Here is a 72089-nt window from a genome sequence, read left to right on the forward strand (position 1 = left end):
CCCCCCTTTTTTATTTTTTGCAATTGGTTATTAAGAGATCCATGTGCTTGTTTTATAATATCTGGCCCTGGAAATTACATGGAATGCCCGTTTTTTGACTTATATTAATGGAAGGTATACCAATTGCAGCAAGACACTTTAAGCAATGACTTATAAAATGTTTGGTGACTTTCCCTGTTAAGGGAGTTGCCATGATAAATCTTGAAAAACTGTCAATTGTTACATGAACATATTTTAGTTTCCCAAATTCTGGGACATGAGTTACATCCATTTGCCACAAATGATTGGGAGTCAAACCTCTAGGGTTGACACCATAATGAGTTACATTAAAATGTTCAGGGCAAGAGGAACATGATCTTACAATTTGTCTAGCAGCTTTTCTGGTAATATTAAATTGTTTTCTTAAGCTCTTGCTATTTTGATGATGTAATGCATGAGAATTTTGAGCCAATTCTTGTTGAGTTAATCCAACCAAATGTGTGGCTAGATCTGCTAAATCATTTTCTAAAGTTAAAGGTCCAGGAAGCCCTGAATGAGCTCGAATATGCCCTATGTAACAAGGCTGCACATGGCTCCAAATACTTTGTTGAATCTCTCTAAATAGATCTTGTATTGGCTATCAGTATACAAGTTGAAAGAGGTAGAAGCCAAATTTTTAAAGACTGCAGCAACAGCTCGTAATTCTACAACTTGAGCTGAGGCTGGCAATGTTTGCAAAAGAAAAGTTTGTCCCTCTAGTACATAAATAGCTTTTTTATTTGAAGATGCATCAGTGAATACTGTTGGAACTGAAGGTAATAGCTTTTGTTTAATTATTTTAAGAAATCCAAAACCATGCTCATTGGCAAATTGAAGTAATTTATGTTTTGGATAATGATTATCAATACGTCCTAAATAATGAGCAAAAGCTATCGCCCAACAATCTGCATTTTGAAATAACCAATCTACTTGCTGTTTGGTAAAAGGGACTCCAATTAAGTAGGGTCTCTATCAAAATATTTACGAGATTCTGTGCGAGCCATTTGAACTAAACTAGCCACTCATTTATAATATGGTGTCAGAACTCAAACAGGAGACACAGGCAGGTGTAACCATAATAATGGTCCTTCTTGCCACAATACAGCAGTTGGAGTATGAGCAGTAGCCAAAATATATGCGCCCCATTCTTTTGAAGAATCAATATATTGAACATGCTGCTTTTCAATAGCTAATTCTATCTTTTGCAAAGCATCACGAGTTTCTTTGGTAAGTTTCCTTTTTGACAAAGGATTAACCTCTCTTTTTAAAATGTCAAAAAATGGTTTTAGTTCTCCTGTTGTTAATTTTAAATGGGGTCTTAGCCAATTTACGCCGTAACAAACAAAGCCCAGTTGATTATTTTAGTTGAAGTTTCAATAAATTGGCGGACCCTTACCAGAAAGAGCTGACAAATACCTTGCAGCCAGAGAGCTTTGAATTTTAGCTGTTATTAACCTAATTATTTGGATGAGTCCTATTGTCTGTTACTTAGTACCCCAATCCTTGGCCTTTTGTCTCAAGGCTACTTGGCAAGCACTGTTAGCATTCTCATAAGCCAATTGTTTTACTAATAACAATCCAGACTTTTCATCACTTATAAGTCTGTTTGCTGCTTGCATTAATCTTGCCACAAAATCTTGAAATAACTCATCAGGTCCCTGACAGATTTTAGACAAATCCTCCACCTGTCTACCTGCTTGTAGAAGCTTATTCCAGGCCCTCCGGGCAGAAGTATTGACCCGAGCATAAACGGTCACATCAAAATCCAATTGTCCTATTTCCCTGTAGATTCCTTCTCCAGCAAGCATGTCATAAGTTATAGGAATTTGCTGAGCTCGATTAACTTCAGCTGTAGCTTGACAATGCTCTGCAAATTCTGACTTCCATAATAAATTATCTCCTCCTGATAAGCATGTTCTTGCTAACTGTTTCCAGTCCCCTGGGCAGAGAGCCTCAGTAGACATGGATTCCAGCAGAGCCAGGGTGAAAGGCGCTGTAGGACCGTATTGGGAGCATGCAGATTTTAATTCTCTTATCTGTTTAAAAGGTATAGGAGCATGGACTCTCACCATATTACCTTGTCCATCGGGTTGCTCTAGAACTGGAAAACTATAAAACTCAGGTATGTCTTCTCCATTCTGTCTGGCTTCTTGTAAAGCAGATACAGATGTTGGTACAGTGGACAAAGGGAAAGGTCCCATTGAAACTGTAGGATTCCCAGGAGGAGGGCCTAAGCCTTCCACCAAAGATGGAGTTGGAGTACGAGATTGAGCCTCATTTTCCCTAGCAGTTAATGCTCCAATTTTTCTGTTTATTTCCTCCAAGCCCCACTCCAGTCTTTTAATTTCTTTTTGCCAAGGCTTACGCTTTTTAACATGCATAGCCTGAATTGGAGGGTATCTCTCAGAATAGTGCTGATCTGGTTCTTCCTCCAGCTCTGCAACCTCATTAGGTTGCAAGTTTTCCTCAAAGTCTCCTTCTGGCGAGAAATTATTGTCATCAGAAGGACAATACAACTCCTCTGGAGGAGCTGATGGTATAATAACATTTTCTTTTGAAGTCTGCCATCTTTCTAACCTCGTTTTCTCTGAGCCTGAAAGTTTAGCTTTCTCAGTTTCCTGTTGCTTATACAGACTACCTTTAACTAAATTCCATAAAGAAAACACTAGGCTAATGCCTTGTCCCATTTTTATTCTGGGATTTACTCACCGCAACCTTTCTATTTAATGCGAGCTCGCCAGCCAAACAGCGGTGTCCTTCACGGGTTCCCTTTATCTCAAGCCACATATTCGGTCGCCAATATGACGGAGCCAGCCAGGCAGAGTCGAACGGTTCTTGAGTTGGGAGTGAGGATTAAAATTAATAAAATAAACACATAGCACACAGGAAACTTTTTAAAGGTCCAGACTCGACAGCTTTTGCAAAATGCAGACTGCTGCAGCAAGCAGTGCCAGTAGCAAGTCTCAAGTGCTGCCTCATCCTCTGCCTCCAGCATTCTGACCACTTTATTTTTTGAGGAGTTACTTTGGGCCAGTAAAACATCTCAGAACAATAGGTTAATTTGCACAAGGAGCCTGAGGAAGAGGTGTAACCCTCACAAGCTATCCCACCTGTTGTCACAAACAAAAGGAGATGGACTTGTAAGTTCTCCTCTGCCATTAGTAAAAGGCCTCCAAAAAGCCATCTCTCCACTGAGATTTAAATATCAAAGCAGGCCGCTGAGTCACAGCTCTTCACACACACACACACACACACACACACACACACACACACACACACACTTGTATGTCCTGCTACTTTGTGGAGCTTTGTGTCACCAAAAAGGTCCTTTAGGGTCTTATGGACATTGAGGATCATGTTAGCTGCAAATAGCTTGACTTCCCCATTTGTATTTCCGTTATCTCATTGTTATGTCTTAGGCCTATAGCAGAGACTTGAAAAAATTGTATTAGGTAAGAGTGGAGAAAGTGGCACCCTTTTCTCGCTCTTGATTTTTAGTGGAAATGCTTGAGTTTCCCCAATTTGAGATAACATTGATTATAAAGTTGTCAAATACAGATATTATTAGATGGAAGTATGCTCATCTTTCTCTGTCTCCAACAAAAAGTTGTTAGATTTTCACCAAGGTCTTTTCTGCACCTATTGACATGATCCCATGGCTTCTCTTTTTGAGATCTCTTTCTTTTGGGGGCTTCTATCTCTGTCCATTAACTAAAATGTCCTGGAAAGTAGGTCTCAGACATTGTCATCTCATAGAAACTAGGATATATCCACTAGTCCAGGGCGCTTGTTAATCGCCAGAGTTCCAGAGTAAGTCAGGATGGATGTTAAGCCTCGAACTGATCCCCACTGATGGAACTGAGAAGATTGCTGGCCTCACAGAGCCTTTGTTACTGGTTTGTCAAACTGGGAGGGAAGTGCTTACTTCTCAGGGTGTTGGGGAATTGAGCAAGTAGTAGACAGTAGGTGTTTAATACTTCCTAAGTGCTTCCTAAGAAATCCAGAGTAGACTTCTTGTATTCTCACCAGAGGACAGCCTGCAGGAAAGCTCTTTTGCCTGGCCCATGGTGGACACCTCAGACAGACGTTTGTCAGTGAGTGTGGATGTTGTCACCGTAGACTAAGATGGAAGGAGCCAACCCCAGCTGTTCCTGCTCTCTGCTTTTGACTCAGGATAAAACTTACATGTTCCATCATTCTCTACAAGAAAAAGATAGCTCTTGTCCTTGAGAGCTCTGTGGAAGCCAACATTTGGTTTATACAACTCCCCTTGCCCTTCTCTTGCAGAGCTGAATCAAGTAAGATTTTGAAATGGGGACAGGATTCTGGCCCATGGTGACCTGGTGAGTACCATAGGAGACCACACTGCCCAACTGAGTGATTATTCCTCCAGGACCAAGAAAATCTCTCAGTTTTAGTTCCTCCCCCAACCTTCTCCCAGACCCCAACTAAAGATCACCAGGATTTGACTTTCTTCACTCCCCTCTTTTCTTGTTTTTTTGTGCTTAGGCTGTGGAAAAGAATCTAAACCCAGAAGACCAGCTACTTGTTTCACTAATTCCTTCCTTAGAGTTCGAAGCCTTGTTTGATAGAGGCACCACAGACTGCTGAGCCCTCTTCTGAGCCCAGTCTAGGTTCTGGCCTCCTCAGAAGGCTCATCGGCAGAAAATCTGTTCCACAGTTATCAGTGTTGAAGTTCAAGATCCCTGGACATCCCTGCCTCTCCTGTGCTTTGTCTCTAGATCCACAAATGCTGTTCAAAATGACAATAGTAAGAGAAGGAACAAGACAGAGCTTGGCATTGTTGACACAGCCTAGGAGCCCTGAATTTGTCACGGTGCAGAAATCAGCATTTGAATTACACAATGAACTTATACATACAGGACTTCAGTCCAGAAAACCAGGGCAGGAATCTTGAGGCAAGGACTGAAGCATAGGCTATAAAAGAACACTATCTGCTCACTGCCCTTGCTCCTGCTTGCTTGCTCTCCATATCACCTGCCCAAGGATGACACCATCCACACTAAGTGGAACCTATAACATCAATCATGAATTAAGAAAATATCCTGCAGATTTGCCCACAAGACAGTCTTAGGGAGGATGGAGGAGGTTCTTTCTTCCCAGATAACCCTAGCTTATGTCACCTTGATAAAAATTCAGTAGCAGAACAGTGCAGCCCACTTCCATATACTATGTGAGAGGACCTTGCAGCATGCTTTGAAGGGACCAAAGAAAATCTCCTAGTTAGCTTCAGTAGTCAACTTGATAGAGTGACCTGAGGGATTCTAAATAAGAGAAGTTGTTGTTTTAAAAACAAAACAAAATCCCGATTGTTTGAGTTTGCCAATAAAGACTCAGGAGCCAGATGCTAGGGTGAAAACCTGCTAGCTCAGAGAAGCAGCTCACCTTACTTCAACAATGTCCCAGAAGGATAAAGCCCTTTGTTCTCAGTTCACATTCCAGAGGAAAAAGCTCTTCCTTTTCAGCCTATGTCCTAGATGGAAAAAGCCCTTCTTCCTCAAATCATGTCCTAAAAGGAAAAACATCCTCCTTCTCCATATTGTCTTAAATACCTTCCTTCTCAATGTCCCTCCTATCAGTTTAATCCCTGTCAGCTGGTTGCTAACTTTGCTACTTGACTTAGGGTTAACTTGATTTAATCCTGTTTACAGAAAGCTCTTGGATTAAAGCTGTGTTGTAGTGTTGAGCCACACCACAAGAACTTGTTTATAATACACGGAAAGCTCTAGGATCAAAGACTGAGCCACACCACAATTAGAAACAGGTAATTACAGTTCACAGCCTCAGGACTCACAATGGAATAAAATACCCTCCAACAAAAGATAGCTAAGAATGCCAGGGGTAGAAAGCTGGTAGGCAGCCTTCCTCTGTGGATTCTGCTTCAGTTCCTGCTTGAGCTCCTGCCCTGGCTTCCCTCACTAATGGCCTATAGCTTGTAAATTGAAGCAAACACTTATCTCTCCAAGTTGGTTTTGCTCACAGTATTTCATCACAACAGAAAAGCAAACCAGTACATGGAGCAACTTGAATGATGATGGTGGGTTTAGTTTGCTCTCCACAGGCAATAATGCAGTCAGAAAAGACGTTTGAAACATTAAAGAAGTATTTCCATAAAAAATCCTTTGTAGTAAAAAACACTGTAAATATAAAAGTGCAGCTCCTTTCAGTGCACAGTGTGAATACTGAAAGCCAGGTGGAACTCTGCATGTGGTCTTGGGAGAACATCATTGTTTAGTTTAGCTCCCTTTTCTCGGGGTCCAGTGTTAGGATATTGTGGAGCGAGGGTCTCACAGTGGTTTTCCTAGGGCTTCCCTGAACTTCATGATTTTATTTGAATGACTTCCCACAGAGAATAGTAGAGAAGACATCAAGAATTTATTAAAGAATAACATGAGGCATTCTCAGTGGCAAAACTGAGCAATGGCTGTAGTCCACCATGGAGGAAATCACTGTCCAGGGATGAGCACCAAAGATCCCATTGTTTGCTTGCATATGTGGAGGTAGGCTTCATACTTTCCTAAAGCCCCTGGAACAGAAGGCTCCTTTTGGTTCATGGTGCTGACATGCCCATCTACATTTATCCTTAAGAAAGTGGATCATAGTATGTCCCCGTGGATAACTCCCTTCTAGGTACTTAATAATCTATTGAGATGACAGGTTACTAGCAGTTCAGAAATGCAAGTCCCTTCATAGAGTCAGATGCACCTCTCATCTCCCACTATTGTGACTCAAACTCATGTCATTGAGCAACTTTAGCAGAATCACAGAAAGAAAACAATAATACACATGTAAAAAGAGACATCTTTTTATCAATAAGGACATTTGCTCAACCATGTTTGTAGCAGCCTTATTTGTAATAGCCAAAAGCTGGAAACAGCCCAGATACCCCTCAGTGGAGGAATGGATGCACAAATTCTAGTACATCTACACAATGGAATATTACCCAGGAACAAAAATCAAGGAAATCATGAAATTTGCAAATAAAATGGTGGGATCTGGAAAAGAACATCCTGAGTGAGCTCTCCCAGAAGCAGAAAGATACACATGGTATATACTTACTCATATAGGCATATAATAGTAGATAAACCTAGTAAAAGTAGACATCTTTAGCACCTCGAAATACACCCCCTTTATTGAGCCTGAAACCCTGCTACCACGGTTGTCCTCCATATTGTCTAGTCTGCATTTATCTTTTCAAGAGGTTCTTTTGTATTCTATGGAGAAGGAGTTGTGGTACTTATGCTCCCCATCCTTAGAGTCGGTGTGCTAACAAGGACACATGATGGGAGATTCAAAGCTGATTTTGAAGGAAAGGATGAGAACAGGCATGATGGCATATGCTGAAATAGTCTGTCTATTACTCCATAAACCTGCTGAAACCTTCTCCTTAGGGAAAGTTTTTTGAGACAGACATTCTTTATCCTGTTTCCCAAAGCTTGGGCATGAACTAAACTCTTCCTGCTATGGTCTCTGTCTCCTGGTTGGGGATTGGGGGTAGAAATTACATGGGTTGGTAACTTAGCATCAGGTTCAGTTCTGGATTTTACAAACAGTTGTTTAGGTTGGGGGCCCCACCCTTACTGACCTTTGGACCTGTGATCTCTGACTACTGCTTATTAGATGGAGCCTTCACATTTCTAACCTGCCAGAGAGTGACCAGATTCTTCCTTCATTCCTGTCCTTGCTTTCATCCCTCAACTTGCTGGTATATGCATTAATGTTGTCATGTAGTGAAGCCTCATCTGATAATGTTGAGCCTTGTCTTCAGCCACATCCTTGCACAGCTTGGTTCCCAGCAGACTAAGGATGGTGAGGAAATGAAGGACAGGCATATACACACACACACATACAAGCTTGGATTGGTTGGCTTGTGATCTCTGTGCTGTGGATACAGCACCCCAGAAGCTCAGTGTGTATATGGTATTCACTTGTAATGGGAAGTGGTCTGCAATAGCAAACAGATACACAGGCTATTGCAGAAGTTGGGAAATAAGGCAGGTTTAGTTAATCTCAGGCAGATTGCCTCTGTAGGGAAGCAGTCTTCAGGTTGTAATCTTCAGGGAAGGGGGAAACTGTGGTGGATATTTTCTACACACACTGAGAACATTCCTGTTTGGACAAGAGGAAGGCTTTGCCATCTTACTGAGCGTCCTCCAGGGAAGGTTTTGCCCTTGACATTGGGTTTGAGCCATTGGTCATTGACACAGCCAGGCCAGTGTCAAATAACACACATTCATTCAGGACTTCACTGGCTTCCTACGAAACCATTCATTAGGCAGGTCTTTCTTGACCTCTTGGAAATGTTCCAGTTCATTTGGCTAAAGGTACCATTGTGGTGGGAAAACATGGCAGCAAGCAGCAGGCATGGCAGCTGGAATAAGGCACAGAGTTCACATCGTAAAACCAAACATATATCAGAGAGTGGAAGTGAAGAAATAGTAGGATTTTAGGTTAAATCCACCCTCGGCCACTTTCATCTGCCTGTGGCTGCCTCACAAAAGGCCAAGCTGTGTGTCTCTACCTCGACATTTCCATATTATTTCTCTTTACATTTGTTTGTAAATGCCAGACAGTTCAAATCCTGAAGCTAAGCATCTGAAAATTGAGGCACACAAAACCAGTATTACAGGGAAACCATATACTCTGTGTGAGTACTGACCCAGGGAAAGGCTGCCTGTTAACACTTTAGGGAGAACCTCAGAGCCATGGAAAGTCATGGGAGGGCCAGCAGTTTCTCACCTCAGAGCAGACACAGTGAAAGTTATGAAATGGTTTGGGACTGATTACATCAGAGGTTCAAAGGGAGCAAAGCTAGAATTGCCTGTTTGGTGCAAACTTTTTGATCCCTCCCGCAGGTGTTGCAAGATAACTCAGATAAAGTCCATGCTCAGCCCTCCCCAGATGGCTGTTATCAGGACACAGGGAGTAAGATCAACAGGCAGACAGGACACCCCACTGGGACGCCAGTTCTTCATGCTCCCCAGCAGGAAATTGTCACCTTGTACAGACACAGAAATAACAAACTTCTGACAGGCATTAAAACCTCTTTGCTTCTGCTGTGCCGGATCTGCTCAGGCACAGAGTCCTCCTCTGCCACATCCATCTTGGTAAGTGCTCTGCACCCAAGTACTGAATCAAAAGGTGGTCTGTTTCCAGGCAGACTGTGGGAGGAGGAGCCCTGGGCTACAGGAGGTTTTCAGCATCTGCAGAGAAGATGCTGAACTCTGACAGCCTCACTGCACAGGCAACTTTGTTCTGCACTAGTAACCAGCATGGTTTTTCCTTAGGATATTAATTTTCTGTAATTCCTAAAATTCATTAGTTTTTCATGCTTCCAGAATACCAATACACTTTTGGTTTGCACCCATGTTGTTCTAAAGACTTTCTGTGTTAGCACTTCAGTCACACAATCTATTTCCTGATTTATTCTTTCCTTCAGCTCTCCTCATGTCATCCAGGAAAGCTTAAACCCACAGCTTAATGTAATGTCCTCAACACTGTATCTGACTTCTGTGGTCTGAATAATTAAGAGGTTTGAATCTTTACAAGGAAATGAAGGTGTAGGTTCAAAGCCCCACAGAGGACAGCCCCATACTGTGCTGTGGTTCACTCCCAGTTCATTTATAGATCCTAGAACTCAGAGGCTGCCTTTAGCCTGAGTTCTGCCCACTGGGATGTCTCAGGTAAAGGACAAGGTTGCCAGGTATCAGTGGCAAGATGTCAAGTGTATGTTAATCCTGGTAGTGGTTTCTTATTTCTGGGAAATAAGGACAGGAATTTATGGCTCTAGAGCCTGGGAGAGACAATTGCAAAGTACTCAGATAATGGAAACATCTAGCTTTTGTTTCTCTCTCAAGGCCTTGTCTCTGTTCTTAGCTCTCACAGTTTCACAAACTGTGTGTTTACATGGGGTTAGGAACAGATGAACAGAAGCCTATCTCCTTTTCTGTTTCAAAGAGAGCATCAAAGCTGCTGGGCAAGAAGGTAGTTATCCCTTGCTCCCTCACAGAGTCCATCAGATCACAGGTTCTGTCAGGAAAAGTTTCTCCTGTAGGACAATTGGCTCCATGTAGTAAGAGCAGGCATCTGTGAGAAAACTGTCAGGTCAGTGCAGAGGCTTCTCTGGGACCTCATTACTTCATTTTGCTGTACTACAACAGTCTAGCTGCAAGGGTGAGCTCTGAGGACAATAAAAAGGGTTTCAGCCATTCCTTAGCCCAGGTGTTTTTCTTGGTTTTCCCTATCACATCCCCACAGCTCCTTTATTTCATGGCCTCTCTGGACACAGCTCTGATACCTTCTAGTGACAGTTTTCCTTTTCTGGGTCCCTGTTGGCTTCTTCCCCACTGTTTTATGAGCTTTCCAAGTAGAATTTTTAGAGAATACTGCCCAGTGTAACTCCTTTCTAAACACAGCCCGCATTGATGAAACAGAGCTAGTCCCAACTTCCAAACCCCTCTGTGCACTGCATGAGGAGGCTGAGAATGGGAGGAGAGTGATGTGACACTGTACAGGTGAGCTCTGTGACGGTGACAAACACGAACACACAGCTTCAAAAGCATGAGGGTGGACAGGTTCTGCTCAGCCCAGACATAAACATGCTCTTTACACAGCCTCTCAGCTTCCAGGAATGGGCAGGCTGTATCCAAGATGTAGAGGAGGACACAGACATCACTTCTTGCCTTTCTCCTCCCCAGCTACAGTGCACCCACAGGGCCACAAGCACCCAGCATGCAGTGGTTTCTGCAGAGGGGGTTCCTTTCCCCTTTCCACTCTCTATTTCCCTCCAGGTCACAATCTCAGGCCACTGCTGTTCTAAAAACTGGTCACTTGTTTGAGGCCCGTTTGATGATGTTATGGATCTCAAGCTGTCCATGATTCGGGTAACTGAGGGATGACACAGTGTCTACAGTCCTGGTCTCCTGACTCCATGCAGAGCAGGGGGCTCTAACCTTGTTGGTATGAGCAGCTGAAGCCTTCATAGTTGCTTTAACAGGTAATGTTCAAGATTCTTATGGATGTCTTTGCTTCAGATATATTTTGTTCTCCCGTTCTACCCTCTAAGCCTTTCCGTCCTCATCCCCAAGGTTCACAGGGAACCTATATCACAAATACAGGTCCATTCTCTGAGTGCAGAACCCCTATTACCTCTGCAGGAAAGCTGATAGACAATGCTAAAAAAGGTAATTTTAGGGCACAGCACAATTGTATCTCAAGGACACAGGCGGCTGTTGAAGGCTGAACTGTTGAGCAAAAGGCTTTCTCTTATCTAATGTTTCTGATGGCAGGAAGTGGCTATCATGTTCTCTGATCTCCTGTGCTGGCCTAGTAGGCATTCATGTGAGGACTACCATCTAGGAAGACAGCAGTTTTTCTATGAAGGGTTTTTAGTCACTGTAATGTTTTGTATACAAATGATGCATTAGCCCAGAATTTTCTACAAACCTTCACATAGGCACAGTTGAGGGGGCTACAAAGCCTGGAGCTGGCAGGTGGCTCAAGGCTGTTGTCTCACTCCACACAAGCTGGTGTTCACAGTGACACATGACATTGTGTCACTCTCCTCAGCTTTTTCTGCAGAGAGGAAGCAACTGTGAACTTTCTCCTCCACACTAACAAGGTTTTGCAGTGATTTCAAAACAATGATCTCCTGAAGCCATAATGCCATGAATATGGCTAAAGATTCCTGGCTCCTGAGAAGGCCTGGCTTCCCTAAGTGATTTACGTTTTGCAGGGCTGTAGTTAATGAAGTCAACCTAAAAATAGCACAGCCTGCACCCAACTCTACAGAGGTTGACAACCCTCTCCCTGGTTTGACAATGTGATATCTTTATATGAATCAATTCCTCCCCCTCTCCTTCTCCCTCTCCTTTTCCCTCCTCTTTCTCTTCTCCCCTCTCTCTCATGTTTGTGTGTGTATGTATTTATGTGTTCCTTTGTATTCATGTGAACATAGAAGACTTGCATTTCATGAAAATGGTGGTTATAAACATAGATTGGGATTATATTGTTGGTAGCTGCTAGTGAATGCATACATTTCAGATTTTTTAACTTTTAAAACTTTACAAATGTCTACTTTATCCTCTATGAAATGTGTCTATCAAACCCATGGCTACCATTATGGGTGCACACAGGTCAAAAGCTGATGTTCAGGTTGAGCGACTGTGAGCACCACAGCTCTTTGTCCTAAAGGCTTTATTACTGTTTATTTTTCTGGGGTCATCATGGCACAGACTCAACCATATTGGCTGTGTACCATAAACTCTTAGTCTATGTCACCTGTTGATGAAACTGAATTTCCTCTGCTCTTCTTCCTTCTCGTTCCTGGTTCTTCCTTCTCCACTGACTGCTCTTCATTGAGACTGTCTTCGGGAAGGAGCAAGGGCATTATGAGGAACTCCATAGGTTCACAGGAAGAAAAGTCTGAAGAGCTCTATCATGACTCTCTGGGCCTTGTGGCCACTAATCTTTTGAAGAACTAGCTTTTTGTGTCGCTATTATAGAATTTTTATGTGAGGAAACTCAAATTATTAATTGTTTTTATCAAGTATTTATTTTCAGCTCTGAATTATTCATTCTTATCAAGTATTTATGAATTTTAACATTTTCCCTCTTCCCTCATTTTATAAATACTTCTTTGAATTTTTAAGCTTATAATATAATGATGTAATATGTCCTTTCCCATTCCTCCCTCAAAACCCATCCAAATATCCTTCCCATGCTGTCCCTCATCCTCATGGCCTCTTTTTCTTTAATTGTTATTATATACATATATAGTCTCAGAGGCATCACTGCAACCTGCTCAGTCTGTATAATGTGACTTGTTTGCTTGTTTTCAGGGCTGATAATTTGGTTTTGGACTACCAGTTTGTGTGCTCTTCCCTGGAGAGGACTGTTGCTCCGGCTCTTGGCATTCCATAGTCTCCTGTAGTTCTTTGAGAAGGGCTGAGCAGTGGTTTTCCTGTACCTTGGCATGTCTAAGTGTTGTTGTCCTTGTTTAGCTCAGGTTTAAGCAGTCATGTGCATAAGGTTATTGCTGTAGCTCCTTAACACTACTGGGAGACACAATCTCACAGTGAATTCCCTAATCCCCTGCTTTCAATCTCTCCATGCCATCTTCAGAAGCAATGTTCTCTGAGCCTTGCTTGCAGTTCTTTGGTAGATGGGTCCACCGAGACTGGGATCCACAACTCTACATCTTGATCAGTTGTGGTTTTCTGTACTGATCTCATTCTGCTCAAAGAGAAGTTTTCATGTTGAGAGGTGAGGGTTACACTCATCTGTGGATATAAGAATAAATACTTAGAACATTTAAAACATTTTTGCTTCCTGTCAGTATACTGTATTACAGTGCAATATGGTGAGAAAAATTATGAAGTTATTTCATCTCACACCCTTGATTTTCAGTTGATAATTCTTTACTGTGTATCTGGGAAACTTTTTACAACATTATATACTTCATGTGTATTCAAAATTCATTAGAGGAAATGATGATCTCTATATAAAACACACACTGAATTTCCTACATTCCTGAAGTCTGGAGAAGTCCCCTACACCTTGAAGGTAAGGAATCTTAAGACTCCTGTGGAGTCCATCCCTCAAGACTGGGTGGACACTTTCATTTAATTATGAACTTAGAATGAGATGGCCCTGAGCTTATTATAATTGTAGTTTTGTTTAGCACCCTAATTTTACTTGTCAAAAGAGGGAAAAATAAGAAGTATGCTCACCCTGAACTTATCCCGATATTGGATGCTCAGGCTCTCTTCACAGAGGCATCATGGCTGGAGATTAACATCTAGGTTGGAGGCAGAGTCACTTAAGAGAGTTCAGAGAAAAACCAGGATTTCTCTAGAAACAGAACTTGTCTCCATCATTCTATCCTTTCGGTCATTTTTTTCTTTTCTGCTTCATGCAGGGAAGGAGCTGATCTGTCATTCACAGAGCTGCATTCTGTCTCCCAGGACACTGCATGAGAAAACCAGCAGCTGACATGTACAGAGATCACTTTGTGCCTGAAACAGTTCCATGCTTGGTGTGTAGGTAGAATCCTCACACCTAGGGGCTTCTTGACTGTGCATATGTTCCAGAGTTGCTGACTGGAGCTCATCTTCTGAGTGCTTATGGTCACACTCTAAAGAAATGGCAGATAGTCGGCAGGATTTGATTCAGAGTCCAAACTGGTAATTATTTGTTCTGGAGATTAATTAAGAACATTTGTCCTGGCCGGGCAGTGGTGGTGCATCTTTTCAATCCCAGCACTCAGGAGGCAAAGGCAGGAGGATCTCTGAGTTCTAGGTCAGTGTTGTCTACAGAGTGATTTCCAGGACAGCCAGGACTACATAGAGAAACCCTAACTTGAAAAACCGAGAGAGAGAGAGAGAGAGAGAGAGAGAGAGAGAGAGAGAGAGAGAGAAACGAGGAGGAGGAGGCAGAGGTAAGAGGGGCAGGGAGGGGGAGAGAGACAGACAGAAAGAGACATAGAGAATGAATGATTAATGACTGAATGAAAAAGAGAGTGAATGACTACTTGGCCAGCAATGAAGAGGGCAGTGAGATAAATGACCCTGTGCACGTGGGTCTGACAATCAAGTGAGATGCAGCTATTACCCCTGAATAAACGAAACATGTGGATCAGGAGAGGTTAATTTTTTATAACTTGTGGAAATGTTTAATGTACAAGAAAGTTTGTATTTTGAGACAGGCCTACAATGGTCTGCACAGTTCAGTTTTGCATGGGAAGCATCAGGACAGTGGGGACAATGGGGACTATGGGGATGGCCTCAAGGGAGTCTGAGATGGAGCTGAGTTCTTTTTGGATGAGGTGGAATTGGGATGAATTGACATCTTGTTGCCATCTCAGTGTTGGGGGGTAATGCTTCATTACCAGTATTTGTAATGAAGAGTTTTCTCTTTTCTCCTCAGATTTTTGGTACTTCAAATAAACACACATACAATGAATAAAGCCAGCATACTCCACACTAACACAAACATTAAAATCACCTTGTTCTCTGAAATGAGTGTTGGGATCTCAGCCAACAGCATCCTTTTCGTCTTCCATCTCTGTATGCTCATTGGTGCGCACAGGCCTAAGCTCATTGATCTCGCCATTGGATTCTTGACCCTGACCCAACTACTGATGCTGCTAACTATGGGACTCATAGCTGCAGACATGTTTATGTCTCAGGGGAGGTGGGACCCCACCACATGCCAATCCCTTATCTATCTGCACAGGTTCTTGAGGGGCCTCTCCCTTTGTGCTGCCTGTCTGCTGAATGTCCTCTGGACCATCATCCTCAGCCCTAGAAGCTGCTGCTTAGACAAGTTTAAACATAAATTTGCCGCTGACATCTCCTGCACCCTTTTTCTTTGTGTTCTCTACATGTCTTTTAGCAGTTACCTCCTGGTATCAATAAGTGCCATCCCCAATTCGACCTCAGATAATTTTATGTATGTTACTCAGTCTTGCTCACTTCTCCCACTGAGTTACTCCAGACAAAACACATTTTCCACACTGGTGGTCTTCAGGGAAGCCTTTCTTATCAGTCTCATGGTGTTCTCCAGCGGGTACATGGTGACTCTTTTATACAGACACATGAAGCAGGCCCGGCATCTTCACAGCACCAAACTTTCTCCAAAAGCATCCCCAGAGCGAAGGGCCACCCGGACCATCCTGCTGCTCATGAGCTTCTTTGTGGTTCTCTACATTTTGGACAGTGTTATCTTCCACACAAGAATGAAGTTCAAAGATGGCTCTCTGTTTTACTATATCCAGATTCTTGTGTCCCATGGCTATGCCACAGTCAGTCCTCTTGTGTTTATTTGCACTGAAAAGCGTATAACTAAATTTTTAAGGTCACTGTGGGACAGGAAATTAAATATCTGATTAATCAATGATGGGTAAAATTGTACACTCCTTAATACAATCCAATATGTTGCCATCATATCATGACATAGTAGGAACATTCTGTGGCTTAAACTGATATGTGAAAACATCCTTTTAACATTCCATCTGTTTACTCTGTTTGTGGATGGCAAGTATATAAAACAATATTAAACTGCATTCCCACTCAGATATCATATGAAGTTTATCTTTCTCAATGGGTTTTCAAAGGAGGTCTGTGAAATGGCTCTCATCTGTCTTTTTTAGCACATTACTTTTTATTTATTTATTTATTTATTTATTTATTTATTTATTTATTTTGGAATTTGTGGCAGGGTTTCTCCATGTAGCCCTGGCTATCCTGGGCTTGCTTTGTAGATCAGGCTGACCTCATACTCACAGAGATCTACCTGCTTCTGCCTCCCTGAGTGCCGGGATCAAAGGCATGTGCCCTCATGCCCAGATTACTTTTAATTTTTTAAAAAAATGATTTAACTTTTAACTGTGTGTGTATGTGTTTGTGTCTGTGTTTGTGTCTGTGTGTGTGTTTGTGTGTGTGTATGTGTGTGTGTGTGTGTGTGTGTGTGTGTGTGTGTGTGTGTACTTGAGTGCAGGTCATCCTGGAGGCCAGAAATGTCAATTACTCTTAGAGCTAGACTTATAGGCAGTTGTGTGCCTCCCAAGGGAGAGTGTTGGTAATTGAACTTGAGTCTTTTAGAAAACAGTTTGCATATGTGCTGAGCCATCTCTCTGGCACAGCCCATTACTTTAAATATGACATTTTCAATAAATCATTGCCTCAGTTGTTTATATTTGGAAAAATATACAAGGAAACACTGTTTTGAGAATAAATTATCACAGGATGCAGAACACACACACACACACATACACAGAGCCAAAATGATATGCAGAGAAGCATCCTGTCATTTGCATAATGGTGGTCCTATGGCCTGATTTAAAACAGTCAAAGTAGAAACAGCCACTGTCTAGAAGTGTCAGGATGTGGGATCAGGTCATGGCCTCCCCTTGTTAAGGAATGCTAGTCAGAACATGAAGAACACCTCGAATGTCTGCCATGCCAGTCAGACACACTGCACAATCTTGATGAGTTACTTATGAAAGACAGAGCTTAGATGTGTCCAAGGAATAGAGACCATAGACAAAGTGCTTTATCTGGGCTCAAAAATTCCAAATTTAAGTAGGAAACTAGTCACAGATAGTTACTCAGCTGCACTATTGATATACTCCAGGGACCTGAGGGCTTGCAGCATGCCTGCTTAATTGAGACTAATCAGATACCTGCCCAGAGCACACTTCATTTGAGAGAACACGGACTCAGTCACACAAGTCACACAGCTGAGCACACTCACAGGAAGACTTCACACAGCTGAACCCACTCATAGGCATACTTTACAGTGCAGAACACACACTTAGAGACTTACTTCCCACAGTAAAACTGTTATCTGTCACTCAGTGTGAGGATATGTCACAAGCATGAACCCCACTCACACCCAGAATCGAGTAATTTCAGTGTTGACACTTACATATAATCTGAAGAAATAACTGAAAACTGGTTAGTGGAAAAAGAAAGATCAGAGAAGATCTGTTCCATGTTCTGTCTACACTCTGAGTGAGACCTAGAGCCTCAGACAGGCTGTAAATTATCAAAAAGAATGGAATTTAACTAAGTAACATGAGAGAACATTTCACACACCAAGGACATGGAGGAGAAGAAATAAACCACACAACTGTAAGTTGTATAAACCCATGAGCAGACGTTTCCCTGGTGGCTCAAGTCTATAACCATGAAATCAAAACAGGAGGATAGTGAGTTCAAGGCCAGCCTGAGCTACAGGATGAGTCCAGACTAGCACACAACAGTCACAAAGCAAAAAATAATTATAAGAATAAAATATTATTTTAAAATCCAATATAAGATGGGTGGTGGAGGCGCATGCATTTAATCATAGCACTCAGATGGCAGAAACAGGAGATTCTCTGAGTTCAAGGTCAGCCTAGACTTCAAATCAGGTTCCAGGACAACTAGGGCTACACAGAGAAACGCTGACTCAGAAAAAAATTCCAAATTAAACAAAAGGAAATGTGCACAGGAAAGGATTAATCTTACTTCTTCACAGTGGGTGAAGAGCATAAACGAATGTGCTGATCCCATGGTAAAGGTGAGCTGTATGATGGTGGCAAAATCAAGCCCATGGATTCATAAACACAGGGTGGACAGGTACTGCTCAGCCCTGACATAAACCATGCTCTGCACACATTTTCTCAGCATTAGGAGTTTGGTAGGCTGAGTCCATGTTGTAGAGGAGGAAACTTTTTCTCCTCCCTGGATGTAGTGCACCCTCAGTGCCAGAGTCACCCAGCATGCACTAGGTCTGCAGAAGGTTTTCTTCTTTCCATTGCACTCTTTATTTCTGTTTGTCAGGCTAGAAAATTTGAGACATCTTAGCTGACATTCTTGTAGTATCTCTTTTAGTAAACATTCTTGTCGTATTCTGCATCATCATTAATCACCCAGTTATGTTTTGTGAACTATTTTGCTAACACATTTTCCCTTCCTGCCTTCTCCCTATAAAGTTGTGTGAAATTTTTCAAATATGTGAGAGTTGGATCAGATTATAGACTTGCTCTCCCTCTTTGTGTCTCTTTCCCACCACATTCTTTTCACCCCTCCTTAGGATCGCATTGAACTACTACTGGACGGGACATACTTGGCGCCCAACAGGGGGTTGAGGCACGGGAATCAAATTGAATGTCCTTCTTTGTGTACCCACACTCCTACATAGGATCTGGTGCTTCCACATGGGAAGTGATTGAAGGTTATGCATTGAGATCTCCATGGGACTGCCCATCTGTGAGTTTGATCCATTGAGGTAAGTCAAAATGACGAATTATTGGACAAAAATTGAGCAAGCATGACTTATTCTTACAGGGTCTCAAGCAGTCCTTCAAGACACAAGGAGTAAAGGTAAACAAAAAGGAATCTCACAAGCCAAAGAGTTACTTTAAAAATTAGAGCAGCCAAACAGGCAGAAAAAAGTACTTCTAAGGTCATTTCAAATGTTCATAAAGGAGCTCAAACAGATTTGTGTAATTTGACAGCAGAAAATAATTTAGGAGACAAGCCCTAGAAAATGAGTATAAAACAGAGTCAGAAGGGAAAAATAAAGTTGCCAAGTCTCATAATTCAGAATGGCCTCCTGCACCCACCTCTCTCTAACCCTAACAAAGAAAAAAGGCCCCCAGTCTGGCAGGGACAGAACACAGGGCCGTAGCTCAGTGAGCAGGAAAATCGGGGACACTACATGCCTCCTTCCCTCTCCCCTACCAGGAGCTAGGCTTGGATGACTTGCAGAGAACTGGGTGGATGGGAATGCTCACACCCTCCGAATTAGCCTAAGACCAGCCTCTACCAGCTGCTGAGCTGAGCAGCAGTTCACCCTGCCACCATCCTCCTCTCATCTCTTCTCCCAGGAGCTTCATTCAGTGTTGGCTCTTGGACATGGGCCAGAGGGATGGAGCCACTTCTAGTTTTAAAGTTTAAATTGTGTGCACTGATAAATTCTGAAATTTACATCTAGTTCTGACTTTTGAAATCATGGTTATGCTCTATAAATTCACTCCTAAGGAGGATGTTTTGTTTTAATATTACAAAAACAGGTTTAAAAAATATGCAAATGTTTAAAAAGTAGGTACCACAGTTGTTCTTGTCTTTGTCACTGTTATTGTTTTTATCTGCCAGCTGTCTGTTTTGGTTTCTGGTTTCGGTTTGCTTGCGAGATCTGGAAAAATTGGAGAGTTTCCATTCTGGTCAAGGGAATCTGGGGGATGCCCCAGTTCCCGGGAAAAGACCTGTAACTGCTACACTTTTTTCAGGACAAAAAGAGAGGGTCGGTGGGACCTTATTCTTTGTGAAGAGAGGGCTAAGGGGGCTCTGCTCCTTCGGGAATCTATGTGTGTATATGTTTCTATGTGTGTATATGTATATCTGTGGACTTAAAATGACGATAAACTGTGGACTTAAATGTGACTGATGATATTAATATTTTTGGACATGAGACAGTGCAAATCAACACCTCTGAGTTTGGTCCTGGACCATTAGACTTAAATTCTATAAAACATTTTAAAATTTATTGGTTATTTTAAAATGGTAATCCTTGGACAGTCTAACAAAAAACTTAAAAATAGTTTCTCAACCCTTTGGGGGAGGTGAAAAGACCTTGGTTATTTATTTTATTAATTTTAAAAAGTAAAACCAAGCAATTCTGTTTTAACCAATTAAAAAATTATAGTTATTACAATATAACATGTAAAAAACCTGTAAAATATGTTGTTCTTCATTTTAAAAGGCTGGAGATTCTTCAATGCAAAACGTTTGCTTATGCTCTTTTACAGGACAAAAAGGACAACAGTTCCATGTTAGCCCAGGGTTAAGCAGGGTTATATTCAGATCACTGTTAACCACTATATAAAATATATGCCTGATGGATAGTACCTAAATAAATGATTTAATAGTGTTTCTTTCTGGCCTATAGATTTGGTATGGCCAGAATAGTCCATTTTTTGAGGGTTGCAGGCTAAGTTTAGTTCTCTGTTTAATGCTAAATAAAACTTTTGTCGTTTAATTTTTTGCTGTTAAGTTTTAATACAATATGATAAATAAGACTTGCTAGCCCCTTTATAAATTATGTTTAATTAAAAGTTTTGCCTTGATTTTAGCTTGAAAAGAGCAGATTAAAAGTTATGCTAAAGATTATAATTGAGTACAAGATTGAGTTTTACCTCATCTCTTTGTTTAGGCTGTATTTTCTTAAGGTTAAATTTAAAATGGGTAACTATCACAAAAACACCAGAGACTGGGAGTCCCAGTCGGGAGCAAAACCCACAAGGAAGAAAGGAAACAGGATTGGCCTTGGGTCACCCAATCTTTCCCTGTAAAAGGTCTTGCAGAATGGCAGGTGCGAGCCACCATTAATGAACTGGGCTCTAGCAGAGAGCACGTAGAGCCCAGAGACTGCTGTACACCCAGCTCTCTGTCACAGACAGAGTTGTGTGCCCCAGGGCACCAGATTCTGGGAGTCTCTTTCAGGAGAAAACCCCACAGGGAAGAAAGCAAACAGGGACAGACTTAGGCCACACAGTATATCCCTAGAAAAGGTCCCACAGACCAGTGGGCAGGCGTGCCACGAGTCCAGAAACCTGCTGTGTGCCAACAGTTTTTCACAGACAGAACTGTGCGCCACAGAGCACCAGAGACTTGGAGTCCCTGTCGGGAGAAATCCCCAACAGGGAAGGAAGCAAACGGGGGAGACTTAGGCCCCCCAGTATATCCCCGGTAAGGTCCCACAGACTGGCCCAACCCATGGACCTGCTGTGCATCAACTAGCCTGCTGCTGCCAGGAGAGCAGTAATCACCTGCCACAGATTACCACTTTGGTACTGGGGCCCATAGCCCCACCCTCAAATTTACACAAGCCTGGGATCCCTGAGATCAATCCCTAGATGCTCCAAGTGTCAACCAGCTATCCCTAAAAAAATGACTAAACCAACGGACACCCAGGTTAAAGCAGCAGCTCAATAAATTTACAGCAAGAAACCCAGAAGCAGGGCATTGTCTCCAGGAATTCTCAGGGTAAGAGAAGAGCCCTCTCCACTAATAAGGACCATAGTTACCACTCAGGTCTGTATGCCTGAGGTGAGCTCTGGCAAGTCCCATACAACACCGGCCATACAGTGACCAAACCCAAAAAAGCTGAGGAGGCTTCCTTCAGGAAAAACCATCTTCCTGCCAAGGGGATTCTCTCCAATACAGGATTCCAGGAATCACCAGAAACTAACACCCAACACCCAAGATAGCCCAATGGGTAGAGGCCAGTGTAAAAGCTCAACCAACAAAAGACAGACCAATATGACATCTCCAGTACCCAGTTATCCAGTGGCAAGTAGCCCTGGACACCCCAGCCTAACTGAAATTCAAGAAGATGACATAACCTCTATGCTCATGAAGAGGATAACACAGGAAACAAATAAAATGCGTAAAGACCTAGAGGCAGATAAATTCAAACAGCTTACAGTCATCTGTAAAGAAATAAAGGAAGATAAAGAAAAAGAGATTATGGCCATCTGTAAAGAAATACAGGAAGTTGCAGCCAAACAGTTTGAGGTATTTAGAAAGGAAATACTTAAATCACTGAAACAAATTAAAGAAACAGAGGATTGTTCAAACAAACAGCTGAAGGAATTGAAGGAAAATCAGGAAAATACACAGTCAGATAGGTGAAAGAAATAAAAAAAGGCTGAAGATCTGTAGATAGAATTGAAAAAAAATAAAGAAAACACAAATGGAAAAAAATGTGGAGAGAAAGAAATTAGGGAAGCAAACAAGAACTACAGAGGTTGGCATAAGCAATAGACTACAAGAGATGGAAGATTCTCAGGTGTGGAAGATACAATAGAAGAAATAGATGTATCTGTCAAAAAAAAAAAAACGTTAAATCTAAAAAATCCTGGACACAGACGGTCCAAGAAATTCAAGACAACATAAAAACACAAAACCTAAAAATAATAGGAATAGAGGAAAAAGAAGATTCCCTCCTCCAAGTCCCAGAGAATATTTTCAACCAAATCATTAAAGAAAATTTCCCAAACTTAAAGGAGAGGCCAATAAGAATACAAGAGGCCTACAGAACACCCACTATATTAGACCAGAAAAGAAAATCCTCCTGCCACATGATAATCAAAGCAGTAAGAATTCAGAACAAAGAAAAACACTAAAAGGTGCAAGGGAAAAATGCTAAGTAATATATAGTGGCAAGCTCATCCAAATCACACCTGACTTCTCAACTGAGACTATGAAAGCCAGAAGGGCCTGGATGAATATCATGCAGGCCCTAAGGGAACACAGATGTTAGCCCAGGCTACTATACCCAGCAAAACTCTCAGTCCTCATGGACAGAGAACAAAATGATATTCAATGACAAAAACAAATTGAAAAATACCTACACACAAATCCAGTGTTACAGAAGACACTAGAAGGAAAAATGCAACCCAAGAATACTAGCTACTTTCAAGAAAACACAGAAAATAATTAACCACATTACAGTAAACAGAAAGCAACCAAGCACACAAACTTATGACCACAGCCAACATCAGAATCAAAAGATCTAACAGCCATTGGTCATTAATCTCTCTCATCATCAATGGACTCAATTTTCCAATAAAAAGACATAGAATATCAGAATGAATGTGTAAACAAAACACAGCAATCTGTTGTATACAAGAAACACACCTAAGTCACAAAGATAGATATTACCTGAGTGTAAAGAGCTGGAAGATGGCTTTCTAAGCAAATGAACTGAAGAATCAAGCAGGAGTAGTCATTCTAATATCTGATAAAATAGATTTTCAACCAAAATTCATCAAAGGAGATGGGTTAGGACACTTCATACTCATCAAGGGAAAAATTCCACCAGGAAGACATCACAATCCTGAACATCTATGTCCCTAATACAAGGGCACCCACATTTGTAAAAGAAACATTGTTAAAACTTAAACCACACATAGATCCCCACACATTAATAGTGGGAGACTTCAACATCCCACTCTCAACAAAGGACAGGTCAACAAAACAGAAATTAAACAAAGAAACAATGTCTCTAACAGAGGTCATGAATTAAATGGACCTAACAGACATTTGCAGAGCCTTACACCAAACACAAAAGAATTTACCTTCTTCTCAGCACCTCATGGAACCTTCTCCAAAATAGACCATATGGTTGGTCACAAAGCAAGCCTCAAGAGATACAAGAAGAATGAAATAATCCCTTGTATCTTATCTGATCACTGTGGAATAAAACTGGACTGCAACACCAACAGAAATAGCAAAAAGCCTACACACACATGGAAACCGAACTACTTGCTACTCAATGACAGCTGGGTCAGGGAAGAAATGAAGAAAGAAATTTAAGACTTCCTAGAATTCGATGAAAATGAAGGCAAAACATACCCAAACTTGTGGAACACAATGAAAGCAGTGCTAAGAGGAAAGTTCATAGCACTAAGTGCCTTCAAGAATAAATTCCAGACAGCTCATTCAAGCAACTTAATAGCTCACCTAAAACCGTAGAAAAAGAAGCAGACACACCGAAAAGGAGTAGATGGCTGGAAATAAACTCAGGGCTGAAATCAATCAATTAGAAACACATAAAACAATTCAAAGAATCAATGAAACCAAGAGCTAGTTCTTTGAGAAAATCAACAACATAGACAAACCCTTAGCCAAGCTAACTAAAAGGCAGAGAGACACCATCCAAATCGATAAAATCAAATATAAAAAGGAGGACATAAATAGAGACACCAAGGAAATCCAAACAATTATTAGGACTTACTTCAAAAGTGTATATGCCACAAAATTTGAAAATCTAAATGAAATGGACAATTTTCTTGATCCATTCCACTTACCAAAGCTGAATCAAGAGCAGATAAATCAATTAAATAGTCCTATATCCCCTAAAGAAATAGAAATAGTCATCGAAAGTCTCCCGTCCAAAAAAAGACCAGGACCAGATAGTTTCAGCACAGAATTCTACCAGACCTTCAAAGAAGAGTTGATTCCAATTCTCTTCAAACTATTCCACGAAATAGAAACAGAAAGAACACTACCCAACTCATTCTATGAAGCCACAGTCACCTTGGTACCTAAACCTCACAAAGACCCCCGAAAAAAGAGAGAATTTCAGGCCAATCTCCATTATGAACATTGATGCAAAAACACTCAACAAGATACTTGCAAACTGAATACAAGAACACATCAAAGATATCATCCACTATGACCAAGTAAGCTTCATCCCAGGTATGCAGGGGTGGTCCAATATACGGAAATCCATCAATGTGATCGACCAAAATAACAAACTGAAAGAAAAAAGAAACACATATAACCTCCTTAGATGCTTAAAAGTCATTTGACAAAATTCAACATCCATTCATATTTAAAGTACTGGAGAGAATCAGAGATACAAGGCACATATTTAAACATAGTAAAGGCAATATACAGCAAGCCTAGAGCCAACATCAAGCTAAACAGAGAGAAACTTAAAGCAATCCCACTGAAATCAGGGACAAGGCAAGGCTGTCCACTCTCTCCATATCTCTTTAACATAGTTTTGGAAGTCCTTGATAGAGCAATAAGACAGTTGAAGGAGATCAAAGGAATACAAATTGGAAAAGAAGAAGTGAAAGTATCACTATTTGCAGATGATATGATAGTATACCTGAGTGACCCCCGAAATTCTACCAGGGAACTCCTATAGCTGATAAACACCTTCAGCAAAGTGGCCATATACAAAATTAACTCAAAAAAATCAGTAGCCCTCCTGTATACAAAAGACAAAAGGGCTGAGAAAGAAATTATGGAAACAACACCCTTCACTATAGCCACAAATGACATAAAGTACCTTGGTGTAACCCTAACCAAGCAAGTCAAAGATCTGTATGAAAAAATTTCATGTCTCTGAAGAAAGAATTAGAAGAAGACATCAGAAAATGGAAAGATCTCCCAAGCTCATGGCTTGGCAGGATTAACATAGTAAAAATGGCCATCTTACCAAAAGCCATCTACAGATTCAATGCAATTCCCATCAAATTACCAACACAATTCTTTACAGACCTTGAAAGAAAAATTCTCAACTTCATATGGAATAACAAGGAACGCAGAATTGCTAAAACAATCCTCTACAATAAAAGATCTTCTGGAGGCATGTCCATCCCTGATCTCAAGCTGTACTATAGAGCAACAGTTAGAAAAACTGCATGGTACTGGCATAGAAACACAATGGTGGATCAAGGGAACAAAACTGAAGACTCAGAAATAATCCCAGACACTTATGGACAACTGATCTTTGACAAAGATTACAAAACCATACAATGGAAAAAAGATAGCATATTCAACAAATGGTGCTGGTCTAAGTGGATGTTTACATGTAGAAAAATGCAAATAAATCAATACTTATCACCCAGCACAAAATTAAAGTCCAAGTGGATCAAAAACCTCAACATGAAAAGAGACACATTAAATCGGTTAGAAGAAAAAGTGGGGAGGACCCTAGAACTCATTAATAGAGGAGACAATTTCCTGAACAGAACACCAACAACACGGGCTCTGAGAGCAACAATCAATAAATGGGACCTCATGAAACTGAAAAGCTTCTGTAAAGCAAAGGACACTGTCATCAAAACAAAATGACTGCCTACAGATTGGGAAAGAATCTTCACCAACCCTTTACCTGACAGATGGCTAATATCCAGTATATATAAAGAACTAAAAAAGCTGAAAAGCAAAAACCAAGTAATCCAATTAAAGAATGGGGAACAGAGCTAAACAGAATTCTCTGTAGAGGAATATTGAATGGCAGAGAAACTCTTATAGAAATGCTCAACCTCATTACCCATCAGGAGAATGCAAATCAAAATGACCCTGAGATTTCAAATTACATCTATCAGAATGGCCATGATTAAAAACTCAAGTGAAAACACATTCTGGAGGGGTTCAGAAGAAAGGCAAACCTCCTCCACTGCTGGTGGGAATGTAGACTTGTACAACCACTCTGGAAATCCATCTGGTGCTTTATCAGACAAACAGAAATAGCGCTTCCTCATATCCAGCCATAGCACTCCTAGGCATATATCCAAAAGAGGATTAAGTACACAATAAGAACATATGCTCAATCATGTTTTAGCACCTTTATTTGTAACAGCCAGAAGCTGGAAACAACCCAGATGTCCCTCAACTGAAGAATGGATACCGAAATTGTGGTACATCTACACAATGGAATATTACTCAGCAATGAAAAATAAGGAAATTATGAAATTTGCAGTTAAATCGTGGGAACTGGAAAGGATCATCCTGAATTATTTGTCCCAGAAGCAGAAAGACACACAGGGTATATACTCATTTATATTGACATATAATATAGGATAAACCTACTAAAATCTGTACATATAAAGAAGCTAATCAGGAGGTAGGATTCTGACTAAAATGCTCAATCCCCATCCTAAAAGGCAAAGAGGATGGACATCAGAAGAAGAAGAAAATAGGAAAAAAGTTAGGAGTTTGCCACAGAGGGCCTATGAAAGGCTCTGCCCTGCAGACTATCAAAGCAGATGCTAAGACTTATGGCTAACTGTTGGGCAGAGAGCATGGAATCTTATGACAGAAGTAGAAAATAGTAAGATCTGGAGAGGACAGGAGCTCCACAAGGAGAGCAACAGAACCAGAGAATTTGAACAGAGGTGTCTTTCCAGATACTCATACTCCAACCAAGTACCATGCAAGGAGATAAACTAGAACAACTGCACAGATGTAGCCCATGGCAGTTCAGTGTCCAAGTGGGTTCCATAATAATCATTAGAGGGACTGTCTCTGACATGAACTGATTGGCCTGCTCTTTGATCACCTTCTCCTGAGCAGGGAGTAGCCTTACCAGGCCAGAGAAGATAACAATGCAGCCACTCCTGATGAGATCTGATAAACTAAGTTCAGAAGGAAGGAGAGGGGGACCTCCCCTATCAGTGGATTTGAGGAGGTGCATGCATGAAGAAGGGGGAGAGAAGGTGGAATTAGGAGGGGAGGAGGGTGGGGTTCATGGGGGGATACAAAGTGAATAAAGTGTAATTAATAAAAGTTTAAAAAAAAGAGTGTGTACTAAGAGTGTGTCTGTATTTCAGCCAGATCGCACAGAACTAGGTCTTCGCATGTGATCTCCTGCCAGAGTAGCCATGTTGCTAGATTAAAATTTCCCTTCAGCTGGGTGACTTTTATGTGTGATTTATACTGAGTTTCAAAGTTTAACTTCATAATAAACACCACCTAGAAAGTCATAGTGACGAGTTTAAGTTAGCCTGGGTAAAGTTAGCCTGAGAATAACTCCATTTTAAAATAAAGAGCCATCTTGACTGGGATCTGAATTCAGGTACCAGGAAATATCACAAAATGTGCACCTGGCAGAAAACAAAGTTAACTCTCCCAGCACCATCTCTAGGAAATATCATAGAATAAATACTTCATAGAAATTAGAGACAATCTCCCTGGCAATAATCAAGGGAAATTGGTTGATAATCTGGTGGGAAAATTCTCCCCAATGTTTCAGATATAGATTAAAAGAATAGCCATTGTGATCATATGTCTTAGGCAATTGTGCCTCAGAGAGACATATACCTTAGGTAATTGTGATTCAGAAAAGGTCACTTCACCCATCTAACTTTTACCTAATCCTGTAACATCACGGCATATGCCCCCTGTTTGCTGTCATAGAAACATGTGCTTCCCTGTTTGCTGTCATGAAAACTCCCTGATCACAGACTTTCCCTAAAAAACCTTGCTCACTCAGGGCTCAAGGTCCCACTTCTCTACTGCTGAATCAGTGAGACTCGGTCTAGAGTTTAATTGCTCTCATAATAAAGCTCTCTTGCTATTGTATTGAGTTGTCTCCTAAGGGCTCTGAGGATCTCCTGAACCTGGCATTACATTTGGGGTCTGGTCCAAGGTGCCTCAGGACCTCTAGGACTCCCAACTCAGAGAACTTAACCCCATGGGTAAATGTCTTTTGTGTTGTCTGCCTGCTTTAAGTGTTTGTTTCTGTTCATTGATTTGAAAAGCCTCAATGTGATGTAGAGGCGCCCAAAAGTGGACAAGAGATACCTGTCGAGGTCCAGGGCCTCAGGGGTCAAAAAGACATTTTTGGCCTTGTAAGTTTTTGCCTCCCTGGAAGTCTTGGGATAGGGAAACCAGAGTGAGGACTGGTTTTCATAGCCTTTCTGGCACTTCTGTGGCAGAGAAGTACAGGAAATGCCAGGTTTTTGGTTTTACTTTGTTTCTGTGTAGGATTAATTTTCTTTTTCTTGGTGTTGTGGCAGGAGTTACTTTTGTATTTTTGTGATTAATTGCTTGTGGTCTTGCAGTTGCCTTTGAAGCCATAGCTCTTCTTGCTTTAGTGATTTTAGATATGAGCCCAGGTATAGGTTGTGAGTTGTTGCCTTTAGTTTGTTTTTTGTCTGGGATGGCTGGTTCTTTTTTGTGTATGTGTCATTTACTATTTGTTGAAATTGCTCTCCTTACTTCTTTTGCGTTATCCTGAATTCTCTTGATGAAAAGACTGGCTGATGATATGGGACAGAATACTTCCAAACCCCTTGACTTGGTTCTGACACATTTTGGAGAAGTTAAGACTAGAATTCACGGTCTTTCAGTTGATGTGAGGAGAGGAAAAATGATGACTTTTTGCAGCTCAGAATGGCCCACCTTTAATGTGGGCTAGCCAGCAGAAGGAACTTTCCACCTTCCCACCATCCTTGCAGTGGAAAATGGTGTTTTTCAGCAAAAATGTGGGCACCCAGACCAATTTCCATATATTGTAGTCTGGAAAGACCTAATGATTCATCCACCTCCCTGGATTAAGCCCTTTCTGACCCCTACTAACAATCCTCCTTCCACAGACTCTACAAAACCAGAAGCCACTTCCCTGTCACCCTCACACCCCTTTTACGCTATTTTTCAGGATGAGACTCCCATGGAAATAATTTTTCCAACCCGTCCTCCTCCCACTCCTCAGCGAGCTCCAGCCCTTTATCCAGGTTCGAACCACTATCTGGCCCAGCACCAAAAACTCAGAGCCCCTTGGCAGCCTCTCCCTCGGGGAACCAGATGACTGGAGAACTCAGAATCCAAGTCCTCTGACAATTCTAGGGATTTGATTGATCTCATTGAAACTGTTCTTTTCACCCACCAGCCCACCTGGGATGATTTCAGCAGCTTTTTAAAGTTTTGTCTGCCATAGAGGAGTGCGGACATATTATATCAGAAATGCACAAAAATGTCCCAGACACTACAGGAGTTGAAACCACAGATGAAGGCCATACTGATGATTACTTTCCCTACAAGAGGCTCTTAAAGTGTCCACAGCAGCTTCTCAGGTAAGAAAGTTGCAAGCCTCTATGGTCATAAAATAGTGTTCAACAGGGAGCAAGATGTTCCTCCCTTGAAATTAATGCTAAAGGGAGTAAAAATTAGTTTTATAGTTTTGTCTGTTTGTTTTAAATATATAAGTTTAGTATGTTCTATATATGTTTTGATGTCTGATTATTGATTATTAAATGTATTAAGATTTTACATAATTTCGGTCCTGTATTAAAAACCAGGTTTATAAAAATAATAATGTTTAAAACTACATTTATATAAAATATTAAAACTGCACCTCCATGTGTTTGATTACAAGAACTTTTCTTACTGGCAGCCAACATCAAAATAATAAACTTGGTATTGATTTTAAAAGTACTGAATTGTTTGCATTGATAAAATCTGGTTTTGACTTTTAAAATTATGGTTGTATTTTGTGACTTCATTTCTAAAAGGGTACCTTATTTTGATATTGCAAAAACGAGTTTTAAAAAGTTATGTTTCAGGTTATGAAATATTTTAAAGTTTATCAGGTATTTTAGACAATGACAGTGGGCATTCTAACAGAGAACTTGAAACAATTTCTCAGTCCTTTGGGGGAAGACAAAAGACTTTGGCATTTATTTTGTTAGTTTTACCAAATGAAACCAAGCCATATGATTTGAACCAATTAAGAAAATTGTAGGGGCAGCCAAGATGGCGGCGCTGGGAGGACTCTCATTCTGAACAGCAGCACAGCAGGATCGGCACAGTGACCAGCAAGCAGAACTCGCGGCCATAAAACACACGTGACTGTGTTCCTCAGATGAGAGGATACCCCATGGTGGGGGGGTTCAATCAGCTTTAACTCACCCAGGTAAACCACAGAAGAGACCCTGGTTCCGCCAGGTGCTTGGTCGCCAGCCCAGAGCTACACTCTAGCGTGATCTGGTCACTGTCCCAGACTGAACTGTGGGCCCACAACATCACAGACTGGATTTTCCAGTCGAGAGATAACCCCATGGAGCAGGAAAGGATTGGGACCGACCTTAGGTCACCCAGACATCCCCTGGAAAAGACTCAGGTTCCACGGGATCCCCTGGAGCCAGCCAGAGCCAGAGCCGGGGACCCAGGTGCCTGCATAGAGCCCTGCCTGCTCACCTGATTCGCCGCCTCAGATAGAACTGTGGGCCCCAGGGCACCAGAGACTCAGTTTCACCATTGGGTGCAAACCCACAGGGAGGGAAACGGCTGGACTGATCTCAGAGCACTCAGCTGATACCACCACCCCGAAAAGGTCTCGGGAAAATTACCCACTTTAGGCAGACGCCCAGGCTCCCAAAGGCCAGAAAAGCAGAGCCACGGGCGGGCATCTGTGCTGGTGGGTTCTACTCGCCGCCACCCCAGACAGAATGGCAGTCCCCAAAGCAAAGCCTGGGTGTCCCTGGCAGGAGGAAACCCCCAGTGGGGGGATCATGAGGTCTAACTCTCAGGACACCCAGCACCAAAAGACTTTCTGGATTCACGCAGGCTCTAGGCTCTAGCTTTCTACTGCAGGCAGGAGTGTTGTGCTCAGCCGCCATTATTGAGTACCCCTAGGGCACTGGGGCACACAGATGCATCCTCAGACCTACAAAAGCCAGAGAGCCATTACAGCAGCCCTCAGATACTGTGCCAAGGATCAACCAGTTTCCCCTAGGTAGACTGACAAAACTGTAGGAAACCTGGTCCTGAAGAGTTTAATTTAGCCAGAATATAACTCCATTTTGAAATAAAGATTTTGACTGGGAACTGAATTCAGGTACCAGGAAATATCACAGAGTGTACACCTGGCAGAAAACAAAGTTAACTCTCCTAGCAACAGCCTGCAGGAAATATAATAGAATAAATGCTTCATAGAAAATAGAGACAAACTCTCTGGCAATAATCAATGGGAATCGGTTAAAAATCAGGTGGGAAAATTCTCCCCAATGTTTCAGATATGGTTTAGAAAAATAGCCATTGTGATTATATGCCTTAGCCATTGTGATTATATGCCTCAGAAAAGGTCACCCTGCTCTGCTAAACTTCACCCAATTCTGTAACGCCAAGGCTTGTGCCCCCCTGCTTCCTGCCATGGAAACCCCCTGCTCACAGACTTTCCCTTTAAAAATCCTGTTCACTCAGAGCTTGGGGTCCTACTTCTCTATTGCTGCGCCAGTGAGACTTGGGTCCCGAGTTCAATCGCTCTCGTAATAAAGCTCTCTTGAAATTGCATCGAGTAATCTCCTGGTGGTCTCTGAGGGTCCCGTGAACCTGGCATAACAGTCCTTCAAAAGGGCTGCACCCACAGCGTCCAGACCAGAGTGGTGCCTGCAGCCGACATCCCAGAAAGGGACACACAGCTTCTGGTCCAGACTGAGGCACCCAGCCTCCAGACCAAAGTGGCGCCCCGAGGTGCCAACTCAACCCAGGTGCACATTCTCCAGGCCCCGAGCAGAGCACTCAGCCTCTGGCCCAGAGACTTGCTGGGCGCCCCTCTTACTTTCCTGGACAGAATTGTGTGCCCCAGGATAACAGACTGAGTTTCCCTGTTGGGAGAAAACCCCACAGCTAGGGAATCAGCAGGTTCTTCAAGAGGACTGTACCTGGAAAACTGTAACAATAGCAGCAGCTCACTAAATTTATAACGGGAAACCCAGCAGTGGAGCAGCTGTCTTGAGCACTTATATAGGTAAGAGGAGAGCCCCCCTGCCCAACAAAGACCTCAGCTACTACTCAGGGCTATACACCTGAGGTGAGCAGTGGCAATTCCTGAGAAACACTGGCCATACAGTGACCATAACCAAAAAGCAGAGGAGGACTCCTTCAGGAAAATCATCTTCATGCCAAGGGGATTCTCCCTACATCAGGACTCCAGGAAGCACAGAAACTAACAGCCAACACCTAATACAGCCCAATGGGTAGAGGTCAGCGTAAAAGCTCAACCAACAAAAGACAGAGGAATACGGCATCTCCAGAACCCAGCCATCCAGGGGCGAGCAGCCCTGGACAACCCAGCATAATAGAAAATCAAGAAGATGACCTTACATCTATGCTAATGAAGAGGATAATAGAGGAAACAAATAAAATACGAAAAGAATTATAGGAAGATAAAACCAAACAGATCATGGCTATCCATAAAGAAAGGGAGGAAGTTAAAGACAAGCAGATTATGGCCATCCATGAAGAAATATGGGAAGATGCAGCCAAACAGTTTGCAGCCTTTAGAGAAGAAATAATTAAATCATTGAAAGAAGTAAAAGAAACAGAGTTGAAGGAACTAAAAGAAAAAGAAGAAAATACAATCAGACAGGTGAAGGAAGTAAACCAGACAAATCAAGACCTGAAGATAGAACTGGAAAAATTAAAGAAAACACAAATGGAGGAAATAATGGAGAGGAAGAATTTAGGGAAGAAAACAGGAACTACAGAGGTAAGCATAAACAACAGACTACAAGACACGGAAGAAAGAATCTCGGGTGTATAAGATAAAATGGAAGAAATCGATGTATCTGTCAAAGAAAATGTTAAATCCAAAAAATTCTTGACACAGACCATCCAAGAAATCAAAGATAAAATGAAAGGACAAAACCTAAGAATAATAGGAATAGAGGAAAAAGAAGACTGCCTTCTCCAAGGACCAGAAAATATTTTCAACAAAATCATGGAAGAAAATTTCCCCAAGTTAAAGGAGAAGCCAATAAGAATACATGAGGCCTACAGAACATCCAACAAATTTGACAAGAAAAGAAAATCCTTCTGGAAGGGAAGGCTTGCAAGGGAAAAATAAAGAGTTTAAGTTAGCCTGGATATACTTAGCCTGAGTATAACTCCATTTTTGAAATAAAGAGCCATCTTAACCTGAAGCTGAATTCAGGTACCTGGAAATATCACAAAATGTGCACCTGGCAGAAAACAAAGTTAACTCTCCTAGCAACAGCTTTCAGGAAATATCACAGAATAAATACTTCATAGAAAATAGAGACAATCTCCCTGGCAATAATCAATGAGAATTGGTTGAGAATCATGTGGGAAAATTCTCCCCATGTTTCAGATATAGATTAAAAGAATAGCCATTGTGATCGTAAGTCTTAGGCAATTGTGCCTCAGAGAGGCATATGCCTTAGGCAATTGTGAATCAGAGGTCACCTCAGCCCTCTTTTACCTAATCCTGTAATGTCAAGGCATAGGTCCCCCATTTGCTGTTCTAGAAACATGTGACCTCCTGTTTTTCTCATGGAAACCCCCTGATCACAGACTTTCCCTTTAAAAACCCTGCTCACTCAGGGTTCAAGGTCTCACTTCTCTACTGCTGCATCAGTGAGACTTGCTTCCTGAGTTTGAGTGTTCTCTTAATAAAGCTCTCTTGCTATTGCCTTGTTTCGTCTCTGAGGTTCCCATTAACTTGGCATTACAATAGCACTGGAGCTGAGAGGAGGCTGAGAGCTTTTTAAAATTAAATTCTGTTGCTTTTGGGGAAGGTTATAATATAGCCCAGGCTGGCCTTACTTCACTGTAGCCAAGGCTGGCAGGCCTGAAGATTGCTCAAAGTCTGAACACAGGCTGGGATGCAACCTGGATCTCAAAGGTGTGAGGGGCCACCTGGGAATGAGAAACAACTGTGAGTATTTGAATTGAAGCCATGTGCAGAGAGCTCTTTGAAGGGCGGGGTGAACTGTTCTGAGAAGCAACCAGCTGTAAACTATCTACAACCATCTGTAAACTATAGAGCAGAGTGATCTGATTTTCAGGTATAAAAACACTGTGCTATGCATGTTCAGGGTCGTCTCCTGTCTTTGGAGGGGCGACCCTATCTCGATAGCAATAAAACCTCTTGCTTTGGCATTGAGCTGTGGTCTGTGAGAGTTCCTGGGAAGGGTGCCATCCTGAGATCCTGAGTAGTGATACTCCAGGTCTTACAGATGAACTCCTCTGCTTGCTCTGAGGACCTGAGATTAAGATGAGGACTATGGGGATTGGGAAAGGTGGAGGGAGGGACCCACATGGAGGATACAAATTAAATAAAGTATAATGAATGAAGAATTTTTAAAAAGATGAGGACTCTGAGAAAACCCTCATTGTTCAAAAAAATCTGTCATGTTTTAAAACTTGAAAAATCATATTTTGACAATTTTTTTCATTTTTAAAATTTTTTTGCTTTAGTAGTTTTATTTATTTTTATTTTCTGTGCATGAATGCATGCCTGATACCTGCAGGATCAGAAACCATGAGATCCTCTTGAACTGGAGTTACTAACAGTTGTGAGTCTTCATCTAGAGGCTGGGAATTGAACTTTGGTCCTCTGCAAGGACAGCCAGTGTTCTTAACTCCTGAACCATCTCTCCATCCCCATTTTTCACTTTATTATTTCAGGGAAAATATACTTCACTGCTTGGTTAAGGTAACTGAACACATTTTTATTTTGGTACAGCACACACAACACAAGAATTTCCCATCTTCAGCATACTGCTTGGCATTGATTACATTTTTACAGTCTGCCTCCACCCAGCAAGACGCCCATGGCCTTCCCTCCTGAGTTGAGGATGAGAGTCTGCTTTTGTTTCCACTCCTAGAAAGTTTCCAAGCTCGTCCTGCTCCCAGTAGTCCACAGAATTTGTTCTGACTAGACTCTCATTGCAGTCAGTACAGTGGCTTCATGCCAATCTGTGTGGGACCATGTCCAGAATCTCCTTCTCTTTTAAAGCTGGAGTAACAGTCCAGTGCAGAGAAGCTGAACTCTGTTTATCCATCATCAGGACTGTGTTTTATACATAGATTCTATGTCTGTCTTTGTCTCTGTCTCTCTGTGTCTCTGTCTCTCACTCTGAGTGTGTGTGTGTAAGCTAAGTGATTTGAACATTTCTGGTTACTTGATAATTATAATGTGTTTACAAACCTCATTTGGCAAAACAGAGATAGCTGAGGGATTTGAATAAATGAAGACTATCATAAGCTGTCACGTATTATAAAGTTCTGTGGATAATCCAGACCGTAACAGGACAGTCACTTTATGTCTCCCCAAAAGACACACTGGGAAGTACAAAAGACTTATGTATCTGGCATGTAGTTTGTCTTTTATGTATAACATCCACGCATCTCATAAGAAATAGGTTTAACAACAGCAAAAAGACAACTCTGTAATTTCATTTAACCTGAAGCTCATGTAAACTACAGTGCAATTCATAGCTCTAATGCCAGAATACCGGCTCATCTTAAGGAATCTTACCTATACCCAAGTAATATGATGTCTACCATCCTTCCATACATGGATCTAAAAATGTTAATTATGTGCTTTTCAGTACTGAGAACCAAAACAGGGCTGACTGTGGCATAGCCATGGACTGTGAGAATATGGACACAAAACAAAATCAGATCATCATCTATACTTCTTAGGTAGGAGATGACACTGTCCAAGGTGTACATCACCATAAAGAAACTCATGAGGCACAGCATGGTCCGTGTGGCTCTTTGTTCTCCAGATCGTCTGAGGGAAAGGCTGGCACTGTGGAGAAGCTGGGACTGGTTCTTATGTCTGCATAGGAAAATCACCATGTACCCACTGGAGAGGGTCATAAGACCTACAAAGATGACATCCCTGGAGGTCAATAATATAAAAAATGTGTGATGGACAGAGTAGCTCATGGGCACAACACAGCAAGATTGACTGAGGTATGTAAAACCAGATGAGGTCAGATTAGGCGTTGTAGTTATGTATGTTATAAGGGGGCTGCTAATGGATGAATAAAAGATACTCAGGAAAAGAAGGCAACCTAGCATGTGGTGTGGAGATTTACATTTGAACTTTGCTAGATGGGAACTTCTGGGACTGAGGGTGATGTCCTGGAGGATGCTGAGCAGGCTAGTGGCACAAAGAGAGAGGCTCCTAAAAGACCTGTACAAGAACATAACAAATTTGCATGTGGAGTCACTCCATCTCTTCCCTGGCATAAAAATGTCTGAAGCTACTAAACTCACGACGACTACCAGCATCAGTATGTGGATTAGGGCCAAGAGACTGATGGGCAGATCAGTGAGTCTGGGCCTCTGCCCACGAATAAACATGAGGATGTGGAAGAGAAGAAGGAAGCTGTTGCCTGAGAGCCCAATCCCAGCTCCAGCATAAATGGTGTTTCTTACCTTGGTGTTACCTGACAGTTTGTTGATTTTGTTCATTTTAAGGCTGAAAGAAGCAGGTAGCAACTGTGAGGGGAGAACAGCAAGAAGATTCCTTAACACCAGTCTAGCCTTGCTCATCAGCTGCAGACAATGGCAGCTCCACTCTCCTTAGAAAGATGTTTATTTCACAGCTCTGCCTTATACCCCTTAAGATTGCCTTCATCTCAAAGTGCCCAGAAGCGATGCCCACTCTCTCCATTGTTCCGACACTTATATGCCCCATCCAGATAGAAGCTTTCTCACCAATACAATTGTCATGTGTCATGAAAATATTTCTTTTCCTACTGTTTCCTATTTGAGGTTTCCTGAGGCAAAAGCAATGTCTTACTTGTCTTTCATCTGCATCATGTTGATTGCCAGACACAGAGCAGCTCTGCAGGTTTTGGTGAAGTTCCATGAGGATTGCAAGAAAGTAGAAATAAGATCCTCAGATGAAGCTGTGCCCTTGTCTTAAACAGGCCCAGAGTCATTTTATTCCAGTCTCTTTGTTCTGCTCATTTACTTCAGACCTTGTGCTCTTCATGTGGTTCTGCAGGGAGCATTAGGTGTGGAAACCCTGAATCAAGACTCCTTCACATCGTACCCAATCCTGCCATATCCTGTGTGTGACCCTGAGAAGTCTGGGGCTGAGCTACAGGGTTAGAACATATGACATCTGTTTGCCTGTGTCAGGGAGATGTGTAAGAAGATGAAGTCTACATACCAAGAATGTCGGTGTTCCCTGTACAGGGCGAACTCTTGGAAGTGTAGGCTGCTGGCTTTATTCTCATGAAGGTTCCTTATGTTTGTGACTTGGGATAGTTAGTACAGATGTAAAAACAACTGTTTCATTTCTCCCAGCCCAAAACAGAGAAGGGTAAGCCTGAACACAATAGACTTCCCAAGCAATCCTTTCCAGAGCATCCTGGTAGCATTTTAGGCCTTCTCTGTGAATCTCACATTGTAACTACATCTGAGATATGTGCTGATGTCACAGCAAACAAAAGCCTCCATGAGAATTTTTCAGTTATCAGAGGCTGCCAGGAATGTGGTCTAAGTTTTGTCTCTTTCCACCTTTGAAAGCAAAACAATTAATAAGAATTATAGTTACAATAGATTGAGGGCCATTCCCATTGTAAGGTTTTAATGAAAGAAGAATTATCCAATTCAGCCTGAATGATGGGCTGCACAGGTGTGTAGGATTTCATACCTCCTTGAGGAAGCAGTGATGCTTCTCAGACTCAGGTGGCCAAAGCCTCAGATATACACCAGAAGATTTGATGAAGTGTCTTCTCAAAAGTTATTTCTCATGCAATGCAAGTATTTACTTTAATTCAAGTATCATAATCCTAAATTATGCAATAATATAAAAATGAAGTCATATAGTAAATAAATAATTATCATTTGAATATCAAGTGTATAAGATGGTTTTATTTTATCTGAAATGTGAGATATGAAGGGAAAGCAAAGTGCCCGTGTTACCAAACCTAATGCACCAGCGAAGTAAGTGCTCAGAGCAGGAGAAATGAGGGAGCCTCAGTGTTCAGAAGCGCTGGCCTCCAGTCATGATGAGGTACATTCTAGAAGGGAAGAACCAATTCCAAAGAGTGGTCCTCTGACCCTGAGATGTGTGCTGTGACATACACATCCTACCCCATTCCACAAAATACATAAGATGAAAAGTAACTTTAAAAAATGAGAGCTAAGGTGGATGGCCAGTTAAGGACTGTAAACATGGGGTGCTTGGTGTGGAGAGAACCTGCTGCTTTGACAGAGGCCCCAGGTACAGTTCTCGCCTGCCCATGGCAGCTCAAAACCATCTGTATCTCGAGGTCCAGGAGTTCCAAAAACTGCTGAGGTCCTCAGGCAGGAGGCATGCATGCAATACAAATATATAGACACAGTAAAATCAAATAAAACAAAACACACAAAAAGTGTAACACACATAACAAAATAACCCAAAAAATTTAAATTGAGATTTTCTAAAATAAAATGGTAAAGCATCATTATGAAAGGTTAAACTTCTAAAGATTAATATGCTGAGTTCTATGTACCAGCAGAGTTATAAATACATTTTACTGAGTGAGTCCCATTGCATTACCATGCTCTTTATATAATAGATCCATTTGATTACCCAGTGTCAATTTCAGCAGAAACAAAACAGAATAGGCAAGAAGAGAAAGAGAAAAAGGAGAAGCAAACTTTCAGGAGTTTTGGGAAATACCCTAAGAGGAAAATTACTCTTGTTTCCCATGAGGAACACAGTCCCCTGTGCTCTCAAGCTTCTCACTTTTGTTCCTCTCAAGCTCTTGGTGTTTGGATCCTGGCTCTTTAGGCAACAGCAGGAGAAACTGCCATGTATCCACTATGTATAAAATATCTAGCATTCCAGCGCCTCCTCAAGGACGTCCTCTCAGAGGACGTGTTTTACTATGCAGTGCACCATGAGCCAAGAGCATTTGCGTGAAATTCCTGAAACTGAAGCTGGCGAAGTTCTCTATAGATATTGATATTCAAGGAGATTTCCTTCCAAACACACTGGGATTACTTTTAATTACTCAAAATACAGAGTGACTTACATCATAACTAGTTTTGTTTCAGGTAAGAATATAACAAAAGTAAAAGGATTTTAATGAAGATATGAAATTAAAAACATGAATTTTTATAATAAGTACACAAATTAAATCACTAAAATATTCTACATGTAAGGATAATTCATGTAGTTCTTCACTGTGAGGTGCTTAATTAAAACAAAATGTAAATATGAAACAACGATGTTTCCAAAGAAAAAATTAACTAATTTCAGGAGTTGCAGGAAATATCCTAAGAGGAAAAGTATTCTTGTTGTCCGTGCAGAGCACAGTCCTCTGTGCTGAGGGGCTGTCAGAGCTCAGTGTCTCCTCTGCACATGCTGAAAACTTCCCACAGCCCAGTAGCCCAGGGCTCCTCCTCCCACAGACTGCCTGGGTCCCTACCACCTTCTGATTCTGCCCTGGGTGCAGAGCACTTACCCAGATGGACATAGCAGGGGAGGACTGTGGCCTGAGGAGATCCTGCATGGCTTAGGCTGAGGGAGAATTTAATGCATCTCTACAGCCTGCAATTTTACTGCTTGTGGAAGGTGACAGATTCCTGTAGGGGAGCATGGAAATGTGGCATCCCAGGGGGGATCTTCCCTGCCTGTTGATCTCACTCACTCTGTCCTGGATAACAGCCATCTGGGGAGGGCTGAGCACACACTTTGAGTCCCCCTGCCAGACCTGAGAAAGGGATCAGAAAGTTTATGACAGCCCTAACTTGTTGCTGTTATTTTAACTTACGGTCTAATGATGTTTATTATTGTCCCTATAATTATCACGGCAGTACACCTGACCTGTATCACAATCAATAAAAGACACAGACACCTGATAGATTTTATAACAGTCCTATTTCACCCAGGACAGGCAGATATTTACCCTCTAAACTACCTTTTCCTCACAACCCCATCCCAGGCTACCTCCCATCCATAATCCATAATGACTTGCTCATACTTTTATTTTTAATTTTATTTTTCTTATTGGTTACATTTTATTAACTCTGTATCCCACTCCCTCATTCCCTCCCCAACCCCACACTCCCTCCCTGGTCTCCTCCCTGCCCCTTTCCAAGTCCACTGATAGGAGAGGACCTCCTCCCCCTTCATTTGACCCTGTTTTATCTGGTATCTTCAGGGCTGGCTGCAAAGTCCTCCTCTGGGGCCTAACAGGACTGCTCCTTCCCTGGGGGTGTGGGGAGGTCAAAGAGACTGCTCTTGAGATCCTGTTAGAAATAGTCCTTGTTACCTTTACTTTGGAAAACTACTTGGTTACTGAGCTACCACGGGCCACATCCGAGCAGAACTTGTAGGTTATATCCATAGATGGTCCTTGGTTAAGAGTCAGTCTCAGAAAAGACCCTGTAACTGGATATATTTGGTCCTTGTAGAGCTCCTATCCTTTCCATATCATACTAACTCCCCTTCTTTCATATGATTCCCAGCACTCTGCCGAAGGTTTGGTTGTGAGTCTTAGTCTCTGCTTTGAAACACTGCTAGGTAGAGTCTTTCAGATGCCTTTTGCGGTAAACCCCTGTTATCCGTTCAATGCACATCCCATTTGTCTTTCTAAATGAGGATTGATCATCTTCGCCCATGTCTGCTTTCTTGATTATCTTCTTTAGGTGTGTAGTTTTCATTATGTTTATCATATCTTGTAGGTCTATATAAGCGAGTATATGCCATGTTTGTCTTTCTCCTTCTGGGATACTTCACTCAGAATGATCTTTTCTAGATCCCACCATTTGCCTGCAAATTTCATGATTTCCTCCTTTTGATTGCTGAGTAGTATTCCATTGTGTAAAAATACCACAATTTCTGTATCTATTCCTCCATTGATGGACATCTGGGTTGTTTCCAGATTCTGGCTATTACAAATAAAGCTGCTACAAACATGGTTGAGCAAATGTCCTTATTGTGTACTTGAGCCTCTTTTGGATGTATGCCTAGGAGTGGTAAGGCTGGATTTTGAGGAAGTGCTATTCCTATTTGTCTGAGAAAACACCAGATGGATTTCTAAAGTGGTTGTACAAGGTTACATTCCCACCAGCAGTGGAGGAGGGTTTCCCTTTCTCCACAACTTTTCCAGCATGTTTTGTCACTTGAGTTTTTGATCTTGGCCATTCTCATGGGTGTAAGGTGAAATCTCAGGGTTGTTTCGATTTGCATTTCCCTAATGGCTAATGAGGTTGAGCATTTCTTTAAGTGTTTCTCTGCCAATCGATGTTCCTCTTTCAAAAATTCTCTGTTTAGCTCCGTTCCCCATTTTTTAATTGGATTACTTGTTTTATTGCTTTTCTGCTTCTTTAGTTCTTTATATATACTGGATATTAGCTCTCTGTCAGATAAAGGGTTGGTGAAGATTCTTTCCCAATCTGTAGGCAGTCGTTTTGTTTTGATGACAGTGTCTTTTGTTTTACAGAAGCTTTTCAGTTTCATGAGGTCCCATTTATTGATTGTTGCTCTTAGAGCCTGTGCTGTTGGTGTTCTGTTCAGGAAGTTGTCTCCTGTCCCAATGAGTTCTAGGCTGTTCCCCACTTTTTTCCCAACTGATTTAGAGTATCTGGTTTTATGTTGAGGTCCTTGATCCACTTCAACTTTAGTTTTGTGCGGGGTGATAAATATGGATCTATTTTCATTTTTCTGCATGTAGATATCCAGTTGGTCTAGCACCATTTGATGGAGATGCTGTCTTTTCTCCACTGGATGGATTTGGCTTCTTTGTCAAATATCGAGTATTCATAGGTGTGTGGGTTTATTTCTGGGTCTTCTATGTGGTTCCATCTATCCTTTCTGTTTCTATGCCAATACCATGCAGTTTTTATTACTGTTGCCCTGTAGTACAGCTTGAGATTGGGGATGGAGATACCTCCAGATGATCTGTTGTTGTACAAGATCATTTTGGAGATTCTGGGTTTTTTGTTTCTCCATATGAAGCTGACAATCTTTTTTTCAAGGTCTGAAAAGAATTGAGTTGGTATTTTGATGGGAATTACATTGAATCTGTAGATTGCTTTTGGCAGGATGGTCATTTTCACAATGTTAATCCTACCAATCCATGAGCACGGGCGATCTTTCCATCTTCTGATATCTTCTTCGATTTTTTTCTTCAGAGACTCGAAGTTTTTCTCAAACAGGTCTTTCACTTGCTTGGTTAGAGTTACACCTAGATACTTTATGTTATCAGTGGCTATTGTGAAGGGTGTTGTTTCCCTAATTTCTTTCTCAGCCTTTTTCTCTTTGGTATACAGGAGGGCTTCTGTTTTTTTGAGTTGATTGTGTATCCTTCCACTTTGCTGAAGGTGTTTATCATCTGAAGGATTCTCTGGTTGAAATTTTGGGGTCGCTCATGTATACTATCATATCATCTGCAAATAGTGACACTTTGACCTCTTCCTTTCGGGTTTGTATCCCCTTGATCTCCTTCAGTTGTCTTATTACTCTGGCTAGGACTTCAAGTACTATGTTGAAGAGATATGGAGACAATGGGCAGCCTTGTCTTGTCCCTGATTTCAGTGGGATTGATTTAAGTTTCTCTCCATTGAGTTTGATGTTGGCTATTGGCTTGCTGTATATCGCCTTTACTATGTTTAGATATGTGCCTTGTATCCCTGATCTCTCCAAGACTTTAAACATGAATGGGTGTTGGACTTTGTCAAATGCTTTTTCGGCATCTAAGGAGATGATCATGTGGCTTTTCTCCTTCAGTTTGTTTATGTGGTGGATTACATTGATGGATTTCCGTATGTTGTTTTCTCCGTCTATGAGAGTATTACTGGTTATAGTAGCCTGGGCTCACATCTGTGTTCTCTTAGGTCTGGCATGATATCTGTCCAGGCCCTTCTGGCTTTCATAGTCTCAGCTGAGAAGTCAGGTGTGATTCTGATGGGTTTGCCATTATATGTTACTTGGCATTTTCCCCTTGCAGCTTTTAATATTTATTCTTTCTTCGGTATACAAACTGTTTTGATTGTTATGTGGCAGAAGGACATTTTTTTCTGGTCTAATTTATTATTTGTTCTGTAGGCCTCTTGTATTCTTATTGGCCTCTCCTTTAAGTTGGTCAAATTGCTTCAATGATTTTGTTGGTAATATTTTCTGGGCCTTTGAGAAAGGAATCTTCTTTTTCCTAGATTCCTATTATTCTTAGGTTTTGTCTTTTTATGTTGTCTTGAATTTCTTGGACGGTGTGTGTCAGAAATTTTTCAGATTTAACATTATCTTTGACAGATACATTGATTTCTTCCATTGTATCTTCTACACCTGAGATTCTTTCTTCCATCTCTTGTAGTCTGTTGGTTATGCTTACCTCTGTAGTTTCTATTCTCTTCCCTAATTTCTTTCTGTCCATAATTTCCTCCATTTTTGTTTTCTTTAATTTTTTCTGTTCTATCTTCAGATCTTGAGCCATTTTGTTGATTTCCTTCACGTATCTGACTGTGTATTTTCCTGTTTTTCCTTCAACTCATTCAGCTGTTTGTTTGAACAATCCTCTGTTCCTTTTATTTCTTTCAGTGATTTAAGTATTTCCTCTCTAAAGTCCACAAACTGTTTGGCTGCAACTTCCTGTATTGCTTTATGCATGGCCATAATCTGTATGAGTTTATCTTCCTCCAGGTCTTTACACATTTTTTTCTTTGTGTTATCTTCTTCATGAGCATAGATGTTAAGTCATCTTCTTGAATTTCAATTAAACTTGGGTGTACAGGCCTCTTGCCCCTGGATAACTTGGTTCTGGAGATGTCATATTGCTCTGTCTTTTGTTCATTGAGCTTTTACGCTGGCCTCTACCCATTGGGATATCTTCGCTGTTGGGAGTTAGTTTCTGGTGGTTCCTGGAATCCTGTGGTGGAAAGAATCCCCTTAGCAAGAAGATGGATTTCCCTGAAGGAATCTCCTCAACATTTTGGGTATGGTCACTGTATGGCTAGTGTTTTTCAGGAGGTGCCACCGTTCACCTCAGGCGTAGAGACCTGAGTGTTAACTGTGGTCCTTGTTAGTCAAGGGGGTTCTCCTCTCTCCCGAAGTCCTAGAGACAGCTGCCCTGCTTCTGGGTTTCTTGCTGTAAATTTAGTGAGCTGCTGCTGTAACCTGTGTGTCCTGTGGTTTGGTCAGTTATGTGAGGGATAACTGGTTCTCCCTTGGAGCAGTATCTGGGGGTTGATCTCAGGGATTCCAGGCTTCTATAGGTCTGAGGTTGAGTCTCTTTGTCCCAGTACGCAAGTGGTAATCTGTGGCAGGTGAGTACTGCTCTCCTGGTAGCAACAGGCTACCTGGTGCACAGCAGGTCAGTGGGTTGGGCTGGTCTGTGGGACCTTTTCCAGGGATATACTCGGTGGTCTAAATCTGACCCCGTTTGCTTCATTCCCTGTGAGGATTTCTCCCGACAGGGACTCCCAGTCTCTGTTGCCCTGAGTCGCACAGCTCTGTCTATGACACAGAGCTGGGCGTGCAGCCAGACTCTGTGCTCGTGGCTGCAGCCCAGGTCAGAGCAAGTTTAGAGCTGGGGGCGCACACCTGCCATTCTCAGAAAACATTTCCAGGGAAAGACTGTGTGACCTGTGACCAGCCCTATTTCCTTCCTTCCCTGTGGGTTTTTCTACCGACTGGGGCTCCCAGTCTCTGGTGTTATGGTGCCCACCATTCAGCCTGGGAAGGTGATCAGGACATGCAGGAGTGTGACTCTGGTCTAGAGACCTAGTGCCTGCATGACCTGGGATCTCTTTTGGTTCTGGCTGGGTGACCTGAGATTGGACCCGACTGATTCACATGCTGTGGGGGTTTCCTCTTACCTGGGAAACACAATCACTGTTGTTTTAGGGCTCAGAGTACAGTCTCTTGGTCGCTGTACAGAAAATGCTGTCCTGCTCCTCAGAAGCAGTGTTCTCCTGGCACTGCCATCTTGGGATATCTTAGTTCTTCCTAGTACACACTCTGAATCCATCTGGCTGGAATACAGACCCACCCTTCCTACACCCCTTTAATCCTAAACAATGAAGCCTATCTGGTCCTCCTGCTGATTCCTGCTCAGACCACACGGTGGCACCAGAGAGCAGCATACACTTGGGAGAGCACAGGGAGAAACTTGAGCACCTGAAAGGGAAGTGCTGAATGCAGTTTCCAGAAGAGACATGAATCTTCCGGACATTTTACAACCTCTAGTCTCTGCTCCTGTCTCCATCAGAGAGGCCTGTAGTCACTCTTCCTCAACTCCTGTGATTTCCCTGACACTGCCCCGTGGGGTAGTGTATCTCTTCACCCATTCATTTACCCAACTCAGGGCTCCCAGCAGCTCTAGGTATTTCAGGAATATCCACCTCTCCCCCCCAATATGTGTTTTCTGACAATCACAACCACCACCAAATACAAGTGGGAAACGACAACCTATCCAGGGGACCTGACAACAAGAAGAGCCTTGAACACGATTTTGTAGATAAGGATTGCCCCATGAGGCAGCAGTGGATCTCACAACCTCACTTTGCAGAGGCACAGGCGGCCCTAACTGTGGCAGCACAAGACAGCACCTCAGCCTTCACAGCCACCTAAAGAAGTTAGAGCCATGTCCTTCTGGTTTGAGCAGGAGAATAGAAGCGAATAACTTTGCCAAGACCACAGAGATAATCGATGTTGGGGCCTAGATTGAGACCCAGAGGGCAGATCCAGTGAGCCCAGGGAAGTTTCCGGGCATGGCTATTGTTACCCTGGGACTGTTAATGCTGCCCTGGGACTGAGGTGGCCTTTTCTTCTGCTTCCTGCAGGTGGCGACAAAGCACAAAGCCCACTATTCTGACCTGGTGATAGCTTGGATTGCTTGAAGATCTAACACTCACTTGGTCATAGTGGGGGAGCAGGAAGGGAGGTGGGAAATGCCTCCTTCCTGGACCCATACAGAAGTTGCAAATGGGAGACTAGCCTGGACTAGCACCAATCTGCCAACCTTAAGTCTGCAGTCAGTCTGATCTCAGGAGGTACTGGATCTTAGGGTGGATCAAATTCAGTTTCTCCCTCAGAACTCACATCCTGGAAGTTAGTAGCTGCAGAGGACACCCAGTAAGTTCACACATGCACGGCCACAACGCACACAGACATGTTATAGCTGGTGTCAGCACAAGTTGTTTGACTGAGTTCCCTTCTGCTCAGAACATCCAGGGAGAGTCCAGTAAGTTCTATGAAGGAACGGTCTCCCCCGTTTCCCAGCCTCCTTCAAGAATTTACAAGAACCCAGAGCAGTAAAACTTGTTACAAGCAGTGATTTTTAACAGCTCAAAGCCCATTGCCACAGGGAAAGGGGGCCAGACCCTTTCACTCTCCCCAGTTCACTTGCTCACCCCAAACTGATACATTTTCTCCCTATTCCAGCATCCCCCTGCAGGGATCCTGGGAGCCTGAGCTGAGGTGTGTGTGTGTGGAGGAAGGAGAGAGGAAAGGGGAGCTGTGGCTGCAGTGGCCTTGCACACTCATGTGGGCTCCTGCTGTACTGGTTGGTCCAGTGCACAGATCACCTGTGGGACGCCCAGAGGAACTCTATCCACCCCATCCCAAGGGGACCAAGGAGGGATTTTGTGAGGGGCACATGCCATCTTTGTGGTCAACTCTTGGTCAAGGTTGTCTTTGCCTGGTTCATCCTTCATTGTTGCACCTTCTCCCTCTTCCTGCTTTATTCTTTAGAAGCCAGTCACCATGCCTGCCCACCACCATAAATGGAAGGCCCAAGCTTTCAAGCTTCAAGCCCCTGAGAGGCATCACCTATGCACAACCATTAAATTCTTCCTCAGGAAGATTTCCTCTTCTCCCTCACTTACTGTGTGCGGTCATTCTGTCTGTCCCTGTGGAGTGACATGTTCATTCTGTACTGCCAGTTCTGCCTGCTGTTGATGCTCACTCTCCAGTGCTGGCTGTTCAGGGGTCCCTCATCCTCACTCTCCAGTCCTTGGTTGCCCCTGTGTTATCTGGGGGCACTTCCTTCCTGGTAAAAGACAGCCAGGTTCCTTTGTATCTATCTTTTCAGTTCCCTGAATCAGAGAGTTCTGCAAAGAGTTAGGCTCCTTATACTGGCATTTAAATTTTCTTTGAGTGTGATGAGTGTGGCATACTTACTCATTTGTGTGGGTTAATACATATGTGTGTATGTACATGTACAAGTGTGTATATGTGGAGGCCAGAAATGACTGTTAACTGTCTTCCTCTGTCATCACCCACCTTATTTATACATTTCATCATCTGTGTGTGTGTGTGTGTGTGTGTGTGTGTGTGTGTGTGTGTGTGTGTAAGGACTTGTATGTGGAGGTAAAAGGTTAAGCTCAGGTGTCAGATCTTACATTTCACTCTCTGTGGGACAGGATCTTAGCAGGGAACCATTTAGTTGGCCTGGCCTGGCTGACTTGAGCGGCATTGGGTTTCTTAAGTTAGAGTTCATGGCTCCTGGGACACTAAGCGCCTTCCATTCCTGAGAGACTGACACAGTCCAGCAGGCAGCTAAAGTGTTGGGCAGTTTTGTGTTTCTCTGATGCAGGATATTTGATCCTATTGTGAGAGTGCAAAATCTTTCTTGTTTGGTGTGGCTCAGCCCTCACACACCCTTTAATCCAAGAGCTTTCTGTACACAGGATTAAGTAAAGTTAACCCCAGGTCAAGAGGCGGTTGAAGAAACCAGCTCTCAGGAAGTTAACAAGAAAGAGGGGCATTGAGTTGAAGGGAATTTAAGACAGTGTGGAGAAGAAGGTGCTTCCTTCTTGGACATGAGCTGAGTAGGAAGATCAGCTGAGCAGGAAGGTCTTTCTCTGCCTCTCTGAGCTAGCAAGCTTTCACCCCAGCATCTGGATCCTAAGTCTTTATCGGTAATAATTGAATGCTTGGGATTTTGTTTTTAGTAACAACAACATTTCTCTGCATGTTTTTTAGTAGTCAAGGAAACATGGAAACTCTACAGGACAATTACTCTTAGACATAAACCTTGTGTACCCTCTAGTGCTTGCAAATGTCAGTGTATCCTGGCAACTACCACTGTGTTGATCCTGGCAATGGCCATTATATCTGTTTCTGACAAAGGTATGAAAAGTCTGATTGCTCTTCATAAAATTGTCACAGCCTCAACCTTGCTGCGATCCCTCCTACCAGCCTGGTTTAATTCCTTGAAGCCATATTAAGCAATCTTGATCTCATAAGTAATTAGGTCGCATTTGTTGTTCTCTGCTGTATATTTCTGGTTAGTTGCCCTGCAAGATTCTAGGAATTCTCCTATCTCTACTTCCATCTCAACATAGGAGCACTGAGTACAGACAGGTACTACCCTGTCTGGCTTTATGTGGCTTCTCTGCACTCAAGCTAAGGTCTTCATGCTTGCAAGGTAAATGAACCTAATCAATCTGAACCTTATCAGTCTGGCTGTGGTATGTGGTCATTGAGCTCTACGGTCTTACTTGTCTCTGCCCCCTCAGTGATGTGGGATACAAAAACTCACACCCTGCATGGCTTTTACAGCTGTTGAAGATTCAAATTCAGTCTTTATGCTTGTGCAGAAAGCACTGTTACCTCACCTCTACCCAGCCAAGACCCCCTCTACCCCTCCAGCCTGTCATTTGGTTTCAGAAGATTACTGTGTTTTCTTCTTGTTCTGAATGGTCATTCTACACCAATTAAGAATTCTCCACTGTGCCATTCCTCAACCCCTGGCAAACACCATTGCATTTTCCTTTCTTGAAAAATTACAGTACAGTACTCTCAGTTCCATCCTTAGATGTACAGAAGCTTGTCATTCTGTGACTGACAGGTCACGGGAAGTATGTATTCCTCTGTGGTGGACCTACACCTACAGGTGGCTTTCCTTCCTGTTTAAGCTGAGTAATAGTCCATGATATATAAAGGCCACATGTGGTTGGTACATTCATCTGCTTACGGACAGAGAGTTATTTCCATCGTGGCTGTGGTTAAGTGCTGTTACCATAAACAAGCAAGCATCTGAGACTTTGAATCAATTATTTTTCCATAACTATGAAAGAACTGTTGATGAATGATATGCGATTTTGTGATAATGCATCCATATTTAATTAGGTAAAATACAAAGTGTTAAGGTGATTGGCTTATTAAAAAGTGCTATACAGTTTAGGTTATTGATAGGTGCACAGAGCACCCTAATCTGTGATGTGTAAGAGGTGTTCCTTGCTGACGCCAAGCAGAAATTCACATGAAGACATTTGGCTCAAATATCTACAGGTGCTGTAACACACATTTCAATGGAAGCAGTTTGACAAAGCAGGAGTCATTTGTTCACTTATCTGGAGGAGCATGAACACTAGCCTGGGATTCACCATCTGTCAGCGAGCATCTGTCAGTTGGCTCCTTAAGTGAACTCGTCCTTCCCTCACTAGGTAAGCATTTGCTGTCCTCCCCACCAAGGATTGTAAGAAGACAACAATTCGTTTCTCAGTGCCAATGAACAGCAAGGGGCTGACGGTGGCATAGCCATTGGATACCATCATGTGGATACTGTGGTGGTTTGGGGCACTGTCCTGCATCAGTCTTGAGGCAAATATGATGCAGTCCAAACAGTACATCAGGACAAAGAAGTTCATGAGCAGCAGGATGGTCCTGGTGGCTCTTTGCACTGGGGACAGTTTTGCAGAAAGGCTGGTTCTGTGAAGGTGCTGAGCCTGTTTCTTGTGTCTGCACAAGAGAGCCACCATGTACCCGCTGGAAAGGGCCATGAAACCTAGAGAGGACACATCTCGAAATATCCTCAGTATGGAAAATAAGGGTCTGCTGCTATACCCCATAGGTAAAATAATGCAAGATTCTGTGACAAATATGAGACCATGTGAGGTGACATTGTACTCAGCAACATAGGAGAAGGAGAAGTGAGGACCACAGGACATGTAGAAGGCCCATAGCACAGGAAGGGGGGACAGGCTCTGCTGTGGGGATTTAGGTTTGAACTTTGCCAGACAGGTGCTTCTGGGGCTGAGGATGATGGCCTGAAGGATGCTCAGCAGGCAGGTGGCACAAAGAGAGAGGCCTCTCAAAAGCCTGTGCAAGTGAAGCAAGGAGTTACACTTGATGTCATTCCACATATTCTGAGATGCAAGAATGTCAGCAGCTGCGAACCCAATGACTGTTAGCATCCCAAGGTGCATGAGGGCCAAGACACTGATGAGTGGGTCAATGATCCGGAGCCTGCGTTCAAGAAGGAACTCAAAAAGGTGGAAGAGGAAGAGGATAATGTTGAAGGAGATCCCAATGCCTACCTCAGAGAAAAATGTATAATGTGTCAACAACTCCATAAAGGGTCTTGATTCTTCTCATTGTATGAGACAAGGAACTAGAGTAAACATCTGAGAAGAAAGGCAAGAGAAATTATTCACCACAAACAGTAACAGCAACATTGGTACCAAACACTATTGCCTTTAGGAATATTGGTGGACCCAGCCCAATACACCCTCAGTACTCAAGTTTTCCTGAGGTCCAAACCACCTCATTGTCAGTCATGGCTGGATTATGTACCTATTGGTGGGCTCCCTTGCTGCTTCAAGTTTCCTGTACATTAAAATAATCATGTATTACAGAAATGATTCCCTACCACTGCCTCATTTTCAGTTTTTTGGGGGCATTGCCTGGTTTTTGTTTTTTCATCTTGTCAGGTATAGGAAAAACTTCAAAAGTTTTGATTATTTCTCCATTCTGTTTCCGTTGCTGCACTAAAACACCATAACCAAAACTGGCTTAGAGGAGGACAGGGTTTATTTGGCTTAACTCTCAGGTCAGAGTGCACAGTTCATGAGAGATGAAGTCAGGAGCACAAAGCAGATAGTCAGGTCACAGCCACAGTCAAGAGCAGAGAGAGGAGGCTGAAGCCAGGGCTTGGAAGTTAAAAGCTCTGGCTGGTCTGGCAGGACTGTTGAGTTCAGTTCCAGCACTTAAGTCAACTGGCTCACAACCACTGGTCACTCTAGCGCCAGGGCATGGATGACCTCATCTGGCCTCTATGGCACCTGCACTCACTCCCACACAATGCAAACAAATAAATAAAAATAAAAGTAAATAAATCTTGAGTTAAATTATATAAGAAATGTTGATAAAGATGTTAGATAGAGTATTTCCTGTAAAATACATATTTGGCCTGGAGAGACAGCTCAGTGGTAAGCACACATTTAGAATACATGTTTACATGCCGAATTTTGCCCTCTGTGAGCACTGCACATGTAAACAGCACACTGATATACACACAGACATAACACACACACTTCAAATAAGTAAATACAACACAATTTATGATTCCTGTTTATGTTTTTATTTCAATTTTTTAAACACGAAGACAATGTTGCTGTAATTTTTTTTCCCCTCATGTATGGAAAAGGAATTTCATCAGAAAGTTAAGGTTTATAAGGTGCTTGCTTTCTGTAGCTTATTCTATGTCTGTGTGCTTAAGGATCCATAAGTTCCCTAGAGAAGAGGGGTGTGTTTAGCACCCACGAACAAGTTATGCTATTTAAAGTTTCAGAACTGAGGTAGACAATTGTAAAAATCTGGACAAGTGGACTTCTCTTCCATTTTACTTGGCATAGATTTTTACTTAGATGAGGGGTACAGTATCGTACTTCAGCACATCTGTGTGTCCTGCTCTGACCAAGTCAGGATAATTTCCACCTTTTCAAATACTGTCATTTCTCTGTGTTTGACACCTTCAGTTCTTTGGATTCCCTTGGAACATGCAAGCACTTGGTGTGGACAACAGCTATGCTGCAGTGCTCTAAGGCATGAGCACCATGACCTCACACAGCCTCTGCTCTGTACCTACCTTTCAGTCCTGTTCCACCGACTCTTTCTGGCCTTGACTGATCATTCTTCTTGCTATTTTGTGTAATCAGCTTTGTCAGCTTCCATACTGACAGAGAACAGACAGTTTGCTCCCATCAAAAGCTCAGCAAAGTTATCAATACAAGATATTTATCTGTTCCAGTCTTTAATGGGACACAGTTGATCACTAGGACCCAGCACAACCTTTGTGACATGCATGGATTTTAGTACATTTGTTTAATAAAAGGTAAAATAAATATTGATAATATATTGATTGCAATATTATACACTGGAAATATCATAAGATTAACTTCAGATCTGGCTCCCTGCTCCTTTACCTCATTTTAAACACATGAGATTTACAGACATAGCAATATAAAGCTCATACCATCCCAAACTTTATTTACTTGTGAATCAAAGGTGCTGGGTGCTGTCATTTTCAGTGTGCTTTGGCTAACTGCCCTTACAGATATTAAGGGACAGGGTTGCCTGGGTGCTGTGGGCTTAGAATAATGATTATGGTTTGTGAGTTTATTTTATAATTACTTTAAAACCACTGCAAAGTTTTTTCTACATGTTAAATTCACAGATACAACAAAGGGAGAACTAGCCCTTTTCTTCGGAGTACAGTCCAGACACACTCTGTTGGCATCCTAGGCACCAATTCACCTTCCTCAATGCAGCCCCAGGAAATGCTGCAGAAAAATATTCCATTAGTCATCTATTACAGACAACTAAACCAGCAATCACGTTCCTCAGGCAAACATGGCTCATGTAAACATCATGACTCATTAAAAGAAAGACATATAATGACTTCTGAGCCAATGCACCACTGTTTTCTTAAAAAAAAAAAAAAAAAAGACTTTAAAATGTTTCATTTTTACTTCATGTGTAAGTGTAGTTTTTCTCCTGAATTGCCGAAGTGTCCCTTGCCTAGCCACTGTGCCCTGCACCAACAGTGCATTTTGCACATGGAGACATCACACTCTTTCTGCCTCTGCTGCTCTGAAGAAAGGGAAGGAGATCACGGTCACAGAAAATGAATTTCTGAAATGTCACATCTGACTAACCTGCATCTGGGAATTTTGTGCACTGGGATGGAGGCATGGGGCTATGCAGGCAGATTAGAAAGCATGCCCAATATAGAGAAAGAAGCAACAAGGAGAAATCTGCAGTTTCATTGGTGAGAGCCAGCAGTAAAGGCTGGACCTCAGATCAAAGTGGTGCTAAAAGTCCCATGACACATGGGTCAAAGAGCAGTCTCTTCAGTTTCACAGAGTGGCATCCCAAGAGAAGTCAAGTCCACCATCCTGTGAGACATAGAACCTCACATGGCCCCAAAGAAGGGACACATTTCATAGACAGTGGACTTGATGCAGTTGTCAGGACAGAAGCAGAGAGCAGAAAGCCCTAACAGACTCTGCTCTAAGTTTGGTCACTTATGACCTTTCTGGTGGGCAGAATCCAGGGTAAAGTTTGAGGGCAGGATGTCTGTCTTCTCCTCTGCAGCACAGGTTCAAACATATCTGTTTCTGAATGACAAGATGGTACGTAGTGTGGTTACCCCACACTTACACCTCATGTCCAGACTCATGCCCACAAATACTTTGGTTTGCCGTGATCGTGTTGCCTGACAGCAGCCTGTCACACCATCGCCACCTAAGGTGAAGCAAACCTGGGCAAAAGGCCTGAGGGGTGTGGTTGCACTGTATGTGTTTGGGGTTGGACTGCAGTTAAATGGAGAACCTGTCCTTCCTATGGTGCTGTTCTGCTTGGAAAATTAGGGATACTGGGGAGACATGGCTGGCAACATAGGGAAGGCAAGACAGCCACCAGCCAGGTGTAGATGCTGCCTGCAGAGATACCGTGGAAGGACTGCAGTCCGGGATGCTATGAGCCAACATCTGGGAGGGTTCAATTAAGTTCCAGCAGCTAGCTCTGAAGACAGCTAAGAAATGTCCACTGCATTTGTACATGGATAGGATTGTGAGATTCAGCTTAGGGTCACACAAAGTAGTTACAATAGTCATAATAACCACTGTTAAAAATCTCTCTGTAGAAGTCAGTAGAAAGAAAATACTCTTTAAAAATAGAGAAATAAGAGGACTTAGGGGACTGCCCTATATACTCCAGCTGTTGACACTGGTTTTTGCACAGGTCCACAGCCCAACCTGCCTCCCCCACCACCCAGTGACTCCTCCTGTGCAGCTGTGACCTCCCTCCCAGTGTTCTCATTCTCTCAAGGACAAGGGAAGTTGGTCAGTACCTTTCCATCTCTTCACATAGGTTCTTCAAAAGATGAGGTTTGGGAAAACCAAGTTGAGGCAACAGGACAGGGTGGCGCTCAGTTGTCCAAAATTTTCCTGGAACTAAGAGATAGTTGGGCATTTCTATTATGAAAAAGGAATGTGTATACAATGGCTGGAACACAGAAAATATTAACGGACACACGTATCATCTCCATTAGGACCACATTCACTGTGCAGTTGACAGTCATTGTCCTGGCTACCTCATCATCACAGCCACTCAGTTGACCATTCCAACAAGCAGAGCAAGGTGAAGGGATGACATAAAATTAAACATTGAATGCAAATGCTCCTAAGAAAATTCTAGTAGGTAAAAGTCAACAAGGAGCTGACTGTTAGATAAGGTTTGAACATACAGCCCATTTCCTTTCCTAAGGCTTTTAGTGCCTCTAAGTAGTCAGACTACAGAAGCCAGTGTATCAACAATGATCCTTTTATAGTACATAAACAACAGAAGTGAAATTAATTGTATTTGTTTACATTCGAAATTAAAACCTCACCTCCTCAGAAGATGCACACAAATGAGCAATTCTGAAAACCTTTAGAAATTATACCAAACAACTTACAGACGATAATGTGAAATTGGTAATTTACTTTAGAAAAGTAAATAGAAGTTAAAATTAACTGATATCCTATAACAGTGAAGTAAATTTAGGACCTTAAGCAATTGAACATCCTGGGAAGAAAATGTTTCAGAGCTCAGGTCTCCTCCACAGATGTGAAAACCTCCCTGCCTCCCAGTGCTCCTCCTCCCACAGCCTTCCTGTGTCCAGGCCACCTCCTGACTATGCCCTTGGGTGCAGAGCACTTACCAAGACGGACTCTGTGCAGGGGAGATCCTGCGCAGCTTCGGTGAGGGGTTTTTAATGCACCTCTGCAGCCTGTAGTTGTAGCTGCTGTCACTGACAAGTCCCTGCTGGAGAGCATGGAGATCTGGCCTCCCAGGGGACCATCTTCCCTGGGGAGAGCAGAGCACAAACTTTTCTCTGAGCTTCCTTGCCACATCTGTGTGATGGATCAGGTCACAATGTCGTCAAACCACGCTTGCTAATTTTCCCTCAGACCAAATGAGTCCAAACTAGCCTTCTACTCTCAATTCCTGTGTGGATATTGAGACTCATGGTTCCTTCCTTGAACTTTAGTCTTTCTGATTACACCTCTACAGCAAGTGATGGGTTACTTCTTCCTGTGTCCTTCTGCACACACACACCTGTTTCCAGCTTCATGTTTCTAGATTTCTAGCTTTCTGTTTCCTGTTCTTAGCAAATGTTAAAAATAAATTTAAAGAAAGACCAAAAGCAAATGTTAAAAATGAATTCAAAATGAATAAAGTGTAATTAATAAAAAATAAAAAAATAGAAAAAATGAATTAAAAGAGAGAGACCACAAGTAAAGAAAGGCTTGGAGTTTGGAGCTGTGCAGTAATAGGCAGCTTGAACACAAACGTGCCTGAGGCTGAGGCCATCCCTGAGCTGGATTCTTCTCTCTGAGGCGCTTGAATGGCCAGCTTCCTCCTCACTGGTGGAGGCAGGAAGTCTTAGCATCTGCTGTGACAAAATGGCATGCATGTTTGCTTTCGTCCCCTAGGTTCTTTATACACAGTCTATAAAGCTCCTGACAAATGCAGCTCAGGATCCACAGTCAGAAGAGAGGTCTAGCAGCATCCAGTTTGGCCTACTTCTGTTTCTGGTTCTCAGACTTAGAAGATATTACAGACTCTATAATAATTGTTCTCAGTATGTCAAAGAAGGACCAAAAAATGGACAATTAGCTATTTCCAGAGAGTCCTGAACACTTAAGGAAGTAAACAGATATAAAAAAACCAAACCAAACAAAAAAAACCAGAAAAACAAAAAAACGAAGCCTGGGCTGGGGCTGTAGAACAGTGGAAAAATAACTGTGGGCCAAGTGCTAGGCTCTGGGCTATGCCCCAGTACCACATAATAATTAAGTAAGTAAGTAAGTAAGTAAGCACGTAAGCCATATAGGCTTTAAAAAATCCCAAAGACTATAACATCTACTGTTTAAGATTCCACTCAAGTTACCCAGTGGGAGTGGAACTCTCAGAGGAAAGGAACGGCACCCATTATCAGATACCCAACTCATGCCAAGGGGGTAAGTCCAAATGCTGCCACAGTGGCTCCATGAGCATGTTAATGTGCATGCAACAGAGCTCAGCTGGGTGGGAAAAGCCCACACCTCTTCCCCGATGGTGCTGGCTTCTGTCCTACTCTCTGGAACAGGCCATTTGCCATCCAGTTGCAAGTGGTTCCTTAAAGACTTCTGGGGCTGGTGTGGCAGAAGTGGCTTTGTCTCCTTGCTTTATGAAGCCATTGTTCTCTGGAGGAGAGGGAGAGAGATACCAGCACACATTCCAGGCCAACCGCGAACCTGCTGTGTGACCCTGGGGAGCTGAGTCCACCTTCCTGAATGTTCATTTCTCTGAGATCTTAAAAATAGATGCTTATTTTTGAGTGTTTTGCAGGTGTGTATGTAAGTGCACTGCGTGCTTGATCCTTCTGAACTGGAGATACAGACTTTTTGAGAGCCTCAGGTGGATGCTGGGAACCAAACTGGGGTCTCCCCCAAAGAGCAACCAATGCTCTTAACTGCTGAGATTTACCTCCAACCCTTGTTATAAAAAATCCTTTATTGTTAAATATTCAATGTGCATTGTCTTTTGTGTTCATATAAATCCTAGAATGTATTTCCTACTTCTGTCAGTCCCCTTGTGTTTATTTACACTGAAAAGCATATAATTAAAATTTTGAGGTCCGTGTGGGACAGGACAGTAAATATGTGATTATTCAGGAATGGGTATGATCCCTTAATACAGTCCAATATGTTGTTATCAGAGCTATGATCATGACATAGTAGGAACATTCCAAGGTTTAAACTGATATGTGAAAACATCCTTTTCCCATTACATCTGTTTACTCTGTTTGTGGATGGCAAGTATGTAAAAGAAGATTAAACTGCATTTCCACTCAGATATCACATGAGGTTTATCTTTCTCAATTGGTTTTCCACAAAGATCTGTGAGATGTCTTTCATCTGACCTTCATTAGCACATTACTTTTTATTATTTATTTATTTATTTATTTAGGAATTTGAGGCAGGGTTTCTCTGTGTGGCCCTGTCTCTTCTGGGCTTTCTTTGAAGATCAGGCTGACCTCAAACTCACAGAGATCCACCTGCCTCTGCCTCCCTGAGTGCTGGGAACAAAGGTGTGTGTCACCATGCATAGTTTATTTTTAATTTTTTGAACAATGATTTAAGTTTTAACTGTGTGTGTGTGTGTGTGTGTGCGCACTTGAGTGCAGATGCTCTTGGATCCCAAATATGTCAATTACTGTTAGAGCTAGACTTATAGGCAGTTGTGGGCCAGCCAAGTGTGAGTGTTGGTAATTGAACTTGAGTCTTCTAGAAAACAGTTCACTTATGTGCTGAGCCAACTCTCTGGCACAACCATTACTTTAAATATGTGGCAACTATGACATTTTCAATAAATGAATGCCTCAATTGTTTATATTTGAAAAAATACACAAGGAAACATTGTTTTGAGAATAAATTATCACAGGATGCAGAACACACACACAAATACACAGAGCTAAAATGATATGCAGAGAACCATAATGTCATTTGCATAATGGTGCTCCTATGGCCAAATTTAAAATAGTCAAAGGTAGGAGCAGCCACTGTCTAGTCTAGGGGTATCGGGATGTGGGATCAGGTCATGGCCTCCCTGTGCCAAGGAGTGCTAGTCAGAACATGAAGAACACCTCGAATGTCTGCCATGCCAGTCAGACACACTGCACAAACTTGATGAGTTACTTATGAAAGATGAAGCTTAGGGGTGTGAAAGGAATAGAGACCATAAACAAAGTGCTTTATCTGTGCTCAAAATATCATAGCCAAATGTAAATAGTAAACTAGTCACAGATAGTTACTCATCTGTACTATTGATATACTCCAGGGAACTGAGGGCTTGCAGCATGCCTGCTTATTGGAGACTAATCAGATACCTCCTCAGAGTACCCTTCATGTGAGGGAACACAGACTCAGTCACACAAGTCACACAGCTGAGCAGACTCACAAGAAGACTTCACACAACCAAACACAATCAGCAGCATAATTCACAATGATGAACACTCTCAGAGGCACAATGCACACTGCTAAACACAATCAGAGGCAAAATGCACACTGCTGAACACTCAGAAACTCTTCACACAACGGAACATACAGTGAAAAATTTACACAGCTGAACACACCCAGAGGCATACATTACAGAGCAGAACACAGACTTAGAGGCATACTTCACACAGGAAAACTGTTATCTGTCACTCAAAGCAAGGGAATGTCACAAACATGAACCCCACCCTCACCTGGAATCCAGTAATTTCAGTGTTGACACTTATATAAAATCTAAAAAAAAAAAAAATAACTGGAACCTGGTTGTTGGAAAGAGAAATATCAAAGAAGATCTATTCCATGTTCTGTCTACACTTTGAGTAAGGCCTATAGCCTCAAACAGGCTGTATTGTAATGCAAGGATCATGGGATCCTCAGAGACCTCCAGGAGACAACTTGATGCAAGAGCATGAGAGCTTCATGAGGAGAGCAATCCAAATCAGGACCCAAGTCTCACTGACACAGCAGTACAGAAGTGGGACTCTGAGCCCTGAGTGAGCAGGATTTTTAAAGGAAAAGACTGAAAGAAGGGGGTTTCCATGACAGCAAGCAGAGGTTCATGGTTCCATGATAGAAAGCAGGAGGGTTCATGCCTTGACGTTACAGAATTTGGTAAAAGCCACAGAGGAGAGGTGACTGTTTACATAATCACAAATGCCAGGGAATTTGTCTTTATTTTTTACTAAACATTTATTCTGTGATATTTCCTGGTTTCCATTGCTTAGAGAGATAACTTTGTTTTCTGCCAGGTGCATATTCTGTGATATTTCTTGGTACCTGAGATCAGCTCCCAGTCAAGATGGATTCTTATTTCAAAATGGAGTCACCCAGGCTAACTTAAACTCTTCAAAAGGGAAGGGAATTTAAGAAGCGAAATGAGAGAACATTTCACACATCAATGACTTGGAGGAGGAGAAAGAAACCACACAACTGTAAGTTGTATAAACCCATGAGCAGAGGTTTGCCTGATGGCTCAAGTCTATAACCCTGAAGTCGAAACAGGATAGTGAGTTCAAGGTCCACCTGAGCTACAGGAGTGAGTCCAGACTAGCACACAACAGTCACAAAGCAAAAAATAAGTATAAGAATAACATATATTTTTTTTAAAATCCAAAATAAGATGAGCGGTGGAGGTGTATGCATTTAATCCTAGCACTCAGATGGCAGAGGCAGGGGAATCTCTGAGTTCAAGGCCAGCCTAGTCTACAGATCAGGTTCCAGGCCAGCCAGGGCTATGCAGAGAAACTCTGACTCAGAAAAAAAATCCCAAAATAAACAGAAGGAAAATATACACAGGAAAGGATTAATCTTACTTCTTGATTCTGGGTTAAGAGCATAAATGTTCCAATGAAATGTGTAACTGCACATCAGAACAGCACCCTCACTGACTGTCTGAAGGAGTGGCAAACACTTTGAGCTTGGGGGAAAGATATGGACATTTCTCACCCATAGCACTGGACAGAGTACCCTCAGCCACAGGCACCTTGTGGGAACACACCCACAGCCCCTCATCTTCATGCCGAGAGATTTGAAAAAGGATGAAACAGGTAGAGACCAATTAAAGCTGACATTAAGAATAAGCAAAGTTGGGTCGCTTCTGTGATGTGACCCTTTCATTCTTCTGTCAGATGAGCCAATTAAACAAAAACTGCAGTTATTACAATGTATCATGTAAAAAAAAACCCTATAAAATATGTTGTTCTTCATTTAAAAAGGTTTTTATTTTTTTGGAGATTCTTCAATACAAAATGTTTGCTTATGCTCTTTTACAGGACAAAAAGGACTACAGTTCCATGTTAGCCCAGGGTTATATTCAGATCATTGTTAACCATTATATAAAACATATGCCTGGCTGCTAGTACCTAAATAAATTATATAATGCTGTTACTTTCTGGCCTATAGATTTGGTATGGCCAGAATAGTCCATTTTTGCTGAGGGCTACAGGCTAAGTTTAGTTCTCTGTTTAGTGCTAAATAAAACTTTTGTCCTTTAATATTATGCTGTTAAGTTTTAATACAATATGATAGGATTAATAAGATTTGCTAGCCCCTTTATAAATTATGTTTAATTAAAAGTTTTGCTTCCATTTTAGTTTAAAAAGAGCAGATTTAAAGTTATGCTAAAGATTATAGTTGAGTTCAAGATTAAGTTTTATCTAGTCTCTTTGTTTAGGTTGCTTTTTCTTAAGGTTGAATTAAAAAGGGGTAACTATCACAAAAACACCAGAGAGTGGGAGTCCCAGTCGGGAGAAAAACCTACAAGGAAGGAAGGAAGCTGGATTGGCCTTGGATCGCCCAGTATTTCCCTGGAAAATGTCTTGCAAAATAGCGGGTGCCAGCCAGCATCACTGCACTGGGCTCTAACAGAGAGCACAGAGATTGCTGCACACCAAGCTCTCTGCAACAGACAGAACTGTGTGCTTCAGGGCACCAGAGACTTGGTGTCCCTGTTGGGAGAAATGCCCCACAGGGAAGGAGGCAAATGGGGCAGATTTAGGCCACCCAGTATATCCTGGAAAAGGTTACACAGAACACCCCAACCCAGGGAACTGATGTGCACCAGCTAGCCTGCTGCTCCCAGGAGAGCAGTACTCACCTGCCACAGATTACTGCTTCAGTACTGGAGCACAGAGCCCCAACCTCAGAATTACAGAAGCCTTGGATTCCTGAGATCAACCTGCAGATGCTCCAAGTGGCAACCAGTTATCCCTAACAAAGCTGACCAAACGAAGGGATACCCAAGTTACAGCAGCAGCTCACTAAATTACAGCAAGAAACCCAGAAGCAGGGCATCTGTTTCCAGGACTTCTCTGGGTGAGAGGAGAGACTTCTTGACTAAAAAGGACCCCAGTTACCACTCAGGTCTGTATGCCTGAGGTGAGCTGTGGCAATTCCTGAAAAACACCAGCCATACAGTGACCATACCCAAAAAGCTGAGGAGGCTTGCTTCAGGAAAAACCATCTTCCTGCCAAGAGGATTCTCTCCGCTACTGGATTCCAGGAACCACCAGAAACTAACACCCAACACCTAAGATAGCCCAATCTGTAAAGGCCAGTGTAAAAGCTCAACCAACAAAGGAGAGGGCAATATGACATCTCGAGAACCCAGTTATCCAGAGGCAAGTAGCCCTGGACACCCCGCATAAAGGAAATTCAAGAGGATGACCTAACCTCTATGCTCATGAAGAGGATCACAGAGGAAACAAATGCTTAAAGACCTAGATAAAGTTAAACTCAAACAGCTTATAGCCAACTGTAAAGAAATAGAGGAAGATAAAGAAAAACAGATTATGGCCATCCATAAAGAAATACAGGAAGTTGCAGCCAAACAGTTTGTGGCTTTTAGAGAAGAAATGCTTAAATCACTAAAAGAAATAAAAGAAACAGTGGATTGTTCAAACAAACAGCTGAAGGATTTGAAGGTAAAACAGGAAAATACAGTCAGACAGGTGAAGGAAATCAACAAAACGACTCAAGATCTGAAGATAGAATTGGAAAAATTAAAGAAAACACAAATGGAGGATATTGTGGAGAGAAATAATTTAGGGAAGAAAACAGGAACTACAAAGGTAAGAATAACCAATAGACTCCAAGAGATGGAAGAAAGAATCTCAGGTGTGGACAATACAATGGAAGAAATCGATGTATCTGTCAAAGAAAAGGTTAAATCTAAAAAATGCCTGACACAGACCATCCAAGAAATTCAAGACAACATAAAAAGACAAAACCTAAGAATAATAGGAATAGAGGAAAAAGAAGATTCCATCCTCCAAAGAGAATATTTTCAACAAAATCATTGAAGAAAATTTACCCAACTTAAAGGAGAGGCCAATAAGAATACAATTGGCCTACAGAACCCCCAATATATTAGAGCAGAAAAGAAAATCCTCCTGCCACATAACAATCAAAATAGTAAGTGTAAGAACAAAGAAAAAAATACTAAAAGCTGCAAGAGAAAAAGGCCAAGTAACATAATGGCAAGCCCATCAGAATCACACCTGACTTCTCAACAGAGACTATAGAAGCCAGAAATGCCTGGTTGAATATCATATAGACCTTAAGAGAACACAGATATCAGCCTAGGCTACTATACCCAGCAAAACTGTCAGTCCTCATAGACGGAGAAAACAAGATATTCAATGGCAAAAACAAATTTCAATAATACCTACACACAAAATCAGTGTTACAGAAGACACTAGAAGGAAAAATACAACCCAAGGAAAGTAGCTACTTTCAAGAAAACACAGGAAATAATTAACCTCACTATAGTAAAAGAAAAAGCAACCAAGTGCAAAAACTTATAACCACAGCCGACATCAAAATCAAAGGATCTAAGAGCCACTGGTCATTAATCTCTCTTAACATCAGTAGACTCAATTCTCCAATAAAAAGACACAGACTAACAGAATGGATGTGTAAACAAGACCCAGCAATTTGTTGCTAACAAGAAAGACACCTAAGTCACAAAGATAGACATTACCTGAGGGAAAAGGGCTGGAAGACTGCTTTCCAAGCAAAAGGACCCAAGAAGCAAGCAGGAGTAGCCATTCTAATGACTGATAAAATAGGCTTTCAAACAAAATCAATCAAAAGCGATGGGAAGGACACTTCATACTCATCAATGGAAAATTCCACCAGGAAGACAGCACTATCCTGAACTTCTATGCCCCTAATACAAGGGCACCCACATTTGTAAAAGATACATTGATAAAACTTAAACCACACAAAGATCCCCACACATTAATAGTGGGAGACTTCAACACCCCACTCTCAACAAAGGACTGATCAACAAAACAGAAATTAAACAAAGAAACAATGTCTCTAACAGAGGTTATGAATCAAATGGACCCAACAGACATTTATAGAACTTTACACCCAAACACAAAAGAATTTACCTTCTTCTCAGCACCTCATGGAACATTCTCTAAAATAGACCATATGGTTAGTCACAAAGCAAGCCTCAACAGATACAAGAAGATTGAAATAATTCCTTGTATCCTATCTGATCACTATGGAATAAAGCTGGACCTCAATAACAACAGTAATAGTAAAAGGCCTCCACAATCATTGAAACTGAATAATTTGCTACTAAATGACAGCTGGGTCAGGGAAGAAATGAAGAAAGAAATTGAAGTCCAGCATACTTTCATTGACAGCCAGGTTGAGCGATTTGCCATAGGGTATCAATTTGCTCCTGCAAGAGGGCAATCCTCTGATTGAACACCATCAAGCTTCCTTTTAGTTGAGCATTAATTCCTTTATGTACAACTAAGGCATGAGCTACATTGGCTAAATGATTATTCAGGGTCTGAGCAGTCTGCCCAGTATGACTCATGGCTAATGCCCTGGTGGTAGCTCCAACAGCCGCCAATGAGATGGTAGTAACAATGGTGGCTGTAGTTCCAAGATCCCTTTTCTGTCTGAAGAGAGTCATAGCGTGAGGGGCATCAATGGGCATAGGCACCCAGTGAGGCATGCGAGTAACCAGGGCATACCTAACTTTACTAGCATTCCAGCATTGGGCAAAAAAGCAAGTATCATTACCACAATTACTTGGCTCTATCTGGCTAATAATGAATAAAAATGGGGGATATAGACAAATAGGTGTGGGCTTATAGGAAATATTATGAGAAGCCTTAACCCCTCGTTGGAACATCCTGCGTCAGTTCTAGAACTAGCAGTGGTGGTGTCCGAGGTCTGAGTAGGTTCAGGAGACCATTGCCCCCAGGGGCGAGACGCGCTCCATGCCAATTGACTAACTCCATGTTTTCCTCCAATTTTGAAAATCATTTAAGGTTCTTAAATTATTTTTTTCCCTTTTTTCTTAAATTTTTCATCAATTACACTTTATTCATTCTGCATCCCCCCATAAGCCCCTCACTCCTCCCATCCCAATCCCACCCTCCCTCCTCCCTCTGCTTGCATGCCACTCCCCAAGTCCACTAATAGGGGAGGTTCTCCTCTCCTTTCTGATCTTAGCCTATCAGTTCACATCAAAAGTGGCTGTATTGTCCTCTACTGTGGCCTGGTAAGGCTGCTCCCCCCCCCCCCCCAGAGGGAGGTGATCAAAGAGCAGGCCAATCAGATTATGTCAGAGGCAGTCCCTCTTCACATTACTATGTAACCCAATTGGACTCTGAACTGCCCTGGGCTACATCTGTGCAGGGGTTCTAGGTTATCTCCATGAATAGTCCTTGGTTGGAGTATGAGTCTCTGGGAAGTTCCCTATGTTCAAATTTTCTTGTTCAGTTGCTCTCCTTGTGGAGACCCTGTCCTCTCCAGCTCTTACTATTTCCCAGTTCTTACCTAAAATTCTTTTCACTCTGCCCAACAGTTGCCCATCAGGCTCAGCATCTGCTTTGATAGTCCGAAGGGCAGAGGCTTTCAGAGGCCCTCTGTGGTAGGTTCCTAGGTTGTTTCCTGTTTTCTTCTTCTTCTGATATCCATTGCTGGACTTTGTGTCACTAGCATACAACATGAGAATTTTTCCTGTGCTGCAAATCTGTCTAAACAATTATCGAGCTATATTTTAGGTAATTGGACTGGAGAATTCGATACTACGATGGAGCAGCTGAGAGTGGCCTTTGTCACAGTAAATTCTACCGGAGTGGACGCAGGACTAGCCACAGGATTATCAACATGGAATGCTGCAGCCATGAATCATCTGAAGGAATGGGCGGGCATGGGAGTGTTAGCAGGCCTTCTGGTGTTGGTCTCCTTGGTTTGCCTGTGGTATATATGCAAGATTAGAGTCTCACAACAGTGTGATGCAGCCATGATCATTCAGGCCTTTACAGCCATTGAAGCAGGACATTCTCCCCAAGCATAGTTGGATACCATAAAAAGCTAAAATGATACACTCAGGATGCGAGGCTAAGCACTGCACTCAGGGTCAGCCGCTTTGGACCCAGAGAAGAGCATGTCTGATTGCATGCGGGTTGATGCCCCAGGTCCCGCCTCTGAGAAAAAGGTATCGGACGGTCTGATGCTCTTTGGGTGGATGACACCTAAATGAACATCTGTACAAAGTCCCAATTTATTTCTAATATCAGAGATCAGACCTCTACTCTTGCCTGATGCGTCTAAAACAAAAAGGGGGAACTGTAGAGAGCTGCGGAATGCTATGCCTTAAAGATGGAGCTGGTTTCCGCCTTCCACCTTCCCGATGGTGAGTGCTCTCTGTCACGAACAACTCCACATTTGGCTAAGGCTGAGGATCTGGCTTGCTTCCATGTATGTGGACCTATCTGCATTGCCCCCGTGGCACGCCTGGGTTGGCTACCCAGAGGCTATTTAAGCTGTGGGCTGGCTTTCCCCGGGGTCCGAGGATTGTACAATGTTCCTGAATAAACTGCATTGAAAAAAAAAAAAAAAAAAGAAATTGAAGTCTTCCTAGAAATCAAAGAAAATGAAGGCACAACATACCCAAACTTGTGGGACACAAGGAAAGCAGTGCTAGGAGGAAAGTTCATAGCACTAAGTACCTTCAAGAAGAAATTTGAGAGAGCTCATTCAAGCAACTTAATGGCTCAGCTAAAAACCCTGGAAAAAGAAGAAGCAGACACACAAAAAAATGAGTAGACGGCTGAAAATAAACTCAGGGCTGAAATCAATCAATTAAAAACAAATAAAAAAATTCAAAGAATCAATGAAACCAAGAGCTAGTTCTTTGAGAAAATCAACAAGATAGACCAACTCTTAGCCAAGCTATCTAAAAGGCAGAGAGACACCATCCAAATCAACAAAATCAGAAATGAAAAGGAGGATATAACTACAGACACCGAGGATATCCAAACAATTATTAGGTCTAATTTTAAAAGTCCGCATGGCACAAAATTTGAAAATCAAAATGCAATGGACAATTTTCTTGATCGATTCCACTTAAAAAGCTGAATCAAGACCAGGTAAATCAATTAAATGGTCCTATATCTCCTAAGGAAATAGAAGCAGTCATTGAAAGTGTCCCATCCACAAAAAGACCAGGACCAGATGGTTTCAGCATAGAATTCTACCAGACCTTCAAAGAAGAGTTACTTCCAGTTCTCTTAAAACTATTCCACAAAATAGAAACAGAAGGAACATTACCAAACTCATTCTATGAAGCCACAGTCACCTTGGTACCTAAACCTCACAAAGATGCAACAAAGAAAATTTCAGGCCAATCTCCCTTATGAACATTGATGCAAAAATACTCAACAAGATACTTGCAAACCCAATACAAGAACACATCAAAGATATCATCCAAGTAGGCTTCATCCCAGGTATACAAGTGTGGTTCAATATATGGAAATCCATCAATGTGACCCATCATATTAACAAACTGAAAGAAAAAGACCACATGCTAATCTCCTTAGATGCTGAAAAAGCATTTGACACAATCCAACATCCATTCATGTTTAAAGTATTGGAGAGATCAGGGATGCAAGGCAAATACCTAAACATAGTAAAGGCAATATACAGGAAGCCTATAGCCAACATCAAACTAAACAGAGAGAAACTTAAAGCAATCCCATTGAATAGGGACAAGGCAAGGCTGCCCACTCTCTCCATATCTCTTCAACATAGTTCTGGAAGTCCTTGCTAGAGCAATAAGACAGTTGAAGGAGATCAAGGGGATACAAATTCGAAAGGACAAAGTCAAATTATCACTATTTGCAGATGATATGATAGTATACCTGATTGACCTCAAAAACTCTACCATGGAACTCCTACAGTTGATAAACACCTTCAGCAAAGTGGCTGGATACAAAATTAACTAAAAAAAAAAAAAAATCAGTAGCCCTCCTGTATACAAAACACAAAGGGCTGAAAAATATATTAGGGAAACACCTTCACAATAGCCACAAATAACATAAGGGAACTTGTACCTAACCAAGCCAGTCAAGGACATGTATGAAAAAAGTTTCCAGTCTCTGAAGAAAAAATTAAAAGTAGATGTCAGAAGATGGAAAGATCTCCCATACTCATGGCTTGGCAGGATTAACATAGTAAAAATGGCCATCTTACCAAAAGCAATCTACAGATTCAATGCAATTCCCGTCAAATTACCAATACAATTCTTTACAGACTATCAAAGCAGATGCTGAGACTTTTGGCTAATTGTTACGCAAAGATCATGGAATCTTATGAAAGAAGTGGGAAATAGTAAGATCAGGAGAGGACAGGAACTCCACAAGGAGAGCAACAGAACCAGAAAATTTGTACACAGGGGAATTTCTAGAGACTCATACTCCAACCAAGTACCATGCATGGAGATAACCTAGAACCCCTGCATAGATGTAGCCCATGGCTGTTCATTATCCAAGTGGGTTCCATAGTAATGGGAAGAGGGACTGTCTCTGACATAAACTGATTGGCCTGCTCTTTAATCACCTTCCTTTGAGGGAGGAGCAGTGTGACCAGGCCACAGAAGATGACAATGCAGCCACTCCTAATGAGATCTGATAGACTAAGATCAGAAGGAAGGAGAGGGGGAACTCCCCTATCAGTGGACTTGGAGTGGTGCATGCGTGAAGTAGGGGGAGAGAAGTTGGGATTAGGAGGGGAGGAGAGAGGGATTTATGAGAGGATACAAAGTGAATAAAGTGTAATTAATAAAAGTTAAAAAATGACATTAAATTAAAAAAAAAAAAACAGTCATGTACTCGACAATGCTCCTGACAATTTTTCAGCATTCCAACAACCTAAGATCTAGAACACTCTGAACACAGGAACACAACTGTAGCCTGTGCATGAGTGAACTGTTATTTAGCATTCAGAAAGGAGGAGACACCTGCACATGAATCAATGCCCATGAGCCCCAAAGCTAAATTTCACTTAGCAAAGTGAAATTTCAGTCACAGAGGAGCAGACATTGTATGAATACATTTATAGATGACAGGACTCAGAGTAACCAACAGGAACAAAATCAGAATGTTATTCTAGAGTTTCAATAGCATACGCATTGTGGAAGTTTTGCTGGTGGGGTCTTTAGAGGCATTCGCTCTGGCTGGCCAGTAATGTGACTGTTCTCACCAATGTATGTCCACAATATTCAGAGGGGAACTGTGTATCTTAAGTCCATTTTCTCATTATGAAAATGTATACAGTTAGTTTAAACATGCTGCAAAAGCATTGCCGCTGCAATTAAAAATAAAAGTATTCTAAAAGTATCAAGCTGTCATTTCTCAACAGTTTACAGTCCTTAAGGTAAATTTGCCTCAAGCAATGTATTGTCTGTTATTTCCTAATGCTCTGACTCTTAGTCTCAGGTTTCCCATGAAAGCAGAGAAGTCCTTCAGTTAAGCAGTGCTCTTAGGAAGCTACTCCTCCACCCTGGAAGGGTTTCCTACCTTGTGCTGGCATCCAGTTATTACCTTCTGGATGAGATATTTTAAATTCAGTCACAGCCATAAAAAAAATGTAGATTAAACGTGGAAAATTACCTAGCTTGAAAACAAGTGATGGTATGTAAATTGTGGGCTTTTTCTTTTGTTATGTGGAAAAATCAACCAAACATAAAACATACCCAGCCCTGTATTTTTACATCAGTGATTGAAAAATCATATGTCCCTTAATGTTTCAAAAGAGCAACTCTGTAAGAGATTATGAACTAATAAGACTTATGTCCTATTACGTAGACATGCTCTTTATATGTCAATATGGTCATTTAGCTTTCAGGATTGTCACTTCTTTCTTAAACGAAAACTTTAATTATTTCTGATGTTTCCATCATGGGCCCCATTCCAACTCATGTCTCTGTTCCTTGGTTTCCACCCTGTACCCTTGCAACCTCTCCTCCAAATGAAATGAAATGAAATGAAAAGTTTTGCTGTGGAACCGTAGTGTGGCATCTTTTATTTACGTGCTTATGTTCACTGCAATGAGTCATGGGTCTGGATTGAAGCCTCTGGCTTCTGCTACACCATCAAGACTGCATCCACATGGGGACTTCTCTCAGATGCCCTCTTGTTGCCCTGTGTCTTCGGAGCTCCGGCAGCTTTGGATCTACAGGACCGGCCCTTTCATCCTCTCCAGCAGGTCACAGAAGGACAGGTGTTGGGGTGGACCAACTCAAAGCTCTGGATCTGCCTGGGTGGTAGCTGAGTTGGTGAGCCACCAGCTCTCCTGCACCCACACCCCAGGGTGAGCCCACCAGCTCTCCTGGACCCACACCCCAGGGTGAGCTCAGCACGGCCCTGGATATCTCACACAGTGCTGCAGCCGGCAAGGAGCAAGGTCATCTTTCCTGCTCTCCTGCTCTTGGGGCCAAATCACCCATGCCTTCACTACCAGGGCCAGCTGTGCTGTGCTGCCCAGGGGAGGTGCTCTTCTGAGTTCTGCAAATGGGGAGAGGCAGAGACAACTCTCCTGCTCTCATGACCTTGGAGCCATGTCTCCAACCTGCTACAGCTGGTGAGAGACAAAATGTGAGGAGCGGGGAGGGGATCTCTTCCTTGCCCAAGCCATCCCACAGCAGAGCAGGGGCAGGCCCAGCTCTCCCAAGTTCGTGGCCATTGAGGGGTGGAGCCAGCTCAGAACAGTGCTTCAGTTAGCATTCCTAACCAGGGACACCTGCATGGCCTCTGGTGGAAACATGGGCCTGGGTCATCGAACAGACCCTGGCTGCCATAGGACCAGGGACCCAGACTTGGCTCCTGGCAGCAGCATGGTTCCACATGTCCCCATGGCCTAGGTGGCAGTGGAGGCCATTCTGATCATTATATCTTCCTCAGCAGCACATCCTTCAGACAATCACACGGTCTTCAATGGCATCCCTAACCCTGACATTCACTTGGCCTTTGTTGGTAACTTAGGCTACAGACATAGCCAAAGACCCAAGCTGCAGAAGGACCTCACCTTGGCCTCCTCATGGATGTCTGTGACATCCACAATTCACCTTCACCTCACTGCCATTAAGTCTCCAATTCCGCCATTTTCTACAGTGAATAAACCCCTCCACTTCACTTTCTCTTTCATCTTTCTGCCATGTACTCCATCTTCCAAATTTTTCCTTCACACATTTTTTTCCATTGAAGGGTCACCTGTTGCAGCGCTGGGAGGCCACATATGGATACAAGGCCTGGGTTGTCGTTTCTTAAAGTAACTTTACAATTGGGTGCTGGCCTCTTTATTTTGGATATCATGAATACACACACACACACACACACACACACAGACACAGACACACACACACAGACACACAGACACACACACACACACACACACACACACACACACCAGAGAGAGACAGACACAGAGTAGACGGACAGCAAACAGAGATACAGACAGAGACACAGAGACAGAGATAGAGAAAACCTCCTAAGTTTAAATGCAGAATAAGACATGGAACATAACACAGTTTTGACCTCAACTAATGCCATGAAAAGTGGGAGCTTGCTCTATCCTGATTACTTATAAAGATAAATCAATTGCAAGCCTCTAACTCAGGTGGGCTTTTCTATACTAATTACAGTTTCATTTGTTATTCAGTAACTGAAAAGAGCAATTTGGGGAGATATTACAAATCAAAGCACACTCATATCCATGAGCAGTGATGTCACTGTCCATGTGTAGATCTCATAAGTTAGCCTTAAGGATCATTTAAAGAAATGACTTAAGTACTAGGTAATGTAGGCAGGGCAGCTGGAGAAAAAGATCACATGTCCTTTATACATACTGGGTTGGTCAGAAATGCTGATGACAGGCTATATGCTCGCAAAATTGAATGTTGTGAATGACTCTAAGGGAGGGAATATTTACAGATACATAAAGATGGAGAAAATGGGGAGAAATTAATAAACTGTTAAAACAAACATGTGAACTCATGAACAGGTCCAAATGTGTGTGCACATGCCTTTAGTGCCAGCACTTAGTTTGCCGGCAGGGGCAGAAGTTGGCAGAGATCTGTGAGTTCAAGGCAAGCCTGGTGTATATAGTGAGTTCCAAGCCAGCCAGGGCTACATGGGGAGACCCTGACTAAAAATAAAAGAACATTCAGTATCATCTCTGAATTTCCAGTTCTCTCTAGAATCATGTTTCCATCTATCCTGTATATTTAATTGTTGACATAAGACAGGAGGTTTATATTTTTAAAGGCTTCTCTTCTAATTCTAGTGTCCTTAATGTAAATCATCCACCTGAAAACATTATGTTTGTTTAACTTTTGTAAGTGAGAATGTCATTGTAGCCAGGATAGCCTTGAATCCT

At 42.2% G+C, this 72089-nt stretch overlaps 2 protein-coding genes and 1 pseudogene across 2 annotated transcripts; 1 reads left to right on the top strand and 2 right to left on the bottom strand.

Annotated features, from left to right (window-relative positions):
- Positions 1-14995: 14995 nt before the first annotated feature.
- Positions 14996-15925, top strand: LOC132654047 (vomeronasal type-1 receptor 44-like). The gene has a single exon (XM_060383331.1). It carries the CDS (start codon positions 14996-14998, stop codon positions 15923-15925), a length of 930 nt encoding a protein of 309 aa, XP_060239314.1.
- A 20185-nt stretch (positions 15926-36110) lies between these two features.
- LOC132654048 (vomeronasal type-1 receptor 54-like) lies at positions 36111-37061 on the bottom strand. Its single transcript, XM_060383332.1, has one exon. The coding sequence runs from the start codon at positions 37059-37061 to the stop codon at positions 36111-36113; it is 951 nt and encodes a 316-aa protein (XP_060239315.1).
- A 12028-nt stretch (positions 37062-49089) lies between these two features.
- On the bottom strand, positions 49090-50913 carry LOC132654146 (vomeronasal type-1 receptor 90-like; annotated as a pseudogene).
- Positions 50914-72089: the final 21176 nt, after the last annotated feature.

Source organism: Meriones unguiculatus, chromosome 5 (assembly GCF_030254825.1).
Source record: "Meriones unguiculatus strain TT.TT164.6M chromosome 5, Bangor_MerUng_6.1, whole genome shotgun sequence".
Taxonomy (NCBI): Eukaryota; Metazoa; Chordata; class Mammalia; order Rodentia; family Muridae; genus Meriones; species Meriones unguiculatus.

What these genes read in the sequence shown, in the direction of transcription:
- LOC132654047 (XM_060383331.1), top strand. Translation starts at nt 14,996, where the DNA reads ATGAATAAAGCCAGCATACTCCACACTAACACAAACATTAAAATCACC.
- LOC132654048 (XM_060383332.1), bottom strand. Translation starts at nt 37,061, where the DNA reads ATGAACAAAATCAACAAACTGTCAGGTAACACCAAGGTAAGAAACACC.